We start from the raw sequence: 70,440 nt of genomic DNA on the forward strand, positions 1-70,440 counted from the left end.
TGCCCCACAACTCCTTTCTTGGTCGGTGGTGGTTGACGCATGATTGTTGGAGAATTTTGGTGGGAAGCCATATACATCCATCTGGGAGAAGTTAACTGCTGCATTCTGGCAGGCGCAGGTGAAGATGATGGAGGTCAAGAATTCGTACAGCTGGTCACAACTGGTGAAGGATACTGGGGCACCATGGTTTGTATGGCCTGCTTTATTTGGATAGCCATTGTCATGCAGATCCTTGACCCAGTTCTGGAGCTCGTGGTCCTGTAACAACAATGATACGTTGAGTTTTATTTGGATGAACAGCAAGACAATGATAATGCGAAAGGAAGAACATAACCAAAGTGATATACCAATGTCCAAATATTCACCCGTCATTTCACAACGTTTTTTCGAATTTATTCAACATCCCTTACAGGATCATAAGGCTTGTACACAAATCGAAAGAGCGATCTATCTTTTGATTATGTAATTTACTTCAGTTTATGATTACCTCCTGAACCTCAGCATCAGAGTGATAATAGCCAGACAGAATCTCCTTGACGTAGTCTGCGATGGCTACCCAGAGCTTTAAAGAGTCTTCGCGGTAGTGGAAGTTGGGCAGTTTTTTAGGATCATCCACTCCTCTGTCCTTTAGTACTTGTGGTAGGATGTACGAGGGCCAGGTACTGCTGCTCTTGTAGAATTTCTCAAGGAGGGTGAAATGCCCTGGTAAAAGCAACGGGACACATATGCATGGCACAATGACTCTTTTCTTTAAAAGCCAACTGTTGTTTGTACTTTGTAGAACCAGCCTCAATAAGGCGCAGAGTAATGTAGAGGGGGGGGAAGGGGGGTGGGGGTAGACAAGAAAAATTGTTTAAATTTATAGGAGTAACCGTCAACTGGATTGTTGAGAGACCTGGTGAAATTATGTTCCATTTCTTGTATTTTCAAAGGAACAATTTATACCAGAAATTTGGTTATTTGACTTCCAGGAAGACAGATTGATGTTATTAACTATAGTTTTACTTCCTCCACCGACAGTCATGACACTATCGACCACTCCACCTTCCACGATCAGGGCCTCTCTGCCAAGAGTGTTGATGGCAAGAACTCCTCGGATATGAGGGGCCAACAATTTCCAAATGGGGTGGATTGTGGGTAATTGTCTGTAACTGGCTACGGCAATGGGTTCCATGAAGAGATGAGTGCGGAGAAGATGGGTGACTATCTAAATAACACAGACACAAATGGCATGAAATGTTATTTTGTAAAAAGCAGCATTTTTTAGGCATCGCTCTTGTTGCTCAGATAACCTATTCTGCGTGTAGACGTGTTTTTTACCTTCTTGATCATACCACTTTATGGAGTGTTCATTTTTCGAGTTTTTTAGAGGCAGTCCATGGAACGCAACGGTCAAAAGTCGGGCATGTGCAAATCGATCAACTTTAACCACGCGCCAATCTTTCCGCGTAAAAACATCTGGGGGGGGGGGGTAACATCCCAAACGCAGGCTAGGATTTGTGCCGTCTCAGATGATTTGATTTGAATCACACGCGATCTCTATAGATTCTCCATGTTTGATACAGTCTCTTACCTGATGAAACTGAGAGTCAGAGTTACGCAGCCACAGCTTGGCACAGGTCCAGTCCATCTCGGAATCGTTTGGGGTTCATATAGGGATTTCATCTTGTGGTTCCTGATGGAACTGAATTGCTATTGGTACCAGGTCTCCGTTGCCTTTGACGTAAAAGAGGCCCAGGCTTGCGCATATGTATCTCCTTTCTAGATCGGGTTGGTCCTGCCCGTAGTGCGGAATATCCTCCAAGATCTTATAATCCACCATGTAAATACGGCCATCCTAGGTAATGAAACCTACAATATTTCTCAATACTGCCCTATGACAATGAACTGAGCTAACCTCAGGAATTTCGTAATTTTTTCAAAGGCTGCTATTATTTGCATGCGGATTTTTCTTTTTTTTTAACAAAAGAAATTTTTACCGCCATGGCTTTCTCCAAAGTGTCCCCACTGTCCAGTAGGTTACCAACTAACTCTTGTGTGACGGGAAAGTGGGGTGGCAGCTTTGTGCACCTCATGAGGGAGTCAGGACTACAGCCATTGAGAAACTGGGATCCAAAGAAGCGGTCTTCTTTCCAGTAGTCTGCAGCTACTGGAACTTCTCCAACAAACCTAGTAAATGCCTAATGAAGTAATTGTAAAATATATAAGACTATTGCGTCACTAGGCATGATATGGAAAAGTGTCACTTGGCCATACGACAACCCCCCCGTCAGCGATAAACAGACTTAAGGGAATACTCATTATTTATCGTCAGGAGGAGGGAGGATCACATGGTTTTCAGGAGGAACTGGGAGGGGTCAGTCGTCGCCAGCAGAGTAAGAAGGGAAACTAATAAGATTGACAGCCAATGAACTACCAATGAGAGGGGGGGTGGTTATTATAATATCACATAGTACATTGGTGGTATCAGGAAAATTGTATCGTGACACACAAAAAAATCTAACCCTCATTCCCCCTCCCAGGGAAAACAATGACCGATCCCTAATAGCATCTTGTTTTCTTACTCAACGTCCCCCTCTCTCAATATTAAGGATAGACTTTATAATGGCCCCTAAAATCCACCGGCTTAATAAGCTGATTCATATCAGAAAGAAATATCAATCATGGGAATCATTTTTCTGTACTACTTTGATGGTATCGGCCGAACCAAAATTGTCTTTAAATGAGTGTCAATCAGCAAAAACCTTGCGGTATTCATCGAAGTCGTCCCACTGGTCAAAAATATTGAACAAGTGTACAAGACCCAGATTGAGGAGTGCGTTTTTCGCGGCTTAAAAAAGGTCATAGGAAGCTTCCTCGGTAAACTGCACGTCCTTAGGAAGATTCTTGACTACAGATGCTTTCACGTAGCCTGGCAGATCCTTGTACTTCTCATCCAGGCCTCACTCATACAGTGCCCTCCTCTCCTTAAGCTCGGCTTGACGTTGACTTTTCACTGCTGGATGTTACTCATCCGTTGATAGTTTAGCTGAAAAAAGACACGCATCAGTATTAAGGTCGATGCACAAACGCATAAACACACACACACACACACACACATACACACACACACATACACACACACACACACACACACACACACACACACACACACACACACACACACATATTGGACGACCAGGCCGATTTCTTTTATAAAGGTGTGAACTTGGAGAGAGACGAAGTTATGGCTATCTTACCTTTTCCTTCAAAGAGAGTGACCTCACTCTCTACCCAACGATTGCAGGGAAAATCATAGGTGACGTTCTTAGTTTTGATCGTCACTCTGTTGACGAACCAATCACTTTTGTACCCACCACCATCACTTTTTAGAGTGATCATTAAAAGCTCGCCAACATCTTTGGTGGTTATGTAGTAGTCGTCCTTCTGTCCAGCTTCGAAGTCATTATGGAACCATTTGTCTAAAGAAAGAGGGTTTGTTTCGCCGTTGCTACCTAAGATGACATTTTAAACATACATTAGGGTAATTAATTGCTCAAATGTTCACGGCCGCTTAGTTTAACACAGTTAAAAATAATTTTTCAAGTCATGAATCGATAATTCAATAAGTCGTGATAATTATGAAACTAGCCCCCATTTCTCCGCTACCACTGGGACAACCACTCCGACGAGATATGCAGCTATAAGGTCCCATTTTATCAAGGGTATTTTCCAAACACGCGAACCACTACAGTTGGAAACCTCAAACGTAACAATTCCACTGCTTTACTTAACTTCATAGCGAGAGGAAAAAGTTCACTTTGAGGGAAATCTACTGAAATGAAAACAGTGAGGAAATTCTAAAAGTGTACCCCTCACCTGAGGTGCATTTTTCTAAACTGACGCGACACCTTGAAATTTGGAATTTTTCAAGAAAGTACTAATGCCCAGACTAAAAGGGCCCATGAGTTCTCTTTGGTTCTTCTTTGTTTCGATATGGAAACCTGACGAGAGCAAGGTGTCAGGGTAAGTTACCTTTGATTATAATTGACACTGATGCAGCCGTTGCAGCCCCCCCTGCGGTTTTCCGTAATGACAGTAATTATATATTCTGACGTCAACTGTTCGTCTCCTGAAATTGACAGAAACTATATTCAAGAAATATTTATGTCAATCTACATACGCTTTTTAATTAGTATACATGCGAATCTCTATTAATGCAGATCCTTTTGAGGGAAGATAGGAACAGATAAGCGAAGTTTTTGCATCTTCGGGTATGTATTTGCTGCCATATCCATAAATACCGGTCTGGGAACTCAACATGTAAACTTGTTCATGCGTCTTCCCTTGTTAAATCCTTTTTGTGATGTAAATTGTTAAAACTCTCGATCGATGCAATAAGTTTATGGATCGCCGAGAGCATTATATGGCAACATAGGTTTTTTCAAATGTTTTTTTTTTCACTCAATTTAATTTTTTCACCGATATATTTAGATAGTGAGTACGAATTTGTACGCCAGACAATTTAAAAGACATTTGCAACAACTGAGAAAGCTAATTCACGATCGAGTTTTTATCACAAAATCATAACCTGTGTTTAAATTTCCTTTGGTTTTGGAAAATGTCCGTACAATTCCATGCTTTCTTAAAACGAAACCTTAGTTCCAAAGGTCACCTGCTGCTTTTCGATTATGTTTTCTTTTATCAAAGATTTTTTCTTTTTTATAACAAGAATGGGTTTCTATGGAATTCTTGCCTTAATTTCTTTAAGTTTTAAGGAATCATTACCAAAACAGGAATTCGTAAAGGTAATCTCACGGGGCCGAGTATATCAAAGGTTTCTTTTAAACGTTACATAAAATGCCTTCGTCGATACGCGACGAGGACGATTTCTGCAACATTTGAAAACAAAAGTGATATAAATCCTCATTTTTACCAGGAAATATGCGACTACTTTTTGTTAAATATAAAGGAAAAAAGTTCATTTATTAAGAAGGTCAAAAACCAAAGAGAAGAGACCAAAGAAGTTATCAATATCAAGCAACTTTTTCTGGGGCAATTTACCAAAATTCATGAAAAAAAAAAAGAAAAAAAAAAACCTCGGTCTCAGCCAATCAGCATTTAGTAATTTTGCCCTTTATGTTACGAGAAAAAATCATACTGCTTGCACAGCTTATGAATTCTCTCTCTAAAAACAAACATACCTGTAGTCAATATTAACTTTTTGTACCTTTTGCAGTTGCCTACAACGCATATTCAATCGAGGAAATTCTTTTAAACTTACCCTAACGTGTAAATAGAAGTTAATTTTAACAATACCGTTATTTTTCTGAAAAATTTCAACAACTCTTGTCATTTTTATAAAACTGTAAATAAATAAATAAAATATTGCTATCATGGAAAATATTTTTACTACTTGAAAAACTTTCTTTTGACTTCTCATTCGCGTTTAGGGATATGGGTTTAAACTTGTATTATTTTAAAACACCACCTCAGTTATTTCATAACCGTTAAATCTATCTTTTTTCTCTGCCTGCGTATGCATGGCATAGAAAAGTTGATGAACATTAACCTAGATAAGAATAATTTGTTAGGGGCAGTGTTGAATTCAATTTTTACAATTAAAGTATCCCTAAAATTAGACATCTAATTTTGATTAATTTGTTTAATTCTAATTTTTGTTAAATCGTCCTAGTCAAAAATGTGCTCTGATAGAAATATCCAAATAAATGACGACGTAATTTGGAAAATATTACTTTAAAATCAGGTGGCCCTTTGTGGCTGTAGCAATCACAGAACAGGACAGCGATCGGAAAATTGGTGTGTATCTGAAGAGTGGATATTTTCTTACTATAGATAAAGTAACTAGGTATTGGACAAATGAGGGGTTCTTGGCAATAAAAGAGACTAGATTAAGGAATTTTGAGCTCACATTCAACAGTCAGAAGAAAAATTGATCTGGCTGTGAGATTATTGTGGCATTTAAGTTTATTTAAAAGCTTAAAAGAATAACTTATTACCTGGGGTTAAAAACAGAAATGAAAATAATTTCTTTTTAATTACACACAAACCTGAAATGTCGACATGTTTGATCCCTTGGAGTTTAAGTCTTATTCAATTAAAACACTGGAATAATTCTTCCACTTGATTTAATTTTGATGCCATACCAACAGAATAACCCCGTATCGACTGTGGGCGAAGTAGGTTACTTTGCGAACAGCTTAACTATGACTACAGAGACCCACTCGGAGCCTAGGGCGATAGGCAGTCAGGATATGTGCCAGTATCTAGGGAGGGGAGGGTAATGAAAGAAGTGAAGAGATTGGAAGTTAGTGTGCAGGTGTGTGTCTAAAATGAGCGCTAGTCTGAAGAAATGATTTAGTTGATGTCGAACTCAGAGTGATCTTTAGCTCGGGTTGATTTCCCCGTGACCATGGCTTATGGTATTTAATGATTTTATCAAAGTAACTCCTGTGTTTGTGCAAATACCTAATTGTACCTTATTAATATTTAAATAAACTTCATCTTTCTCAAAGCTATCCGGAAGATCTTTTTGTTGTTGGTTTCTATTTTTAAGGTGTCCCTTTTTTTTTTTTAAGGTGCCCTATTTTTAAGGTGCCCTTCTCCTTGCTTCTAAGAGTGACCGCCTCCAGACTGTGCATTTGATGTTAGTATAATTTCAGAGCTGAGCAAAGACTTTCCAGCAATCTGATTGGTCGAGCGGTTCCTTATATGATGCTATATAAAGCGCTCCACGCGGTTTATATTAAATGTTAAAATAAAATGTTAATAAATGTTACTTAAATGTTATTATTTTAGAGATTTCTCTGTTGTTCAGCTCTGAAATTATACTAAAACAATTATTCACCGATGGATGTCAATCGGCCAGCGGCTTCAATCACATTTAAAACACGTGCCTCAGTCATTTTATTTCAAATAATGATGAAATATATTCCGCACGGGGTGCCATTTATTCATGTATGGCCACGTGATGCATTGTCGGGAAAGGGAAATTTGGGAACAGTGGTTGTAGTATCTCAGTGAATGGTGTTCCAGTCCAATCCTTTTATTCAATTTTGTTGACATAAAGAACCGCTATTGTTTTCTAAGTCTAATGAATATATACTCTAACTCTTTCTAGTACTGCTATCGTGTTTATCGTTCGTCCCTATGAGGTGAATGTGTATGTCCAAAGGATTGTGGAATACAGCATCAAAGACAAGCAGAACACTCTCAAAAAGTGTCGCAAAACCAGAGGGAGAGTACCCACAACAGCCAGTGAGAGCAAATAACACCATCGCCAACAACTCCACACTGAATTTCATGTAGTGGTATACCCGTTGACTTTTTATTTGAAGGATTGGAGGAGCTGGGTATCTGCAGTGAAATTCTGTTTGCCCGATCCCTTTGCTGAGGAGAATTTTCAGTGGGTTGGTTAATCATCTGAGTGCGACAGGCGAGAGTAAAATCAAATATTTCCCTTTGAACAGATGTCGGTCTTTGAGAAAGAGCTTAAAAGGAAAGAACGCGAAAATTGCTGTAAAATTTTCTGCTAAAAAAATTTGCGACCGAATTGACAGGGGTGGCATACTAATCGTTGGGGTTTGAGCGCTGGGGTTTTTTAGCGCTGAATGTTACACACAAGGGATTTCCTAATGACAGAGAAGAGAACGCGTGCAAAATTGAATAACGAGCCAAAAGCAAACTCATGCAGAACGGATTTGCTACACGAACAGTTTTTTATTTCTATTTTCAGTTGTTGTAAATGCAACTTTTATGTTTTCTGTGTATGCGACTTTTGCAATATTCAGTCTGTAAATAGAGTTTTGTCGTACTGAAGTTATCGTCCATGATATTACTGGAGTACACCAGTACAGTTTATGTTTACACAGAAACTTCTCTATAAAGCTAAAATTTCACACTACACAACGGTAAAAATATTAACAACCCTCCCCAACGTCTTATCATGAGGAAAACTGAGAGGAGCTGTTTTCTCTTCCTTTCCGAGCTCAGATGGCAATACTATTTGGAATACGCTCTGGCAAAAGGTATGGGTACGGGACACGAAGTTTTGCGTTTCGCTCCTTAATTTCAGCGGATATGCCCTTCAGTTTCCTCTGGAATGTTGCAATGGCGGCTTTAGCAGGCTCGTCAATGAATAGCTCTTCAGGGTAGTCACCAATGAATTTCTGTCAAGGGCAAAAAGATTATAGGTGGTGTTAAAATAGTACGATCTACGTTCGAAAAAAATGTATCATGCTGCGATGATAAAATCACCTGGGAACTGATGGTTTTACATCATTTGCAGGTGAAGCACGTGTGCGTATCGATCGCCTGCTTTTCGAAATGTGTCCCGTTTACACTAAGCCTACGTCAACTTGTAGAGACGACCTCAACTGGTACAAGAATAAAGAGGGTAAGTTTCTAAAGAAACTGTAGTGCTGTGTCGGTTGGAGGGGGCATGTATCACAAGATAATTTGGTTTATCAACTGAGTTAATAATAAGCATTTATTGGATGAGGTTAAGCATGATGATCTTCAACTATCAAATGCCGAGGTCTGAGTTATCTACTGATAACACGAAGTTTGATATATCTTTGAGTTTGCAAAAGTTTGAGAACACTACATGGACGAGGGGCTTGGAGACTAGGTATACTTTGAACTCGACATGATAACTCGATATCTGCTGCAGATATTGGGTTAACACGTCAACTTCACACGCTATTGTATACGAATGCAGTCGATCGATCAGAACTTTCATAGTAAGTCTAGTGTATAATAATGTGAATTGGTCACCATAAAGAGTTTCTAAAGCTAACGTTTCGAACATTAGCCTTTTTTGAGAGCGAATGAAGAAGGGTTAACGCTCTAGCAACTCTCAACTGGTACAGCCGAAGACATCACAGCGAAGTTATGCATTACTGTACCTCGTCATTAAAGATACGGGTCAAGTCATACACCGTCGCGATTGTGAGGGAAGACTGGTGCTTAGTGGCTAGGCATTTCATGAGATCTGCTTGTCCCACAACCCCTTTCTTGGTCGGTGGTGGCTGACGCATGAGTGCTGGAGAATTTGGCGGGAAACCGTATACATCCATCTGGGAGAAGTTAACTGCTGCATGTTGGCAGGCGCAGGTGAAGATGATGGAGGTCAAGAATTCGTACAGCTGGACACAACTGGTTAAGGATGTTGGAGCACCATGGTTTGTATGGCCTGCTTTATTTGGATAGCCATTGTCATGCAGATCCTTGACCCAGTTCTGGAGCTCGTAGTCCTGTAAAAACAATGATACGTTGAGTTTTGAAGTATTTGCACGAACAACAAGACAGATTGCGAAAGGAAGAAAACATAACCAGAGTAACATAACAATATGAATAAAAGGGGGTACGTTCCTAAAGAAACTGTTATGCTGCGTCGATGGGAGTAACAAGGTAATTTTGGTTTTCTCAACTATGATTACCTTCTGCACTTCACCATCGGAGTGATAATAGCCAGACAGAATCTCCTTGACGAAGGCTGCAATGGCTGCCCAGAGTTTTAAGGAGTCTTCGCGGTAGTGGAAGTTGGGCAGTTTTTTAGGATCATCCACTCCTCTGTCCTTTAGTACTTGTGGTAGGATGTACGAGGGCCAGGTACTGCTGCTCTTGTAGAATTTCTTCATCAGGGTGACATGCCCTAGTAAAAGAATTAGGACACTTGTGTTAAGCACGAAGACTCGCCCTGTCGATTCGATAATTTTTCTCTAAAAGCCACCTGTCTTTTGCAGAACCAGTGTAAATAAAACGCAAAATTGTGGCATATATCTTGATTTTGTAAGGGAGCAATTTATACGGGACACTTGTTTATTTGACTTCCCGGAAAAAAGATCGATCCTAATAGATATCCTTTTACCTCCTCCACCGACGGTCAAAGTATTATCGGCTACTCCTCCTTCCGCTATCAGGACATCTCTGCCAAGAGTGTTGATGGCCAGAACTCCTCGGATGTGAGGGGCCAACAATTTCCAAACGGGGTGGATTGTGGGTAACTGTCTGTAACTGGCAACGGCAATGGGTTCCATGAAGAGATGGGTACGGAGAAGATGGGTGACCATCTGAATAACACAGACACAAATGACACGAAATGTTTTGTAAAAAAAAACTGCAATTTTTTAGGCATCGCACTCGTGGCTCAGAATAATTAACAATTATTTCACGAGCGCGCGTTGGATATGAGATGATAGATAGCCAACGAGGCGCGTAGCGCAGAGTTGGCTATAATCATCTTATATCCAACAAGCGCGAGTGGAATAATTGTTTTATTAAAAACGTTAAATTAAATTATTAAATTTTTAGCTCCCTTTTAATTTTAAGCTGACACATACGCTTACCATATTTGTAGATTATGGTATATTGGCTGATATACCATAATGGCTAAGCCAATACAAAGTCTTGAATTGCATTATCCAATGATCTAGTTTTTAATAAAACCTATTATAACATTACCAAAGTAAAGCACGCGCTCTGATTGGTCTATTCAGCGTCCACCATCTACCCATGGGTGTACGCTGCTGACGTGAGCAAATGTAGACTAGTTTTCCCGCGCGCGCTTGTTTTTTTCTGGTCACGTAAGATTTGTTAAATAAAAGAAACTCTTTTGCTACAATGGATCCATGTTATGTTATAAAACAGATGGTAAACGCCACAGTGTACACTATTGAGTTATGAATGCACTTGGGAGGTCTGTTAAACACTCAATAAGCTAGAGTCGTTCTCGGCGATCGCCTCGCGTGACTCTTACGTTTCTTTCGTGCTTAGCAACCTCTCGCGTGCATCCATAACTCAATAGTGTACGCTACGGTGTTTACCATGTGTTAATTCTGCGTATAGGCGTATTCTTTACCGTCTTGATAATAAGGAGAGTTCATTTTTGACGTTCTTTACGAGCAGTCCGTGGAACAAGACGGTCAAAAGTCGAGCATGCCGAAATGGATCAACTTCGGCCAGCCGCGCCAATCTCTCGCGCAAAATTTTCCAAGGAATGGATTTAAATTTTATATTCATACGCATTATTACAATAGTCAAAGCTAAAATTCCAAGCCTTTTCTCGAGCCTGTTCTCCGTTTCCTCTTGAATCCATTAATAAAATATTTTCTATACATCTCATTTTATTTAAGGAAACAACCGGTAATGCTGAAAACATTTTAATTTCTCTTTATAGATCTCCTTCGGGACAATATTCTACACGCAGACTGGGGTTTACGCTACCTCAGATAGAGCGAGTATTAGTTTTTAACTGGCACACAATGAAAATGAAAACGTCAACGACAGTTAGAATTGACTATTACAGGGAGTGCAAAAATGGAAAAGATAGATATTAAAATGATTTGAGTAACAACACGAGATCTCTATAGATTCTCCATGTTCATGCAGTCTCTTACCTGATGAAATTGAGTGTCAGAGTTGCGCAACCACAGTTTGGCACAGGTCCAGTCCATCTCGGAATCGTTTGGGGTCCATATAGGGTTTTCATCGTGTGGTTCCTGATGAAACTGAACTGCTATTGGTACCAGGTCTCCGTTACCTTTCACGTAAAAGAGGCCCAGGCTTGCGCACATGTATCTCCTTTCTAGATCGGGTCGGTCCTGCCCGTAGTGCGGGATGTCCTCCAAGATCTTATAATCCACCATGTAAATACGGCCATCCTAAGTGATGACACCAACAATCGTTCTTAATACTGGCATAAGACAATAAGCTGAGCTAATCTCGTGAATTTGTTAGTTTTTTAGGGCATTCAAAGGAAAAAAAACCTGCATAAACGTCAACCGCTTGTCCACGATCGAATACTGATATTACTTGCATGTGCCAATTTTTTTGAAAAGGATTTATTTACCGCCATGGCTTTCTCCAAAGTGTCCCCACTGTCTAACAGGTTACCAACCAACTCTTGTGTGACAGGAAAGTGGGATGGGAGCTTTGTGCACCTCATGAGTGAGTCAGGATTACAGCCATTGAGAAACTGGAATCCACAGAAGCGGTCTTCATTCCAGTAGTCTGCAGCTACTGGAACGTCTCCAACAAAGCCGGTAAAGGCCTAATAAAGTAAATGTAGAATTTTTAAAAATTCATCAGACTATCGCACCAATATGAAATCATTAGGCATAATGGGTTAAAGTGTCACTAGGCCACATGACCACCTCCCGTAAACGATAAACAGACTTAAGGGGACAATTATCATTTACCTTCAGAAAGAGGGTGGGGGAAGGATTTTGAGAGGATCACATGGTTTTCAGGGGGGACGGAGAGGAATCAGTCGTCACCAGCAGAGATAAAAGGAAACTAAAGAAAATGGATGGAAAATTAACCACGAATGAGGAGGATCATAGGAAAATTGTATCGTAACACAACAAAAACTTCCCCCATCCCCTCCCAGGGAAAGTAATTACCTTTCCTAAACAGCATCTTGTTTTCTTACTCAATGTTCCCCTCTCTCAATATCAAGGATAGACCTTATGATGAGCCCGTAGAATCCCCCGATTCAATTAGCTGATTCATACAAAAAGAAATATCGATCATGGAAATCATTATCTTGCAATACTTTGATGGAATCGACCGAACCATCTCAGGACTAAAAAATATGTCTCTAAAAATCGAAAGTGTCAATCAGCAAACCTTGCGGTAGTCATCAAAGTCGTCCCACTGGTCAAAAATATTCAACAAGTGCACAAGACCCAAATTGATGAGAGCATTTTTTCTAGCTCGATGGAGGTCATAGGCGGCTTCCTCGGTAAATTGCACGTCCTTAGGAAGATTCTCGACTCCAGATGCTTTCACGTAGCCTGGCAGATCCTCATAGACCTCATCGTGACCCCACTCATACAATGCCCTCCTCTCCTTAAGCTCAGCCTCACGTCGACTTTTCATTGCTGGATGTTGCTCGTCCGTTGGTAGTTTAGCTAAAAAAATAGATACGCATACTTTAGGCTTTCAGGGCCATTCACGCAGAAATAAGGCGACTATGCGGATTTCTTGTATAGAGGCCGGAACCTTGCGCCAGGGGAGTTACTCCTCGAAAAAATCCTGGATCCGTCCCTGTGCGCATATTTGACCCGATGTTTAGCAAAGAAACTTGCGAGAGAGACCAAATTATGGCTATCTTACCTTTTCCTTCGAAGAAAGTGACCTCACTCTCTACCCAACGATTGCAGGGAAAATCATAGGTGACATTCTTAGTTTTGATGGTCACTCGGTTGACGAACCAATCACTTTTGTACCAGCCGCCACCATTTTTGAGAGTGATCATTAAAAGCTCACCAACATCTTTGGCGGTTATGTGGTAGTCGTCCTTCTGTCCGGCTTCGAAGTCATTATGGAACCATTTGTCCAAGGAAAGAGGGTTTGTTTCGCCGTTACTACCTGAGATGTGATTTTACAGGCACTGTGTGAGGTCTTAAGTGTATATTAGGGTCATTCATTACTCAAATGTTCCCCACCGCTCAGTTTGACACAATTAAAAAGAATTTTTTAGGTCATGAACAAATAAATTATTGCCTCCATTTGTCAGCTTCCACTGTGGCAAACGCTCCAACGAGGTATGCAAGTTGAAGGTCTAGGGTATTTATCAAATACACGAACTTCTACGGAAATCTCAAGCATGAACATTTCATTTCTGAAACTGACTCCGCAGCGGAAGGAAAAAGGTTGAAAACCTAGAAAAATATGTTAAAATAAAAATGGTGCTGAGAATCTGAGTGGAACATCTCACCAGGGGTGCATTTTTCTAGATGGACTCGACGCCTCGAAATTTGGGATTTTTCACGTAAATGCTAAACACCCAGATCGAAAGGATCCATAAGTTTTGTTTGGTGATTTGTTTCGATATAGAAACCAGACGAGAGCAAGGTGTTAGGGTGAGTTACCTTTGATTATAAGAGACACTGATGCATCCGTTCCAGCCCCCTTGCGGTTTCCCGTTATGACGGTGATTACATATTCTGACGTCATCTTTTCGTCTCCTGAAATTGACAGAAACAAAATTCATGAAATATTTGTCTCAAAAATACCTGATTAATCTACATACGAGTCTCCATTAATGCAAATCCTTTTGAGGGACGATAGGAAGAGAAAGCTGAGTTGTTGCTTTTTCAGATCCACAACTCACGGACTGCGAACCATTCATGTAAACTTGTTCATGTGTCGATCCATATCAAATTATTTTTTTTGATGTAAATTGTTGACTTTAACAAAACCTTCTATCGATGCTATAATTTCATACATCACCGAGAGGATTGTATGATTTGATGGTTTTCCTTTTAAAAATATTTTTTACTTAACCTTATTTCTTTTCTATTTTTATAAACAGTTAAGTGTGTACACTTTTAAATGCATCGTTAAACGGCAATATTCACAAGATATTTGAGACAACTGAGAAAGCTAATTAGTAATCTGTTCTTTATCGAAACACTAAAACCTATATCTGATTGGTTTTAGAAAGTGTTGGTACAACTCCACACTATCCTAAAACGAAGCCTTACTTCTAAAGATCAGCAACTGTTTTTGCTTATGTTTTCTTTTAGCAAAGAGCTGTTTGAATATTTAACCATGGGTTTAAGGTATCATGCCCCCATGATCAGTTCCAAAACCAATATTATTGTTGCAGTAAGCCCGTGGGGCAGATCAAAATTATATATATCTTAGTAACCAAGCGCGAGGGCCGTACTGGGAGAATATCGGCCCGAGGTCTTGACAGTACCGCCGAGCGCAGCGAGGTCCGTACAAAAAAGACCGAGGGCCGATATTCTTTCGGTACGGTCCCGAGCAAGCTTGGTTAATAAGAGATTTATCATACGACTGAAGTTCAAAGGGACACAAGTGCGGTATCATTCGGGACCATTCGAGACAGTGCCCGGTCCAATACTGAGAGAATATTGACCGGCAATAGAGCATTTTGACTGGTTGATTTTAGTTATTGGCCCTCTGACTGCCCGAGTCGTGTAATAAAAATCAATATCACACATTTTTTCAGAGGTTGTAGAAATTGCCTAGGTCGCACGGTGACGGAAACAATATATACAACTTCTGAAAACACAAGTTATATAAATCTTTGATTTTACGAGGAGACATACGATTAATTTTTGGTAGATATAAAGGAAAAAATGTTGCTATCATTGTGTTCCCTGTCTACTTTAAAAAAACTTCAAACGGTTTACTTGAAAAACATCATTTTGACATTACGTTTGCAGCAGGGATACGGGTTTAAATTTGAATATTTTTAAAAACCATCCTGAATGTTTTTGAACTCGAACGTTTTTCAGCGTCATATGTTAATCTTTTTCCTTTCTGAGCATGCATGGCATAGTAAAGTCGAGGAGCATTAACCTAGATAAGATTTGTTACGAGCAGTTTTAAATTCAGTACACAACCAGAGCACCCTTAAAATTAGACGCCCAATTTTCATAACGTTGTGTTTATGCGTCCTGGGCGTGCACTTAAGAGGAAATACCCAAATAACTGACAACTTAATTTGGAAAATATTACTTCAAACTCAAGTAGCCCTTTGTAGCAGTAGCAATCAAAGAACAGGGCACGCATGACTAAACTGGTCCCCATCTAAAGAGTGAACATTCTCTTATATATTGTCATGGGTAAAGTAATTCTTGATTGGAAAAATAAAGAGTTCTCGACGATAACGATACTTGATTGAGAAACTTGAAACTCATGCTCAAAAGTCAAAAGAATAAATGATCTGGCTGTGAGATTATTGTGGCATTGAGTAAATCAATTAATAAATTTCGCCGTTTTTAAGCTTTTCAATAGAAAAGCTTAGAACAATCGCTTATTACCGAGGGGAAAACAGAAATGAAAAACAGTTTCTTTCAATTAAGCACAAACCTGAATTATCGACATTTTTGGTCGCTTGGAACTTACGTCTTATCCAATCGAAACACTGGCATAATTCTTCCAGTTCGTTTAGTTTTGACGCAACACCAACAGAACAGCTCCGGATCAAGTGCAAGCGAAATAGGTTAAAGGGAGTAAGTTTCTGTAGAAACTATGGTGCTGCGTCGGTGGGGGTAACAAGGTAATTTGGTTATATCAACTGAGTTGAAATTGTAAATTGGCCACCGTAAGGAGTTAAAAAGCTGACGTTTCGAGCGTTAGCCCTTCGTCAGAGCGAAATTTTTAACTCTTTTTAACTCTGTACGGTGGCCAATTTACAATTTCAACTTGTTTGATATTACCACATTACCGAAATAGGTCAAGTTTGCCAACAGGTCAATTATGACTATAGTGACTTAGTGAGCCTGGGGCCCGTTTCTCAGTCGAAAGTCCCGGTAACTTCACGGGTCCGAAGCCGTATTTTAAAATCAAAATTTTAAAGCATAGCGTAGCAGAGTCTGTCACCCTTACCAGCAGTACAATTTGTTTCTTTAGCCAATAGTTTACATGTATAATTTTTAAAACTTTTGAAACCCCCATCTGAATGGAAACAGAAGAGGAAACGGGCCCCTGGGGCGATGGGCGGGTAGAGTATGTGCTTCATCTAGGGAGGGGAGGGCAAGGAAAGAAGTCAAGAGATCGAGAGTTGGTGTTTGTGCGTATGTATCTGAAATGAGCGAGCTAATCTGAAGAAAATGATTGAGTTCTTACGTCAAACTCAGAGTGATCCTCAGCTCGGGTTGATTTCTCCCTGACTATGTCGTGTGTCGTAATAATGGTGGGTGTCAGGCTTTTTCGCAGTATTCAGATAAGAAAATACATTTCTCATAACTGGGACTTTTAAAAGGCCATTTGGCGTTGCGCCTCTAAATTTCACCGGTTGTCGATTTAGGGCGAAAAAGCAAAACTTCATTACGCTTGGCGGAAAACATAAAAGAACCTTATAGCAAACCACGACGGCTACGGGAATGAGAAAGTGGAAAAACAATAGATCTAATTGGCAGAACAATAGCCCTGCACGTGCGTTTTCAAACTTTGTACATTTCTTAGCCGTCCTTTGCAAAACAACAACGTGAAATCACCAAAATTTGCGTCGTCTGTGAAGCTAAACCGCGGCGGCAAGTTATTTTAATTTAAATTTGGAACTCAACGCTCCTTTTATGCGTTATGTTGAGTTTGAGGTCTGGCGCCCTATGAGACGGTAAACACATGCAGCCATTTTTGAAATTCTAACTAAAAGTAGAAACTCATTTTTTAATGGACGTCTTCCGTGGCGTTGCCGTCCTGACTGCTTAAAGTCCCTAAAGTCATGTTTGCTACAACTAAATGCACCATTCGTTAATTGGAACTTGATGACAAAAGAGCTATGTGGCGAAAAAGAATCAGGTCTGAATCGGTCATAGAAGTAGCCATGACAACGGCTTTTACCAAATCAGATACTACAGAGGAAACGCTCGGCTGTGCACCCTGAGGGACCACGCCTTGCTCTTCAGTTTTTATTTATTACGCCCATGCACTTAGTTGACGGAATCTATTTTTAATGACACAATTAAGCTTCAGCAAAAGTTATCGAAGGCACAGTTTAAATTGGAAGGATACTGTCAAACCTCACAAATGGTCGTCTAGAGAAGGACGAAAAAGAAGTGAGGTTAATGAAAAATGTCAATTTTTGCTATTTCGCCACAATTGCAATGAAAACAACCCAACTGATGAATTAATACAGGAATGGTGACAATTGTAATTATCTTTGCGACCATTTTGTCTCAAAGATCTCAATGGACGCGGAATTTTGCTCTGAAAACTCTGTTTGTTTAAACTCTTCAATCATTTTTTTTAAAGTACCTCTTATGTTTGTGCAAACTCGTAGTTATACCTAATTTATATTAAAAAACATTTCATGTTTGGCATGCCAAGAATAAATTGCCATTTGCATGCTAATTTAGCCTCAAGTGAAAAGGGAGCGTCCAAAATGCCCATGAAGCGAGTCTTTACATCTAGTGACCTTCTCGTAGATTCTCTTAACGGTGCAAAGTTCCCCTGCTATCTAACGAAACTGCAATCGGTGAAATCCTTTATCCTCCGAATTCCGGACGGAAAGCCGAATGGAACGACAACGACAAAGACGTCAATAACAAAGATGTCTGAACTCACCCGCGGTCACGATCAAACTATAGATAAAAGCACGCACGGCTAGGACAAACACTTGATCTCTGATATTTTTTCAAATTGTTAGTTGGGGGCAAAAAGAGTCAAGGGAAGCGTATGTATTACGTAAACTAACTGCATGAAACAGATGCAAAGAAAACGAAATAACATTTACGTCGGTTGCAAGAAAAGTTTTAGCTATCGCATTTCGATATTCAACGATATTTCTTTTACCATTACCTATCCATAAGGGCAAAATATAAAATATCTCAATGCTATTTTTTACCTCAAATCTTGGAGTTTTTGATAGAATTGGTAGCGCTTGCTTGGATTGGAACTCTGGTTGGCGTTGAAAGCGTGGAACGTTGGAAGTGAGTGACTCGGGCTCTTAATATATAGCGTCACAAGTGAACTCACGAACGGAAATACGGTTCAAAGCGCTTAGCTGCCTCTCAAGAATTTGCCAAGATCAAGTAACAAAAGTATTGTATAGAAAACCGCCACAATTATTCCGCTGTCCAATTCCAGCAGCCTATATACGTAAACTGATCGGAAGTTGTAGCTATTTACATCCGAGAGCATGTATTCGAGGTTATTATTTCACACCTGATTTCATCCGTAAAGTTTTACTAAGAATAATTAAAAACCAACAGAAATCATAATTCAAAAAGACAGTTTTTGTAACAAATGCGTGGTCATTACTACTTCCAAACAGTTGAGGAAGCCGGAAGTCTTCTGAATTGCGCAAAGAAACAGAGCTCAACAATGCCCATTGTCAACAGCGAAGTACGAATAAGCACGTTTATGTCCTTGGGTGTTACCTTACCCACTCAAGGGCATCATTGACCTAAATAAAGCCTTTCTTCTTGATTTATTCATACATCTCGGAATTACGTAAATCTTTTTTGTCCGCATGATAGGCTCCCGTTCAATGACTTCCGTTCGACGCGATAACTTGATCATAAAAATTCTCCACAGCCTTCAGGTTTCAACTCTAATCTTGGTTGAAGGTCAATATTGGTGTCACGTACTTCCATCACAGGTATGTTTTCATCCTCGACGTGTCAACTTGATGATAACTCCTCCGTTCGACGCGACTACATGATAATAATAATTCTTCACAGCTTTCAGGTTTTAACCCTGAGCTTGCTTGAAGGTCAATATCAGTGTCACGTACTTCATCATCAACATGTTATGTAAATATTAACATATTTTTATTGCCTGGATCGTTTATAAGAAATTTTTTGAACACAGATTTTGATTTCCTTTGGAGAGATTGAAAGAGTTCCGTTCCTAACTTTACTCAGCCGGAGTGTTTCTTAATTCTCAGTTTCTCCCAAATTGTTATAATTTTGTCCTGTTAAATCCACGTAAATATTCAAAACTTAAATCCTACTATTAGCTTCTTCGATTTTGTCAAATTTGTGTGGTGAATTACTGAAAACGCTTTTTAAAAGATAGTTTTAGGCTGATCCACTTGGTACTAAATGAAATTACGAAGAATTTTAATAACAAGTTCAAGCATTTTGGATATTCAGTCTGTTTTCACCGTATCTAGCCGTGCTCGTAACTCAGGAAGTTGTTGTGAGATACATAAAATACTTTCGTCAGATGGCCTTACGTACAGTTTACCGCAGTCTGCTGCTACTAAAGAAAGACGGTCGTGTCGGAATCTGTAGGGCTCAAATGCTCGGTAAACAATCTCAAGTGATCAGAAACCAACCACTCACGCAACCCTTCCGATAGTTTGTCATGTAAATGGAGAGGAAATTGGGATACGTGTTTTTTTTGTTGATCCTAGTCCAAATCGTTTTGTTACCAACACTTCGAAATTTCAATCCACTGGCATACTAAATCCATTCTAAATATTTATTTGATAGACTGTGGCCGGCTTAACCCTTTACACTCAAATATCATGATCAGCATGCTTATTTCCACACTCTTCAATATTTTGCTTCCTTTGTTAACGAGGAGAATGGTTTAAACAATTAAACAATTAAAGCTTCGAAATTTAGTCTCATATGTTAACGAACAACTGAGCCGTATAACCGTAAGGACAATGTAGATGCTGGTCTCTCTTAGGGCTTGAAGGTTTAACAAACCTAAATGAGCTCTTTGATCAGACTTCATGATTAGTAGCACTATCAACATGTTCACCGTAATAAACGTTTAGCTTTATCACAACGAAAATCAATTGGCGGCAATGGTTTTGTTTTTAATAGGAAAACAATTAGTTGTCATTAATTCGTGGGTGTCTGGGAACGATAGAATACCTCTTCGTAGATCCTCTGACAAAATATTTTCGAGTTATTAAGGAGTAAGGGATAAGTGATTGCTGTCGAGGAAAAACAAATGACAGAGAAATCGTGACTGAGGGTAATAGAGGGGACGGAGAAACGGTTAATCAAATTTCATTGCCACTCCTTGCGAACTGCTGTAGCCTTGGGGTTTGTCTGAGCTCTTTTGCAGAAAATTACGTCTTCTTCAACCTTATTCATCCCTACTGCTTTCTGGACCGTTTGAGAAATGTTATTTTACTTTATATTTCGCGAGAGACAACACTGAATATCATGACGTGACCGAAGAATATCTACAGGGGGTTGCGCAAGATCACTTAACATCTTGTTTGAACACAGGCAGCCCAAGCTCACTACAGAAAAGCGGAAGTGACTCTTACCGTGTTGCGCAACGCTTTATATTTATAAAGGTTTGTATGGGATGTTATCGGTTTGCCTTAAAAAAGCGAAAAAAATGTCTTGTTTTGAAATAAAATGGACTTACCTTATTGCCTTTTTGTTTTCTTTGTTGATTCCTAGCGTCTCGGGCCATTTTGAAGCGTTTTCGGCGAGTTAGCGCTATGTTGGTGTTCAACGAAGGGCTAACTCTCGAAACGTCAGCGTTTGTAATCGTTACGGTGGCCAATTTACCACTTAAACTTTGTTGATATATCCAAATTATTTCGTTACTCCCACCGACGCAGCCCCAAACAGTTTCTTTCGAAACTATCAGCCTTTCTTCATTTTATTTCAAAACAATATTACTTCAAACTCAAAGTAGCCCTTTGTAGCAGTAGCAATCAAAGAACAGGGCAGGAATGACTAAACTGGTCCCCATCTAAAGAGCGAACATTCTCTTATATATTATCATGGGTAAAGTAATTCTTGATTGGAAAAATAAAGAGTTCTCGACGATAACGATACTAGATTGAGAAACTTGAAACTCATGCTCAAAAGTCAGAAGAATAAATGATCTGGCTGTGAGATTATTGTGGCATTGAGTAAATCAATTAATAAATTTCGCCGTTTTTAAGCTTTTCAATAGAAAAGCTTAGAACAATCGCTTATTAACGAGGGGAAAACAGAAATGAAAAACAATTTCTTTCAAGCACAAACCTGAATTATCGACATTTTTGGTCCCTTGGAACTTACGTCTTATCCAATCGAAACACTGGCATAATTCTTCCAGTTCGTTTAGTTTTGACGCAACACCAACAGAACAGCTCCGGATCGAGTGCAGGCGAAATAGGTTAAAGGGAGTAAGTTTCTATAGAAACTGTGGTGCTGCGTCGGTGGGGGTAACAAGGTAATTTGGTTGTATCAACTGAGTTGAAATTGTAAATTGGCCACCGTAAGGAGTTAAAAAGCTGACGTTTCGAGCGTTAGCCCTTCGTGAGAGGAAACTTTTTAACTCTTTTAACTCTTTTTAACTCTGTACGGTGGCCAATTTACAATTTCAACTTGTTTGATATTACCACATTACCGAAATAGGTCAAGTTTGCCTACAGGTCAACTATGACTATAGTGACTGAGCCTGGGGCCCGTTTCTCAGTCGAAAGTCCCGGTAACTTCACGGGTCCGAAGCCGTATTTTAAAATCAAAATTTTAATGCATAGCGTAGCAGAGTCTGTCACTCTTAACAGCAGTACAATTTGTTTTTTTAGCCAATAGTTTACATGTATAATTTTTAAAACTTTTGAAACCCCCATATGAATGGAAACACAACAGGAAACGGGCCCCTGGGGCGATGGGCGGGTAGAGTATGTGCTTCATCTAGGGAGGGGAGGGCAATGAAAGAAGTCAAAAGATCGAGAGTTGGTGTTTGTGCGTATGTATCTGAATTGAGCGAGCTAGTCTGAAGAAAATGAATAAGTTTTTACGTCGAACTGAGAGTGTTCTTCAGCTCGGGTTGATTTCTCCTTGACTATGTCGTGTGTCGTAATAATGGTGGTTTTCAAGCTGTTTCGCAGTATTCAGATAAGAAAATACATTTCTCATTACTGGGACTTTTAAAAGGCCATGTAGCGTTGCGCCTCTAAATTTCGCCGGTTGTCGATTTAGGGCGAAAAAGCAAAACTTCATTACGCCGTGGCGGAAGACATAAGAGGGACTTTAAGCAAACCACGACGGCTACGGGAACGAGAAAGTGGAAAAACAATAGATCTAATTTGCAGAACAATAGCCCAGCACGTGCGTTTTCAAACTTTGTACATTTCTTAGTCGTCCTTTGCAAAACAACAACGTGAAATCACCAAAATTTGCGTAGTCTGTGAAGCTAAACCGCGGCGGCAAGTTATTTTAATTTACATTTGGAACTCAATGCTACTTTTATGCGTTATGTTGAGTTTGAGTTCTGGCGCCCTATGAGACGGTAAACACATGCAGCCATTTTCGAAATTCTAACTAAAAGTAGAAACTCATTTTTTAATGGACGTCTTCCGTGGCGTTGCCGTCCTGACTGCTTAAAGTCCCTAAAGTCATGTTTGCTACAACTAAATGCACCATTCGTTAATTGGAACTTGATGACAAAAGAGCTATGTGGCGAAAAAGAATCAGGTCTGAATCGGTCATAGAAGTAGCCATGACAACGGCTTTTACCAAATTAGATACTCCAAACGAAACGCTTGGCTGTGCACCCTGAGGGACCACGCCTTGCTCTTCAGTTTTTATTTATTGCGCCCATGCACTTAGTTGACGAAATCTATTTTTAATGACACAATTAAGCTTCATGAAAAGTTATCGAAGGCACAGTTTAAATTGGAAGGAAACTGTCAAACCTCACAAATGGTCGTCTAGAGAAGGACGAAAAAGAAGCGAGGTTAATTAAAAATGTCAATTTTTGCTATTTCGTCGCAATTGCAATGAAAACAACCCAACTGATTAATTAATACAGGAATGGTGACAATTGTAATTATCAAACAACAAACATATGAAATACATATATATGAACTGCGGTTATGAAACGTATATGTGCACGATCCTTCGCAGTACTTATCTTTGCGACCATTTTGTCTCAAAGATCTCAATCGACGCGGAATTTTGCTCTGAAAACTCTGTTTGTTTAAACTCTTGAATCATTTTTTTACAAAGTACGTCTTATGTTTGTGCAAGTTCGTAGTTATACCTAAATTATATTAAAAAACATTTCATGTTTGGATGTTTGACATGCCAAGAATAAATTGCCATTTGCATGCTAATTTAGCCTCAAGTGAAAAGGGAACGTCCAAAATGCCCATGAATCGAGTCTTTATATCTAGTGACCTTCTCGTAGATTCTCTTAACGGTGCAAAGTTCCCCTGCTATCTAACGAAACTGCGATCAATGAAATCCTTGATCCTCTGAACTCCGGACGGAAAGCCGAATGGAACGACAACGACAAAGACGTCAATAACAAAGATGTCTGAACTCACCAGCGGTCACGATCAAACTATAGATAAAAGCACGCACGGCTAGGACAAACACTTGATCTCTGATATTTTTTCAAATTGTTAGTTGCAGGCAAAAAGAGTCAATTGAAGCGTATGTATTACGTAAACTAACTGCATGAAACATATGCAAAGAAAACGAAATCATAACATTTACGTCGGTTGCAAGAAAAGTTTTAGCTATCGCATTTCGATATTCAACGATATTTCTTTTACCATTACCTATCCATAAGGGAAAATTATAAAATATCTTAATACTATTTTTTACCTCAAATCTTGGAGTTTTTGATAGAATTGGTAGCGCTTGCTTGGATTGGAACTCTGGTTGGCGTTGAAAGCGTGGAACGTTGGAAGTGAGTGACTCGGGCTCTTAATATATAGCGTCACAAGTGAACTCACGAACGGAAATACGGTTCAAAGCGCTTAGCTGCCTCTCAAGAATTTGCCAAGATCAAGTAACAAAAGTATTGTGTAGAAAACCGCCACAATTATTCCGCTGTCCAATTCCAGCAGCCTATATACGTAAACTGATCGGAAGTTGTAGCTACTTACATCCCGAGAGCATATATTCGAGGTTATTATTTCACACCTGATTTCATCCACAAAGTTTTACGAAGAATAATTAAAAACCAACAGAAATCATAATTCAAAAAGACAGTTTTTGTAGCAAATGCGTGGTCACTACTTCTTCCGTACAGTTGAGGAAGCCGGAAGTCTTCCGAATTGCGCAAAGAAACAGAGCTCAACAATGCCCATTGTCAACAGCGAAGTACGATTGAGCTTGTTTATTTCCTTGGATGTTACCTAACCCACTCAAGGGCATCCTTGACCCAAATAAAACTAAAGCCTTTCTTCTTGATTTATTCATACATCTCGGAATAACGTAAATCTTTTTTGTCTGCATGACTCCAGTTAAACGACTTCCGTTCGACGCGATAATTTGATCATAAAAATTCTCCACAGCCTTCAGGTTTCAACTCTAATCTTGGTTGAAGGTCAATATTGGTGTCACGTACTTCCATCACAGGTTTGTTTTCATCCTCGACGTGTTAACTTGATGATAACTCCTTCGTTCGACGCGACAACACGATCATCACAGCTTTCAGGTTTCAACCCTGATCTTGTCACGTACTTCTTCCATCATAGGTTTGTTTTCATCATCGACATGTTATGTAAATACAAACATATTTTTATTGCCTGGATCGTTTATAAGAAATTTTTTGAACACAGATTTTGATTTCCTTTGGAGAGATTGAAAGAGTTCCGTTTCTAACGTTACTAAGCCGGAGTGTTTCTTAATTCTCAGTTTCTCCCAGATAATTGTTACAATTTTGTCCTGTTTAAATCATCACGTAAATATTCAAAACGTAAATCCTTCTATTAGCTTCTTCGATTTTGTCAAATTTGTGTGGTGAATTACTGAAAACGCTTTTTAAAAGATAGTTTTAGGCTGATCCACTTGGTACTAAATGAAATTACGAAGAATTTTAATAACAAGTTCAAGCATTTTGGATATTCAGTCTGTTTTCACCGTATCTAGCCGTGCTCGTAACTCAGGAAGTTGTTGTGAGATACATAAAATACTCTCGTCAGATGGCCTTACGTACAGTTTACCGCAGTCTGCTGCTACTAAAGAAAGACGGTCGTGTCGGAATCTGTAGGGCTCAAATGCTCGGTAAACAATCTCAAGTGATCAGAAACCAACCACTCACGCAACCCTTCCGATAGTTTGTCATGTAAATGGAGAGGAAATTGGAATACGTGTTTTTTTTGTTGATCCTAGTCCAAATCGTTTTGTTACCAACACTTCGAAATTTCAATCCACTGGCATACTAAATCCATTCTAAATATTTATTTGATAGACTGTGGCCGGCTTAACCCTTTACACTCAAATATCATGATCAGCATGCTTATTTCCACACTCTTCAATATTTTGCTTCCTTTGTTAACGAGGAGAATGGTTTAAACAATTAAACAATTAAAGCTTCGAAATTTAGTCTCATATGTTAACGAACAACTGAGCCGTATAACCGTAAGGACAATGTAGATGCTGGTCTCTCTTAGGGCTTGAAGGTTTAACAAACCTAAATGAGCTCTTTGATCAGACTTCATGATTAGTAGCACTATCAACATGTTCACCGTAATAAACGTTTAGCTTTATCACAACGAAAATCAATCGGTGGCAATGGTTTTGTTTTTAATAGGAAAACAATTAGTTGTCATTAATTCGTGGGTGTCTGGGAACAAGGGATAAGTGATTGCTGTCGAGGAAACACAAATGACAGAGAAATCGTGACTGAGGGTAATAGAGGGGACGGAGAAACGGTTAATCAAATTTCATTGCCACTCCTTGCGAACTGCCATAGCCTTGGGGTTTGCCTGAGCTCTTTTGCATAAAATTATGTCTTATTCAACCTTATTCATCCTTACTGCTTTCTGGACCTTTTGAGAAATGTTATTTTGCTTTATATTTCGCGAGAGACAACACCGAATATCATGACGTGACTGAAGAATATCTACAGGGGGTTGCGCAAGATCACTTAACATCCTGTTTTAATAACTGCGCTCTAGTTCATTTTTGTCACAAGACACCTGACAGTATCGGAAATGAAGCGATTCACGTAGTCGTTATGATGTCACAAGTGATAACTTGGACGGCATACACAGGCTTACATAAGGCAAAGCTGTCAACTTGAATTTTTCCTCGCGGTTAGAGTGCGCAAGAATTTACATGATATTTTGAAAATCATTATTTAGATCACCACCTCGACCAGCGCTTCTCTCCTTCATTTGCAGAGGTTGAGAGCAGAAAAATGCATTAGCAAAAGAATGTCTCAATCATTAAATTTAAGTCAAACGGAATTAAAAAAAAAATCAAAGACAGTACGAAACAATTCAAAGGGTCCCTATCATAAATTTTAAGAACGGTTTTCTTTCATACCGAAGAAAAAGAGAATTTTTGAATCAAAATCAACCCTCAGTTGGACCTAGGAACTCAGTTGGACCTAGGAACTCTGTTCATGGGTAAATGCGTGTACTTGTCGGCGCGGTACACATTACAACGCGGAAAAATAGAAATGACGTAGATGGCGGTCCATGCACTACCAAGTACTTGCGCGAGAGAAAAAGCGTGGAGCAAGCATCTAAAATGCTGCTCATAGAATAAAATACCTTCTCTTTCCGAAATCATCTTGATCCTGTCTTCAAAAGTAACAACAGATCTTAGTCAACATTCGCTGAATACAAACCTCACCCCGAAATTTTACATTATGATAATTTAAAGTTAGGATTTCAAAAGAAGTAATTGTTTTCATGGTCCTTTGTTACATTGTTGAAAATCAGACGAGGGATTGTCATTTCTTTAAATTGGTCGTTTCGCACATTTGTTTTTTCATCCCTGATTTGCATTAAGACAGCTTATCAAAACTCCAGAGGATTTGTGGAAGGCAAACGAATCGTAAGATCTAGGTGCGATATTTTTCTATCCACAATTTTTTCTGCGCACGTGTTAGCAGCATAAGAGCACTTTCAGAATACCCGCCCACCTCATTTACACGTGTCGGGAAGCTTTGAAGAACGAGGCATAACACAATAGACGCTATTCTTAGTTCATGACATGTAAATGAGTGGCCGGGTCTTCTGAAGTTTAGCCGCAGCGGAGCATAGCTTGTTTTGTGTTTTGTCTGTTTCTTCGCTTGTTTCCTAAACGTTCGGTTATTCGATTTTCTCTTCGCTTCTTCCGGTTTGCATTTGCTCTACCAAAAATTCATTTTCAAAAAGACAACCGACAACAGTAAGGAAATTGCAAAAACAGAGACCTTCGGATTACTAAAAAAGATTAAAAAAAATACTCATTGGAATTAAAGTTCTTGATTCTTCTGCCTTGTTGTTTAAAGTCTAAGGGACACGTTTCATTCCATTTTGGTATTTTGAAAAATATTGGAAAATAAGCGGGCAATTACTTCAGCCGCGTAAATTAATAGCTTGCCCTTGTATTCTTACTCCTAGGAATATTTTCATTTAGTACAGTTGTTCCGGTGATTGTAGAGCCTGATGCACCCGCTCTGATTGGTCGAGAATTGCGTCATACCTTGCTATAACACATCACCCCGCACGAGGAGGTGCCAACTTTAGGGGCGCTAAATTTTAAAATGGCTAAATAATAATAATAATAATAAAATCTTTATTACCGTGTCAATGTATTTAGCTCATAGAGCTAATTGGGGACACCTACTTACTAAATTAATAAAAAAAACTATGTACAGTATCATAATAAGTAACAATACAGCCGATAAACTATGCATTAAAATTTTAAAATATTTAGAAATATCAACAGTGTTCAGATAACATAAAAATACTTGTACCATGCAGATAAAAAAAAAAAAAAAAAAAAAAAAAAAAAAAAAAAAAAAATCACGTGCTGCAAAGATTGCAGCAGTTGCCACTGTCTTCCACTAGGCTGACCAGGTCAACTCTACGGATTCTAGTTTTAAAGATACTAAGGCTTGGTAGTTCACGCATACCATTTTCTAATTTGGACCAAATATATGGTCCTTGATACCTTAGTGTGTGTTTACCATAGCGTATAGTGTTAAATCGTGGTATTTCAAAGTCACTATTCCTAAGGTTATAACGAGTACCCTTTCGAGTAAATATCTCAGATATGTAGCTGGGTACTAGATCGTTCTTTACTTTATACATTAGTGTTGCTATGTCCTGTAAGCGTCTATTATGAAGCGTAGGTAACTTAGCACGCTTAAGAAGTTCCTCATATGTCTCTGTTGTTGTTTTGAAGACCGCACGCAGAGCTCGCTCTTGGATGCGTTCGATTTTGCGCCCATCTGAAGATTTACAAAAGTTCCAGACTAAATGACAGTATGTTAAATGTGGCATTATAGCTGTTTTATACAGTATGAGCTTAGCTTGGCATGGTATTAGGTTACGCAAGCGCATGAGGACTCCTACTTTCTGGCTGGCTTTAGTGCATATTTCGCTAATGTGTTGTGTAAAGTTAAGGTTCTTGTCTATATTTACTCCTAATAGCTTGATTTCTTCAGTTTTCCTTATCACGTCATTGGCGATGGTGAGAACGCTGCCCTTCTTATCTGCATCTATGTTTCTTGGGTTAATCGTAAGAGACTGAAACTTATCTGGATTTGCCAAGAGGAAGTTGTCCCTATACCATAACAGTGCTTGTTGACCCTGAGTCACTAGAGTAGATTCGACTTCTTCATAGGTTTTTCCTGTCACATATAATTGGTGGTCATCAGCATAGAGCGTAAGGTTTGAGTCAGGGATCTGAAATGCCATATCATTTTGGAACATGTTCCAGAGGAGAGGGCCAAATGACGATCCTTGAGGACAACCACGTTCCATAATTCTCCATTCACTCGTGTGGCCATTTATTTTTACTCTGTTTAGCCTGCTATCAAAAAATGATCTAATCAGTTCAAGTGAACTGCTATTAAAACCGTAGGCATCCAGCTTTTTTAGAGTGAGTGGATGGCTTAACGAGTCAAATGCTTTACTCATGTCAGCAGATAATATTGTTACCAGCTCTTTTCTGTCCACTGCAGACCTCCAGTCTTCAATCAACATCAGCAGGGTTGTCTCACAGCTGTGTTGTTTTCTATAAGCTGTCATCCTGTGGTACAGAGCAGGGTCATAATGTCTGGTCACTTGTTTGCTTAGTAAATGTTCAAAAATCTTGTCCACACATATAAGTGAAGTGATTGGACGATAGTTCGATTTGTCTTGTCTGTCTCCCTTTTTAAATACAGGGGTCCATTCGCCTTTCTTCCATTCAGATGGCCACTCGCCTAAGTCAATGCAGTTATTGTAAAGTCTAGTCAGGGATGGTGCAATTCCTTCAGCCACTCCCTTAAAGAGTTTTGGTGGTGCTGTCACATCCCACCCATACGACTTTCTTACATTGAGATTTTTAAGAGCACACTGCACTTCCTCTTTGTTAAATTCTTTGAAATGAAATTTATTCCCCTTGTAACCGCTTTCAATAGCCTTGACACTACTGTGGTTCCTATGATCATTCTCGGTTAGGCTGGTGATATGATTGCCTCCTATATTCGCTGCCACCGTATTAAAATGGCCTGCTAGGAGTTCAGCCACCACAGTTTGGTCTTTCTCGACCTCGCCATCTTCAGTTTTCAAACATATAGCATTGGTGTCTTTTGTCTTTGTACTGATGAATGGCCTGAATGTGTTAAAAAACTCGCTGGGCTTAGTTTTCAGCTCTTCCGATTTTCTATACCAGTAGGCCTTTATTGCCTTTCTACGTTCCCGTGTTGCAATGTTCCTGTATTTTCGTTTGAGCTCAAAGTTTTCAAGAGAGCGATCCTTTGCAAATTGAACTGCAAATTTTCTCTTATCTCTGATGGCTTGCTTCCATTCTGGAGTCATATAGGGTATATCGTTCTCCCTGACTCGTTTCTTTTTAGTAGGTGCGTGTTTATCCACAACGCTCTCAAACAGTCCCTTCCAATAATCATATTGATCGTCCTCGCGTTTTGTCAATGTTAATGTTACCGAGGACGAGATAAACTCCCAATAGTACAAGAAATGCTTTTAAGTTTGACGTAACAAGAAAGACATGTTGAGTTTTAGCGGAAACTGTACGATTACTTTGATAAGATTAATCAAAACAACTTTTTGCAACAGAAAAACGAGTTTCAACAGAATTCGAAATTACTGGAACAATTATTCGCCGAAGGCGAAGTAATGTGAAGTGAATATATGTTGAATAATTACATAGACTTCGTCGTGGGGATTCAATGATATTCACTTCGCCTTCGGCGAGTAATTGTTAAACAATTTTTGACCTCTATTCATTTCACAACACCCCATTAAAAAAATTTCATCATACTTCTATAAGTTGTTTTTTTGTTACAGTAATTCTCACCAGTATTATTCGACTTCTAGCGGAATTGACTATCTTTAACACTAATTTGTCCTTACAACATCATTCCTTAATCACACACTATAAGGTATGAGAATAAAGGAGATGATCACCAATCAAAGGAGCTATTGATTATCACACAAATTATCCGTACCATCACCTTATAAAATGTATGAAAACGTAAATGCCTTCGCTCAGGTCATGTAATGATCAGAGGCTGCTAATTTTGATAGAGTCGAGAAAGTAAAAAGACGTCTGGTTCGTTCTTAAGAGGGTAAACCATGTTTTGAGAATTTCATTCTTAGTTTCAGTTACCGTTCAGCGGTGGGAAACGAACCGGCAAGAGGCCCGTGGCTAGGTGGGCAAATGTTACATTCTCGCGCTGAGTTAAACTTTGCAAACTATAAGAAGGCGAAACATCGTTTTAATGCTACTCTGGTTTACAGATTTACTGTAATTAATGTAGCCGGGGAAATTACAATTCATCGACCCAAAGTTTCGAGGGCCAGTAAAAGAAAGTTGAGATGGTTAGACCAAGTGAATGACTAAACTTATTCGTCTGTCCAGTCCCATGGCGCAGAATGCTTGGACATCGTCAATTATTCATGAGCACTGAAACATGAGATTTGAATTCAATCGCGCCTTGAAAAGCCCAGAATAAGAGAAGAAAGGGCCGAAACTAGCGCAGCAGCGTTAATAAAACTCGCTTTCCCAAAATAGCCAAAAGCAATAAGTGAGATACCCAAGAACGGGTTTTTGAGGAGGAAGGGTTTACCTTTAACTTAAGCTTAAAAATAGGAAGTTTGAGAAAGTATAAGGACTATTCCTGAGCCTTTGAAACTGACGAAAAAAAGGACATTTTTAGTACGAAGGCCGATTTCAAAAGCAATTTTTTAAAAACTCAAACCGGCTTCTAAAAACCCAAGAGAGGGAAATGTAAGATGGAGCTTTCCTGAAACAGAATCCGTTTTAACTTTGAAAAATTAATGAACGACAAGCACTATTTCTCACAGTTCTAAAATTTCCTGTCGGAGTTCCTTTCGAAAATGGTGCGTTTCGAATTCGAATCCATTGTTTTTAGCCCACGCTTGAATAACAATGGCTGTCAAACCAAACAATGGCCTATTCAAGAAAACCACTCATTCATAAAAAAGACAGTTTACCGCGAGTTTTAAAAATGCTCTTCGCGCATCAGCTGCTCTGTACCACTAGACCAAGCGATGATGAATAATCGAAGCAAAATGAGCCCATAGAACCCCCGACCCTATTCTTCTACATGTAGTTCCACCTTTTCTTGAGGAAAGCAATCCAGTATATGTAACTCAAATGAGCGGTGAAGCTGCCTCGGCCTCCCACCTAAGTAACGAATAAGACCTTTAGTTAGGCAGTCGAACTGATCACTACGCAAGTTCATTCTTAACGCAGTGTGGCAGAGTGACTTGAAGTGCTTCATTACTTCCTTTTCATTATGGAAAAATTGTGCGAGTGCTTTTTTCCGACGAAAATCGAATCCTAAACGGGAAATGATAGAATGAACGTGTTTGTTCAGTAAGATTAAAGGAAGAGATGAATCTGTAACGAACGGTTTCAAAATCGAGCACTATTCTAGCTTGTAAGACACGCACGTAATGTGTGACTTTTTTTCTAACAACGGCATAAACAATGACTATTGTTTCTTTGCTCCACCTTGACAAGTTAATAAGCTAAACCCATATTCCCTGAGGAGGAGTGCGCGCGTGATCTTTGACCGGTGATAGCTCTCCAAAATACGTTTCACCGCTAATATCATACAGATCTATAATTTTTTCGCTACTGCAAGTAAATGTCTCAAGAACAATAGACATTCGGTAAGGGCAAAATTACAAAACTCATTTCTCAGAGATACACAAAGATCTTATCATTTTTGAGTACATGTATGGATGGGACGATAGTCTAGTTGAGCGCAGTTCTTGTCTGTTAAACAATTGTTATCCAGCGGAATACGCATGCAGCCTGTATCTCGATATCCCTCTGTAAGAAGGAAAAGAACAGAATGGAGAAATAACGAAAAAGTTCATAATAGATGGGCTTTAATACTGGCCCATTCCATTCGACATCCTCAATTCGCGTTAAGATGGGAACAAAAAAAAACTATTAATTATTGACTCGTGCAAACCTTGACCACTTTAGTGGAAGAGATGCCTGAATTTACCATGTAAAAATAGACAGATCACTTAATGTCATAGGCGAACGGGCATTTGATGAGAAAATGGCTTCTCATTGAAAGTCACCCATTATATTTGCTTTGGATCGCTTGCGACACTCCTCTTAAGTCAAGCATTTTTAATATGTAACAAAGGAAAAAAAAATTTAAACTAAAATATAGCTAGGTTTTTTTTTAACAAGGCGTGAATCACTGACAAGATCTACGCTCATTAGGTTTGGGGATTTTACTTATGATTTTTCTCGGTACATGGCATTTACCACTTGAATTACAACTTCGACTGTATTATTATCATGCACAATCTACATCATTTACATTCTGGATAAGAATAAAAGAAAACCTTTTGCGGAAAATAGTTATAAAATGTCATATGCCAAGTTGACAATTAGGAAAGGTGCAGGTGTTGTAACTAGATTAGGCATTGGCTGCTTTCTATGATCTCGTTATGGTAGTTTGATTTGAAACCTACCCCATGGAGTTGTAATAATGGATTACTAAGGCTGGCGTAAGATTACCAGCGAAGGCAGGTGGAATACTTTGATTATCTCTCTGAATATTAACAACGGGCGGTGCTCTCCTCTTCTTGTACACATATTTCAACTGTAACATGAATTTTTGTAGATTATGGTGAATTTTAAAATTTTTCCCTAGTGACAGAACAATACACACTGGTTTTGTTTATCCTGTATCTTTGTCAGTTTTAGCAATAAAGGATAGAGAGGTGAAAGCTTGGTTTATATCTAAAAAAGTTTGTTGATAACAAGGCGATGATCTTTTGTTATCACTGACAAGACCTGTCACATTAGCGTCTCTCCGACTGACAAATAAGCACAGTTTCATGACTTTTTCCACATAATGCATATCGTAATTTTTAATCTTAGATACTTAGGAGAAACGGAAGGGTTACGCGTTTTTTATTGCTATAGCTGCCTTTATTTTTAATTCGCGTAGTCACGTAGGATATTTTTGGGTGTATCACGAAAGCTATGAATAACCTCTGCGACGAACTGAACCCTTTAACGTCCGATACCGAAAAAACATATTCGTGGTACATTGTCATTTGTATCCTCACTGCATTTCTGTCTCACTCAACAATCATGCTAAACAGTGTCACTCTCTACGCGATGCGGAAAGTTTCTTCGTTGTCAAAACAGCTAAAAACTTTGCTGCTTAACCTTGTTGTTACAGATCTCTGCGTTGGTTTGATCATTCAGCCCTTTTTCATCGCCGTTTTGTTGTTGGGAAATACAGCCATTAGCTGTACACGTTACAGCTTTTTTATCTTTTTCACGGGTCTTCTGTCTTCTGCCTCGTTATTCGGAGTTACGGCTCTCAGTTTGGACAGATTTCTTGCCATCCATCTTCATCTCAGATATCAGCAACTTGTGACTCACAGGCGCGTTGCTGCCGCGGTCATCTTGGTGTGGATCATCAGCGCATTGCTTTCATCCCTTGGTCTGCTGATTCCAAGGAATATTATTTTCGTGACTTTTGCTGCTAAAAACTTTATTTGCATAGTGCTGACGACTGTGGTCTTCGCTAAACTTTTTGCAGTCTTGCAACGCTTTAACCACCAAGTGCAACAACAAATTTCAGCTCGGAACTTTGGTCAAATGGCAAATGAGGCGAGTCTTAGAAACTCTGCCCTGGTGGCCTTGTATATCTATCTCGTGTTTCTCTTTTGTTACGTACCACAGACTGTCCAGTTTGTCGTTTCTGGTGTGGCTACGTCTTGGAGTTACCAATCTAAAACGATTTTCCAGATATTTTCATGGAACTTGGTGTTTCTTAATTCTTCTTTAAACCCTATAATTTTCTGCTGGAAGATGAGGGACATTCGACGTGTTGTTATAAACGTTCTTCGAAGTGTGTATCACAATTGCAAGTTAAGGTAGTCTAATCAAAGCTAAGCAAAAATTGTGCTTTTAGTGTAATGTTTTGCAGTATTACATTCTGTTGATATCAATAACTTAACATCATTTGAGATCTTGGCAATTTCAGATTACGATTTTATCCTTTTCATATTTAAGGAAACGGAGCCATCTTGTTATTCTTCCTAGAAAATTGGCTCCAAGCAGGATGCAAAACCATGGACACATGACATATTTTGTTGTTTAGTGTCATCAATTCAAAATAATTCTGTATTATATTTTCCCTTTGACAAGATTTCCCCGACAATTTTTCCTTTGATAATTTTCTGTAGAAAGGTGAAGATAATAGCGATAATTTTTTAAAATGCTTTCTTAATTCGATCTGTTGTTAAAAGACCAAAACTTTCGGTGGCTTATGTCCATCTTTCCGTGGTCCACAACGGACGTGTTAGTGTATATTTTAAGGATAGTCATAAGGAAAATTTGCAAAAAACAAAATTTTGTAGCGCAGATCGACAAGGTGACCAAAGTCAAGGCCATTTGAAAAGGTCAAATCCTGAATAAATGAAAATTTACTCCAGACGTGCTGGCTTCATTTTGTTGACAGGTGTTTATGATAAGTTTACTGTGCTAATGTATACAGCAGATAATTTTTCCGCAATGTGTTTGTCATAGAAAACGTGCCAGCGTAAATATGTGGCTTTAACAAAGCCACTGAAGAACGGCATTGGATATTAAGTCCACCTTGTTACGTATAAATTAGACTGAATCGATGACATGTTAACGCTTCTGACAGCTGCCTATAATTTCTTGTGAAGAATTAATCTTTTTTTTTTTCACAGCTCCATATAAAGATATTAATCTCTTTGGTAAACGGCTTGAACACGGAGGTAACACGTGATAGCGTAGTCTGATCGTCCGGGTGGGTGTAGCCCTGATAAGGGCTGTTGTTGGTAGATATGACGTGGTGACTGACGTTTCGTGACATAACGTAGATATGACGTGGTGACTGACGTTTCGTGACATAACGTAGATATGACGTGGTGACTGACGTTTCGTGACATAACGTAGATATGACGTGGTGACTGACGTTTCGTGACATAACGTAGATATGACGTGGTGACTGACGTTTCGTGACATAACGTAGATATGACGTGGTGACTGACGTTTCGTGACATAACGTAGATATGACGTGGTGACTGACGTTTCGTGACATAACGTAGATATGACGTGGTGACTGACGTTTCGTGACATAACGTAGATATGACGTGTGACTGACGTTTCGTGACATAACGTAGATATGACGTGGTGACTGACGTTTCGACAACCTGAGTAGAAGTCATCATCAGACTCTGATGATGACTCTGATGATGAATTACGCTCTTGTTGTCGAAACGTCAGTCATCACTGACGACTACAGTCCTTCTCAAGACTCTCCTCACTCCTACGATCAGAATAAACTATCACATAATATTTTGTGACTAAAAGATTTGTGGAAGAAAGAAATCTTTTGTGCCTGAATGAATTTCTAATGCAGTTGCACCCAAATGGTACCTTTGATACGCTCGATTCAAGGGCTCGATCTTCTTTTGTCACGAGCTCTGAATAATTTCAGGACCTGCAGCTGATTATTGGCATTCTTCTTTTAAGTTAGCTGATTGATAACGATACTTTCTTTAGAAAAAAAAAATTAGTCATCTGCTTCATCATATATATCACCTTCCTTCTCCTAAAGTTTCCCCAAAGAATTGGGGATTTCATGCCTTGTGCGTTTTAATGCGCTTTTTTTCTTTACCTCAGTGCATCAGGCATGTTTCTGCATATCGATAAGTGGACACGAACGAAAAAGCAAGCCAGCTCAAAACACCGGTTATATGGGAAAAAGTGTCATACCCTGCAAGTTCAGCTTGCACCATTTTCTAAACGTCCTCAATAATCATGAATATGGCACTGGAAAAGGTAAGATAAAGCCTGCTTACGAGCCATTGGCCCATCGGGTCGGCACTTAACTCCGGTTTCCGTAGCATGAAGCGACTAGGACCATTGCAAGTCCATCGCAAGGTTACCCCCCAGCATTAAATTCATCGGTACCCATTTGTATTTCTAAGTGAATAGAGGCACTGTGAGAGTAAAGTGTCGTGCCCAAGAACACAACACAATGTCCCTGGGGAGGGACAATTGAAATTGGGTTAAAAGAAATTGAAAGTAATGCTACGATTTTAGCCAACTTTACTTCAAATGATTCGTTTCAGCAAAGAAACGGCCCTCTACGCTTTTAAACGGCAGTATCAGTTTAACACTAACTTCGTCTAATTTAGTGGAAAACCATCGTCCTCTCAAGGTTTTGCCGTTTGTATCCAAGAATCATCAGCCGGTTGAGAATTTAATGAACAATTTAATAAAGCTTACTATTGAGGGCACTATGTACATGTAACTGGGTTTTAACCAAAGTAATAGAATACGTCCAGTCTTCTAAAAACACACAGTAATGTCTGCCATTTGCCTTCGTTACATTGTAACAATTACATTTATATACTTCTTGGCAGTGATGTGTTTTTAACATACGTCGAGTTCTATTTACATTTCTTTAGATATTTCAAAGCAAGTCGTTCGTGTATTAAAAGTGTTCCTATACAAAGGAAAAAGTGAGGCTCATCTGAAATTTAAGATTTAACATGAAGAAGAAAACGCAAAGAACTATGATTAAGGCTCACCTAGATAAATAAATAAATTGCTGTAAGGAGAGACTAATTCAATGCAAAAGTTGATGAAAACACGTTTTACCATGTAATTAAGCAAAGGTCATTAAGATATTTTCTATTCTTGATCTTCCTGGAAAGCATTCACTTTTAAAGTTTTTTAGCTGTGAAACATATCGCAGCCATGTGTATTTTTACCAAGTAGCTGAACAAGTTGACATGTAAAATTTTTGTATGTTTGTCTAGATAGCGATGCTGTTTGGTATTCTCTCGGGAAGCAAATAAGTGTATGGAAACTTAAGCTTCTTATTCCTCTCCTTTATTGAGACCGAAATTCTGTGAAGCTTTCCTTGGAAACGTAAAATGGCGTCTCTGGCAGCCATGTCAGTAAAGGAACTATCAGGGTAATCACCAAGGAAACGCTTGAGGGTAAAAAAAAGAAAATCTAGTTACAACAGAAACGTGTGCAAAATAACTAAAAAAAAAAAAGGGTGGGTAGCCTCTGTCGTGGGCTGGTACGTTTATGTTTTGATTGGTGAAAACGAACAGTTTTTTGAAGATTGGTTGCTTTTCCTTCGTACGGGGACAAGCAGACCAATTTGAAAAGCAAATTTTCTGTCAGTATTTCTCGCTGATATAAGGAAGAAAAAACTATTAAATAGAGGAAGGTCTGCCGGTGCACAAGGGCTTTGAATACACACCTTGATGATACACTGTAGTAGTTTCAGCAAGACGTCGCCGTCCATCAAATTTTGCAGATGCTTTTTCACTCACGAACGAAGGGAAATACCAGGATTTGTTAAATACTATCAAAATTGTGACTTACCTCATCGGGAAAAATTCGAGTGAAATCGTACACAGTTGCAATAGAAATTCCTGCCTGGTGCTTAGTAGGCAGACTCTTCATTATGTCTTTCAAGGTCACTGTGCCTTTTTCCGTTGGAGGCGGCTGTCTCATGAGGCCAGGCGAATTTGGAGGGAAACCGAACACGTCCATCTGCGAGAAGTTTACAGCTGCGTGTTGACAAGAGCAAGTAAAGATAACAATAGTTAGTATGTGAGCCAGCTGCCCAGCGGTTGCAATGGACGACGGGAAGCCATGGTCCGCCTCTCCTTCGTGGACAGTGTAACCATTGTCATGAATGTCGAGGATCCACGCTTGGAGTTCTGTATCCTGGCAAAGAGGGAAGTCATCTTTGATTAATGATAAATTATTGAATATGTAATTGCATTTTCGTGGTTTTCTGGATAAAACACATCTCACCTTTTGAATCACCTCATCCGAGTGGTAATAGATGGATACAATCCTTGTGACGAAATCACTGATGGCCTCCCATAGTCGTAAGGCATCTTCACGATAGTGGAACCCAGGTAGTTTTTCTGGATCGTCCACCCCTCTCTCCTTTAAGACATTTGGAAGGTCAAAAGACGACCAATTTATACCCTTGTAGTACTTTTTCATGAGATCGATGTGACCTGTAATGGGCATAAAACTGAGCGTCATGAAAACGGAGGAACTTTTTGACGTCCTTTGAAATCACTACAAAGGTTTTCGTACGAGTAACTGGACGAATGGGTTCGTAAATCTGGGTTCCAAATGTAAAGACGAAAATTTTCTCATTATAAGGAAACAAAAAACAAAAGCTTTAAATACTAAACGGCTAATCTTAAATGTTACATGCATGGCACAGAAATTTTAAAAGCCGTCTGATTTACGTTTTCGTCAAAAGTGCGTGTAATACATTGAATCTTTGGTACGTTAACATTCATTCATTCAGTGTCCTTAACCCAGAAGTGATTAACACGTAACTTCTCCCCATAATATTCTTACACCATCCAACGGACAGGTAATGAGAATATTCAAACTTATTAGGCAGAAATAGTTGTCTTGTAACTAATTTAAAAGTAAATGAGAAGCAGCTTGAGGGGGGAATTAACAATCAGTTATTACACGACTCGGGCAGTCAGAGGGCCAATAACTAAAATCAACCAATGAAAATGCTCTATTGCCGGTCCAATATTCTCTCAGTATTGGACCGAGCACTGTCCCGAATGATCCGAATGATACCGCACTTGTGTCCCTTTGAACTTCAGTTGTATAATAAATCTCTTATTAACCAAGCTTGCTCGGAACCGTACTAGAAGAATATCGGCCCTCGGTCTTTTTTGTACGGACCTCACTGCGCTCGTTCCGTACGGTCAAGACCTCGGGCCGATATCCTCCCAGTACGGCCCTCGCGCTTGGTTGATAAGATATATATCTTGGGAGGTAAATGGCTAAGACTGAGCTCTCTCACCTCCACCTCCTATACTAAGAGTCTGATCCGCTAAACCTTCAGCTGCAAGGAACTTTTCTCTTAAAAGAGTGTTGATTGCCATAACGCCCTTCAAATGAGGAGCCAATAGTTTCCACAGTGGATGGAGAGAAGGAAGTTGTCTCCAGCTAGCGATAGCAAGTGGCTCCATGAAGAGATGAGTACGAAGAAGATGCGTAATCATCTATAAAGAACACAAAGGAATGGGCGTTGGGCAGATGGTAATCGGCAGGGGAAAGGGAAGGATCGAAATAAAATGCCTTAAGATTATTAGTGTTACAAATCTTAAGCGTGGTATTAATAGTCATCATCATCCTTGCAGATTGCTGGAATAGCTTATATCTGTGCATTAAGAAACGCTACACTGACCAAATGGAACCTTTCCGTGGAGGTAATATCTCGACCTACTCTTCATTTTCAGCTGAGATCCTTATTAGAAAACTTACTTGATGCCACTGCACGTCCGCATTACGCAGCCACATCTTGGCGCAGATCCAGTCCAATTCAGAGTCATTAGGGGTCCATAATGGGTTGGTCACGTCAGGTCCCTGGTGAAACTGAATTGCGATGGGTACCATATCTCCAGTGCCCCTGACATAGAACAAACCCATCGCTGCACACGTGTAGCGCGTCTCTAAGTTTTCATCTATGAATCCATAAGTGAGGATGCCATCAAGAATGCTTAAGTCGACCATATAAACACGTCCATCCTAGTTTGAAAATGATTTAAAGATGAATCATCAAGAAGAAAACAACAAAGCTTTACAGAAGCTATGGAAATGAAAAGGTTACAATCGATCACATAGGCTTTGATAAAGAAATAGTTAAAAGTTGTCTATGATGTCATTACTGTAGCACATTAATCTTGATTAAAATTTTAATAACACTAAAAATGATAATAATGATAATGATAATAATGATTCTACTACTACTACTACTACTAATAATAATAATAATATAACAATAATAGTAATAATAATACTAATAACAACAACTGACTACTCCCCTCAATGCAGCTTTCATGGCCGATACAAACAGATTGTAAATAAGCATTGTAAATTAACACAGAGTTTCAAGAACCCAACTGGCAGGAGGCAGACCAGTTGGTTATACACGAGGTGCAGCCACGAAGTTGAGTCCGTAGCAATCGAGAACAAATCCAGTGACTAACAGGGTGAAGGGCTTGAACCCGGGACCACCAGATGACAAGCCCACCGACCTAACTACTCGGCCACATAGCTTCTTTAGTAAGTCAGTTGCACCTCCATGAACCCTGTATTTACTAAGTCGTACGCATGTGTGATTGTTCGATCGTTCATTTGGTCCATCAGTCGTTAAGATCTCTCGTCGTCTCTAAGTTTCGTCGTCAGTTGTCTGGCCACACAATCACTTCGTGACTCCATCAGTTCGATTGCCCACGGATGCAAAACAGTTCCGAACGGATTCATGTGCAGCACTGGGATAACTATTTACCTTCATTGCTTTCTCCAGAGTGTCATCATCGTCAAGAAGATTCCCAACCAATTCCTGTGTCACAGAAAAGTTGTAGGGTAGTTCCCTACATCGCTTGATCGTCTCAGGGTTACAGCCATTCAGAAACTGTGCCCCGTAGAAGCTGTCATTCTGCCAGTGGCTGGCAGCCATTGGAACATCACCAACGAAAGAAACGAATGCCTACAAAAAAATTGGCAGCTGTAGATTTCCTTATAAAGTTAGCATAACTTACTCATATTCCTATCAAATGAACAACCTTTATGCTTAAACGTTTTCACATAAACTGTTCGGTTAAGACGCTGTGCATAAAAAGTCCTGTAGCTTGTTGACTGAGAGTTCTCTAACTTCAAAGTATTTTCAAGCCTATCAATGAAAATACATGAGACGCAAAGGGAACATGCTTTGACAACCCAAACACATACTTGACAAAATGTTGACAGTTCCCTTCAAAGACCTAACAGATAAAGTCAAATTAAGCAAATGCATACCTTACGATAATCATCGAAGTCTTCCCAAGAATCGAAAATATTCATTAACTTTATTGAGCCAAGATTAACTAGTGCTTTATTTCTGGCGGTGTGAAGATCATCAAAAGCTTCCTCTGTGAACTGGACATCCTTGGGTAGCTTTTTCCAGTGTTCTGACCTAACATATCCTGGTAGACCGCGATACACAGGATTGTCTCCCCATTGGAACAGTTCTTGTCTCTGTTGAATTTCGAGTCGCCTTTGACTTCGCACCACTTCGTGCTGCTTATCTGTGACTAGAAGGGCTGGAGGAAAGTCAGAAGGCATTCTTTTAATCTGTCCTCGACCTTCCTTCAACTTCGACACTCTGTCATCAATAGAGGCATGAAATATTGCCAAAGAGACCAGTTATGAACTATCGCCTGGGGGTTGGGGTTTGGAGGATTTTTGTAATGTCATAATAAACTTTACCTGATCCTCCATAAGGCTCTGCAATATTCTTATGAACCCTCTTAGTAGTAAATTTCCCATAGTAGTCCCTTCCCATTATACTCTTTCAGCAAGACTGGTCCTCCCTTCCGTTTTCCCCGAAAACCATGTGATCCCCCAATAATCCTCCGTACCCCTTGATAAATAACGACTGGTGCCTAACAAGGTATTCTTTCATTCATTAATACTGTGGGGACTTCTGTTATCATAAGATACCTACCTTTTCCCGTAAAGAAGATGGATTCACTCTGCACCCATCGAAAGCAAGGGAATTCATAAAGCTTTTGAGGATTTTGGCTACAGGTAATCATGATTTTCTCCACAAACCAGTCACTATACAATCCACCCTGATCATTGTGTAGTTTAATCATCAACAGATCTCCAACATCCTCTGCTGCCAGGATATACGTATCTTCTTGTCCAGCCTTAAAGTCGTCATGGAGCCATTTGTCCATCAAAAGAGGTCTTGTTCTTCCACTACTTCCTAGAGAAGATTTCAAAAACATGGAGTCCATCATTTCGCTCCATAACTGAAAAGTTCACTGGTTTGTCTGAGTGAAGATCTAGATGGTAAAAAGTTCTCTCTGATTGTTTTGGTGATCTATCTCAGTGTACCTTTTTACAGCACAGCCAAGTCATAACAAATATGTGTTTAGGATCCTTTTAAGCGGCAACGTTATAAGTGAATGTCTATGACGTGACTAGGTCAGTCGACGGTGGTGAAGAAAAGAACAAACCCACAATAGAATAGGGAAAATAATTAATACCTAGATTGGTTTTAATGCCACGACATCCGAGCTGTTTTTGACCCAGATTCTCAAATGGCAGATGGTAACCATCCTCGAGTTTTCCCATGGTAAGAATTACCATCGTGACCTTACTTCGAGGGGTGGATGTCGCCCCATATATCTAGTTTGCGAACACTTATCCACCTATCAGCGATCTATCCAGTGGAAAGCGTTATCCAAGAACTTAAACAATTGATATGCAACTATTTCTAGTCGTACCAGTGATTGTGAGGGTTACATCGGCGTTAGTACCAGCATGTTTTCGGTCTCCAGTGAACACAGAAATGCAGTAGATGGACATATTTCCCTCTGATTTAGAATTCTTCCTTAAAGAAAAGCTCTGCTTTTTAGATCCTGATTGAAGTTTCGATTTTAAGTGCGCCATGGAATTATAGTCGTAGATAGTCTTGGCAGGAAGGAGTGACAAGGACATACAAGGCATATTTCCTAACGAACAACGTGTCCCCTTTGTCACGTCCTCTGGTAAGAGTGACGTCAACCTGACCTCGGCGAGATCTAGCCAAGGGTGAGTGGCTGGGTCCCAGACTCTAGCCGCGTGAAGCACAAGATGTGAGTCGTCGGGTTGTATTTCATGTAGTTGTATTTGGAGTTTGTATTGAATGCCACCCTCTGACATGCGATCTTCAAAATCAGCACTCAAATAGTTTTCAGGTCTTCTATCGCCCTCCCATCGGAATGTTTTCCTGCAGTTAAAGAGGAAAAATAAATTTCAAATTCCGAAAACTGTCGTCATTATTGGGGATAGGCGGATCAACCTAAATGGTAAAGTTGATTTAAATTGTAAACTTTTTAAAACAGTAGCGGTCTCTTACCTTTGAGCCCACGATTTCTGGCTCAAAGATTACAGGTGTGAGCCTTTGCTGGGTCATTATGCTAGATCTTTAGAAAGGCAGTCTAGTTTTACGCGCCTATTACTTCCCATAAGTTAAAACTGGTACCGGCGAACTGCTTGGAAAAACTGGAAAAATTCCGAAGAAAAAACTAACCGAAAGTTACTCTTAGCATCATTTTTTCAGCAATATTCATAGTTTTCTTCTCGCAATACACCTAGTCGCTTATCGTGGGTAGGTGAGCTCAAGTTATCGTGTTTGTCTGGGGTAAACTCAAAAGAATAGATAAGAGGTCTTACCAAGGTTTTCTTTGCTCTTCTTCTGTCATAAGTCCAGTTTCTTTTCTATCATAAGCGGGAACAAGGCGAAATTTGGCGTAGCGGGGCACACCGTCTTTCGCTTTGTATTGAAACGCCATCCACGAGTAATATCGCTGATCAGTAAATGATTCAGGAGCCCGACGAAATGCAGCAATGGTCAAGTAAAAGCTAAATTTGTAAAAGCAGATAAGATACTGAAATTCCTGACCTGCACGTAATTCAAACTTGTAGCTAATACCATTTCTGTTTAATTGCTAAGCGGCAGATGCAAGAAGTCTATTCGGGCAGTAAGTCTTAATGACGAACATTTAAGGTGATTCCTCAGTATTGCATTGCGCCTCCTGTACTGTGCATAAAAGTACGTAATTAGGCGAATACACGTGCGCATTCCGAGAACACGTAATTGTTTTCAATAAATGGCCAGGTGAAGACGCAGAAAAGTCTTAAACTCCTTGTTTTAAGCCTCCTCCCCCAAAGGAAGAGTTGTAGATACGCACTGAGGCGCAAAAGTAATTTCATTCTCCCCATATGCAAAACCGAGCGCTTTAAGAACAGTTTTATTTTTAGCCATAGTTATAAGATGTAGATCATTTTCCTTCTTTCTTAACGACGAAGTTGTAATATTTTATACCTCCTTTTTTATCATCTGTATTTGTAAATATTCCGTAATTCAGCCTATGGCTGCAAGGTGTTTATAATAAAGTATCTATCTTGACGAGCACGTTGACCTATACTTTTTATCGCATAATTTTGGTGTACAAATTATCTCCTTTCGAATGGAGAAATTGAGAAATAATTCATCGATGGAAAAAAAATGATATGGCTAAAAGCGTGCACGAAGCCTGTTACTCGAGGATGCACACTATGACCTCGAAAGCGACGACTCGAGGAACATTTCATGGCGATGTCGTTTACAACTGCGTGATTTTTCTCCACAAATTATACATTAAATTGTTTTATACCCTCGAGAATTTTACTTGTCAAATGTTTTCAAGGGTTATTTCAAGAACCCGTAAAACAAAACCCCAAAATCTTTCGTCTTTCTTACAGCGAAAAGTCAGGTGAACTTCAATTCCCTTTCATGTAGTGTTGGGTAAAGTTTTTATTTTTTATTTTGTTATCGGATATGTAAACAGATAATGTTGCCACTTACTGCCAAGGGTCCTCTAGACAATATGCCTCAAATGTTTCTGTGTCGCCACTCAACGCACTAAGCATCTTGTCTAAGCTGTAGAGACTCCAATATGCAGCCTCTGCGCCAGTATGCAACAATAGATCAAAAGGAGATTCGAAGTCACTGTCGGCAAACTTGAGAGCCGCCAGTCTCACGTCTAATTCGGCATCGTCTTCCTTGATAAGATTAAAGTGGAGGAGGCGGACTGGAAACACCCTTTCCTCAGAGAAAAAGTCGTGGGAAGGGAGGAGAGGGTTGCTGAGAACTGTTATAACTCCAGTGGCCCCCACACCTCTCTTTTGTTGTCTTAAGAGTGTCTTGAGAAGGAAGCCGGCTTGATACTTTTTAACATAAAGTGCCAACTGTGACGCACTGAACGGTCCAGCTTCTGGTGGAGGCTGTGAAAGAAAACAGAAACACACATTTAGACAAAAGGCCTCAACCAAAAAACAGAGTTATTTATTGGTTGAGAGAGCACCGAATAGAACTTAGCAATGATGAAATCTCATCTACGCATGAAAACGATGACGAGCCGGATATTAAAGATAATGGCAACTGTATCGTCGAGATTAACATTTATGATAAGGATGGCGATCACCAGACTAATGAATTAAACGAAAGGTACGATGAAAGTGTTTTATCTTTAAGATGAAACCGGCTATTAATGACATGAGAATTTCGTCACCTCGTCTGCCTCTGCCATCTTTTTTTCAAACAATTCCTCTCCCAATATTTCCTTGAATAACCTGAATCCCATGTTCTTCCCTGTTTACATAATAAAAGGCCCAAATTAGTTAAACGAAAAAAACATAAATCATAAATAATATAAATTTAAGCAAGAGATAGACTGCCACTGTTACTTACAGGATTCTGGCTCTTTATCTATTTCAACTGTTGGTCTCTTGATAGTTTCATTCACTCTTTTCTTTTTCCTCTTTGATGGAATAATGCCCATGTTTCTAAACAAGTGTTTTTTGTGGTAAGTCAGAACATACAATGCCTAGCATAAAGAGAGTGCTAATGCATAACAGTCGACCCGTCCTATTCTCAGTTACGTCTGACGCCGCCAGCCCTTGGTCCTCTTATGAGAAATTTATAGACAGCTTCCGAAAGAGAATTATCTTGACATCGAACACAGACCAATAACCTGGCCAGAGACGTCAAACCCAGACGAGGGCGTCAGGACTCCCACCTTTCCCGATGCTTTGGTATGGGAGGCCATATCAGTCAAAAGTAGTATGAGTTCACAACTGATGATCAAGAAATCGATCGCTATGGTTGAGTTTATCGATCAGTGATTGAATATGTCGATCGCTGGAATTGAGATTATCGATTGGTGATTGAGATTGTCGATCGCTAAGGTTGAAATTATCGATTGCTGATTGAGGATGACGGTCGCTATGGTCCAAAAAGCGATTGAATACCAAGACTGACGATTGCTATGGTCGAAAAAAAGATTGGTGTCCGAAAACGATCGTCCAGAGATTGACGATCCAGAACAGCCGAGAAATGGAAAGGCCTGGTAATAAGAGAGGGATAGTTTACGTATTTTAACACGAGGAAGTATCCCAGGAATTTACTTTGTGATCTAAGATGGCGGCTGATGATCGGAGTAGTGGAGATATCGAGGCCAATTCCTTGACGCCATGTCGAGGCCAATTCCTTGACGCCATGTCGAGGCCAATTCCTTCACGCCATATCGAGGACAATTCCTTGACGCCATGAAACAATGCTTTGACTAAGTGGATCAGGCGCTTGCTGACGAAAATGTTTCAATTCCATTAGACTACTTGGAGAGTAGGCTAAAGGACCATTTCCAAATTGTTAACGCAATAGCAATCGTAATACAGGATAATGCCAGTGGTGTAGCTCTTCGGGTAATCTTTTTCCTGCCTTCGAAGACGTGTTTCTGCTGGCCGCCATATTTTCATACGTCACGCGCTTACTGGCGGGAAATTAAATGTCGTAATTCATGTAAGATTTAATGAATTATCTGCTGGCTTGCCACACTTCTCACTCCCGTCCGAATTTCTCGACCATATAGCGGTTGACGTTATGGATCGTCAATCTCTGGACGATCGTTTCCAGACACCAATCTTTTTTTCGACCATAGCAATCGTCAGTCTGAATATTCAATCGATTTTTGGACCATAGCAACCATCATTCTCAATCAGTAATCGATAATCTCAACCATAGCGATCGACGATCTCAATCACCAGTCGATAATTGTTCATTACAGAGATCGACATTTTCAATCATCAATTGATAAACTCAACCATAGCGATCGATTTCCTGATCACCGGTCGTGAACTCATACCACTTTTGACTGCTATGGCCTCCCATACTTAGGTTTATTGGTACGGTAAGGGTTTTGGTTGCCTTTGTAGCTTTTCACGCTAAGATTTCCGGAACGAAACTTCCTTCGTCCTCACAAAGTGTCGTAACGACACAACATTGGAAGTGTAAACGTAAAATAACGTAGCCTGCGTAGCAGGTGTTAGTAGGGAAGAGAAAAACACAAAGAGAGAGAGAAAGAAAGGCTTAAAAGGTAGAAGGATTCCGCCAGCCGAGCGTTCCTATCCGTCCTCCCCCACCCCTCCCCCCCTTTCCATCCTTTGTCATCTTTTCGAGCGTCACGCGGGCTAGGAATAATGCATTTGTTTAGCTAATCGTTGTCCACGATTATCACACTGATGGGTTTATTTTGGATATCAAAAGTCGCTTGAGATTTCAGAGGTTTCATAGCTCAATCTATAATCATCAAACTTTACTTTTATCCAATCATTTTCTCAAAGTCAAGCTGAAGAACGTTTATTTTATGAGGGACGTCGCTTTCATTGCATTCATAGCAAGTTTCATAACGGTAGTTGGCGATATAGGAGCGCATTCTGATGACTCCCTCTTCAAGCAACCGGGAGTCATTAACATGGCGGGATATTCGCGAGAGGACTTGTATTTTGAACACTATTAGGAACTAAAGGTTTACTGTAATTTAAGATCCAAAGAGTGAAAAAAATTATCGAACGTGACAAATGTGAGTCACACAACTCTTTCAAAAAAATCACTTCGTTCCGATGATATTGGACTTCCAATGAGACTCAACGTCCATCGTTTCGTATAAATATAGCACTTAGCCTGCTGGCAAATTAAAATAGAACAAAGCTAGTGAAGTAAAACAAGGTCTTTAACGAACAGATGCAGCTTTCAGGCAAACAGCGCGAAATACACAAGTATAAAACATTGGAATGGTGTGCTCATCACTCCTACCTTCAATGCTAGTAAATTTTACAATTTCATCATTGGTCTTGTGAGAAGTCGGGTCAGAAACATCGTAAAAAAACATGTCTGTAGTACACTAACTGATGCTCGATACTCACCTTCTATACACTTGACACGGCAAAACTATGCACGATATCTCGCAAATTTTCCTTAATATTTACTTCACATATCTATTACAGCGTCAGTGTTGCTCTTATCGTGACGTCAAATAACAAAGAGACTTGGCTGTTGCCTAGAAACAAAGACCTGGAATCGTTCATTAGCCCCTGGGGTAATTAACTCATCTGTATCTTTCTTTGAGATCATTGAACCTTCGCTAATCGTACCATTGTAAGCGTTCGTGTATTGTATAAACATTTGAAAATTAGAATGGGACGTATTATAAAGAGCTTAAATCACCATTAAGCTCAAATTTCAGTTGATTCTGTATGGTAATGAAAATGGAAAGCTTCTTCTTTCGTTTTACGTTTCATGTTTGTCCCACAGTGCTTGACCGGCGGTTGCGAAGACAATGTCACTGTCTTGAGCTGAGCAAAGTTAGACCAATATCATCCGACACCAGTTGTAATAACTGTATCATATTAAATTTACATTTATCTAATTTTTACGCTATGACCGTAACACACATACCTACGATTGGAAAAAAATCCACGATCAAAACAGCAGCTGAAAATTATAACAAACTTTCAACGGAGACACCTTACTGTGCACTTATTTTCATTGACGTGTTTCTCACATTTCGTTTTGTAATTCAAGCTTGGGCCCACGTATTGACGCGTAGACATGAAACGTGACGAAATGTTCATGCTAAAAATTTCAAAAGACACGAATTATTTTCATATTTCTTTTTAAAAATATCGGAAGCTGCAACTACGGATTGATAATAATAACATCTAAAACTTTCTCTAGCTGAAATTTAATTAAGATAAACACTTAGGCGGTCTTTGGTCTTCCTAAACAGAAGCGAAAACCTCTATATCTGGCGTTGAGTTTTACACAATTTGAAAATACCCTTGAAGTTTATATAAGAAGTATTAACCGCCGCCTAGTTAGCCCAATGGATAGTGCGCTGGACTGTAGTGCGGGAGGTCGAGGGTTCGAGCACCGGCCGGACCATCAATCAAGGTCTTAAAATAAATGAGAAGAATTTTCGACTTTTCTATAACATCAAGAAATGGTTAGATATTCTAGTCTTCTCGGATAGGGACAAGTAAATGGAGGTCCCTTCTCCTGCAGGGTTGGGGGTAGAAGACGTTAATTTCCCACGCACGAGATTACTGTGTGATGGAAGTCCTCCCATGGGTTGGGATGGGTGGGTTTACTGGGCCCGCAGTAATTGGCGCAAGCTGTTGCGGTGTCCCTGCCGGTCGGCGAAGCTAATAAACTAAACTGCAATTATTTGATAAGTGAATGCAAGTTAAAGCAAGATTAGCCTCAAAATGAGTAAAGGCTGATAGTTTCTAAAGAAACTGTTTGGGGCTACGTCGGTGGGGGTAACGAAAGAATGGCATAGCTAGGTCCCATTTTGGTGGGGGTAACAAAAAGGATTGGCATAGCTAGGTCCCATTTTGGTGCCCATGGCTACACCATTGGTTTGTTTGAAGAACGCTTTTCATTCCACTAATTTATTCGTGTTTTTTTCGTTGCCATGTTCCCACCAATAACGTAGCTCCATTTTCTGCCTTTAAAAGCACACACAACCCACAATTCCTCTCTATTCTCTCCCTATTTCTTGTAACTTTTTTTAACGTTTTATTTTTGTTATTGCATTATAATATCAACGCAAAATTCTGCCCGAAGACAAACTAATTTCTCTAAATTGTATCCTGCCTTAGAATTGATACTGACTTTACTAATTAGTCTTGGACTCTTTAACCACTGAGGAAGCAACTCAGCTAAAAAGGAGCATCGAAATGCACCAATCATGTTGTTGAGATCCAACTATACAGAGTAGCGCGGAAACGATTGACCAGGAGGAGACTATCAAATACGCAGTCGAAACATCGAAGCGCGACTGGACTGATAAAGTCATTGCTACATCTACTCTATGATTTTACATTTTCTAGTAAATAAATTACGCGCTAAATCACCAAGTTGATTCGACTTGGATCATCGTCGACGGTTGCTTGGTTGATAATTTATCATTGCGAGAGACCATCATTCTACCGAGAAAATACATGTACATGGTCCAAATGGCACGTACGAAAAACTTGACATGAGATCGGAGAAATAGCATCCTTGAATGGTTCACACGTCGCGCAGTCAGTCAATGATATCCAAGGTAGAAGTACATCTTGTTTATTGCATACTCCAATCCATACTTGGACGTACATAATCGAGAGCGTTCTAGTAGGATCATGCCTAAATAGCTATACTGTTTGGTATTCTTTCCGGAAGTAAGTGAATGTAAGGAAACTTTAAAGTCTCATTCCTCTTCTTTATGGACCTTGAAATACGATGAAGTTTTCCTTGGAAGACCAAAATGGCCTCTCTGGCAGACATATCAGTAAAGGAACCATCAGAGTAATCACCAAGGAAACGCTTTACAGGAATAAGAGAGAGATACATTCACTTGTTAAAATGATAAACTATACGCCAAAATAAAACTCTTAAGATAATAGGGTGAAGTGTATGACTACTCAATATATATAGAGCATCCTTTTAACATCATTATTTGAATATTGGTATGACAGAAATACTAATAAACTTTATTGGGCTGGTTATTTCAACGAAATCTAACTTACGCTGTGGTCTTAGAAAATCGATGGACCTCGAGATTCCCATTAAAGTAGGCTGTTTGAAGTGAATAGATATTTCCGTCCATCTATAAAATTGTTGCCATCTTAAGCTAAGATCTAAAAAAACATGGTCCAAAACACGCTTTATATGACCGGCACATGGTGTTTCAGCCCTAACTGCAACAGTTATAGGCATAAATAACTTGAGAAAAAGAACTGCTTTTTGTAACACAATGTTATTCTGTGATACCTAGGGTTTTACACTGACTACCTAACCAGAAAAGAAATAGAAAAATATAATTTTTTTTATACAATTCAGATATTTCTTACCTCATCAGGGAATATGCGCGTCAGATCGTAGACGGTCGCTACAGCAACTCCTACATGGTGATGGTTGGGCAGGCTCTTCATGACGTCTTTTATGGTCAGTTTGCCCTTTTCCGTTGGAGGAGGCTGTCGCATGAGAGTAGGTGCATTGGGAGAGAAGCCGTACGCGTCCATCATAGAAAAGTTGACGGCTGCGTGTTGACAAGAATAGGTAAATATGACAATGGTAAGTAAGTTAGCGAGCTGTTCAGTGTTCGCGACGGACGATGGGAAGCCATGGTCCGCCTCACCCTCCCGAACAGTGTAGCCATTGTCGTGAATGTCAAGGATCCATGCTTGGAGTTCTGTGTCCTGTTGGGAAAAAACGCAGCTTGGAGTGAGGTTGCACTATAGAAAGGGTGTCCTGTTCTTTGTTAGTTTCTGAGATGAAAACACGTCTCACCCTTTTGATATCCTCATCTGATTTGTAATAAATCGATAGCATCCTTTTGACGAAATCATTGATGGCCTGCCATATTCGCAAGGCATCATCACGATAGTGGAACCCTGGTAGTTTGTCTGGATCGTCTACTCCTCTTTCCTTTAAGACATTTGGAAGGTCATATGATGACCAATTTATGTCTTTGTAGTACTTTTTCATGAGATCGATGTGACCTAAATGGGAAAAATGAGCAGATTATTCACGCTGACTCACCAATACTGGCAACATTTTATATCGTTGCTTCGGAATACTAGAGCAACAATGTAGTTGAAATTCATGGTTACCATTTCGCATGTTAATAGTACACTGTAAAAAAAAAAAGCTGATAAAAGGAAATCAAATTACAATTGACGGCCAGAAGGATGTCAAAAGATTCATTACGTCAATCTGATTTGATGTACAAAGTTAAAAGATTGCTCATACAATAAATGTTCAGCCTCTCTTGTAGATGGTTTCTGTTGAACTTATGATTTTAATTCCATTCAAACGATATGTGTGAAGTTTGAAAGATAAGCATGAAAAATGTAAAATACAGGGGGGACGGGGGGGGGGAGGCAAGGAATTATACAGGAGACCCAGACAGACAGGGGACATCAAAGACATAGAAGTATTTCTACCTCCACCTCCCACACTAAGTGTGTGATCAGCCACGCCCCCAGCAGGAAGCAGTAATTGTCTTGCAACCGTGTTGATGGCCAGAACTCCCTTTATATGAGGAATCAGCAATTTCCATAGAGGGTGGACAGAGGGAAGCTGTCTCCAGGTGGCAACAGCGATCGGTTCCATAAACAGATGAGTGCGAAGAAGGTGCGTGATCATCTGCAAAAAAAATTAATGTTTGTGCGGATTTAAGGAAGGGTGCCAAGGTTTTCCTTGCAAAATTTTATACAGTCACCCAGAAAAGTCTCTCTGAACAAGTACTTCTAGATAAGGTTAATCGTTTACAGTAAAGTTGAGATTCATATGATTAAGTACCAGTAACTTAATTTGCTTGTTTTGCTTTGCACTTCTAATTTTCAGAGATATTATCTTTTTCAGTAAAACTTCTGAATATGAAAATAATACTTTGGAAACTACTTTTAGATAAGAATGAAGAATTAAAATATAAATGTGCGACTCCGAAGAGTAAATGGCTCAGAAAAATAACAACCTGTGCGGCGATAATTGTGAACCTGTGAAGTTTTCCTTTGTTTTGTCATTATTGTTTGCTCAGGCTTTATTGTATAGATTTTTTTCTCTGTTCCTCGGCGCTCGCGAACGTGACAGCATACAAGGAGGCTAAGCGGAAATGTTTCCTAATTTTTCATCCAATTGCAATTAAGCTTGGATGGGTAGTCTGAAATCCGGAAATGCTCACCTGATGCCACTGAACATCAGCAGTACGCAGCCACATCTTAGCGAAGGTCCAGTCCAACTCAGAATCATTTGGGGTCCATATTGGGTTGGTCTCATTCGCCTCTTGGTGGAACTGAATTGCTATGGGTGTTATGTCTCCAGTGCCCTTGACATAGAACAACCCAAATGGCGCGCACATGTAGCGCTTTTCTAAGTTCTCGTCATTCCAGCCATAAAGCTGGATGTCCTCAAGGATCTTGAAATCAACCATGTAAAGACGACCTTCCTGAAATACATGACACTATTACACGACTAGGGCAGTCAGAGGGTCAATAACTAAAAATCAACCAATCAAAATGCTCTATTGCCGGTCCAATATTCTCTAAGTATTGGACCGGGCACTGTCCCGAATGGTCCCGAATGATACCGCACTTGTGTCCCTTTGAACTTCAGTCGTATAATAAATCTCTTACTAACCAAATAATTTGGATATATCAACAAAGTTGAAATGGTGAATTGGCCACCGTAACGATTACAAAAGCTGACGTTTCGAGCGAAGGGCTCTTACTAACCAAGCTTGCTCGGGATCGTACTGGAAGAATATCGGCCCTCGGTCTTTTTTGTACGGACCTCACTGCACTCGGTCCGTACTGTCAAGACCTCGGGCCGATATTCTCCCAGTACGGCCCTCGCGCTTGGTTAACAAGATATATATATTAGGAAAGATACACATACACGCAAGGAAAAAACATCAGTCTTTAAATGAGAACACAAACTAAAGTTTGTCAGTTTCACCGTGAGTAACTCGGTTTTTGGGTCAATAATCCGTCGTTACGTATATCCTTCCGAACGCCCGTACGTCTGTGCGCACATCCTTTCCATACGTCCCCCTCTTTCTCCCTGCCGTTTGTCTATCACTGATCGATTAAAATAAAATACTTACTTGCATTGCTTTCTCCAATGTATCACTCTCGTCAAGAAGGTTGCCGATTAGCTCTTGAGTCACGGGGAAGTTAGAGGGAAGTTCTGTACATCGTTTAATTGTATCAGGGTTGCAGCCATTCAGAAACTGCGCTCCATAGAAGCTGTCTTTTTGCCAATGGTCGGCGGCTGGTGGAACGTCCCCAACGAAAGCGACGAACGCCTAAGTAAAAGTCGACCTCCTTTTTATCAATTGAATTTCTAATATAACACGTTTTAAATCAGTTATAGTCTAAAACACGAGGTGAATTGTATTCTCGGTTCTCGTAAAAGATCACGGATTATTTGGCATTAGTATTATGCAAGCTAGATTAGAGAGTAATCATTCAAAAATACGGACTACAAGATTAAAGGAATCTCGCGCGGTATGTCTCTTTAATCTATTTGACGATGAATCCGATTTTGAATTGTGCCATGCCAAAACATACCTTACGGTAATCATCAAAGTCTTCCCAGGAATCGAAGATATTCCATAATTTTATCAAGCCAAGGTTTGCTAGAGCTTTCTGCCTGGCTTTGTGAAGATCATCGGCTGCTTCAGTAGTAAATTGGACATCTTTAGGTAGTTTTTTCCAATGTTCTGACTTGACACATCCAGGTAAACTGTGATATGCAGGATCGTCTCCCCATTGGAACAGTTCTTGTCTCTGTTGAATTTCAATCCGTCTTTGGTTTTGTATTGCTTCATGCTGCTTTTCTGTGACAAGTAACGCTAAAATAGGTGTAATAACACCCAAAACAACAAAAACAACAAAATTTATTTATTTTCAGCAATTAGAATACATATCTAACAATCCATACTCACAAAATAGCGAAAAAAACAATAACAACAACCATAAGATATAGTGATATATATTTGTTTTTCACTTGAGCTAGGGAAACTTTATTCAATCGTGCGAAGCGCGCTTAACCAGGTATACCATCGGACTAAAAAAGTGTGTTAGTGTTGTCATAAACGATGATTGCATCGCGATACTGAGGTAAGAGTCGGGTAAGTGTAGTTGTGATATCATGTCCTATGTCGAAGATGCTTTTTCGTTCATCCGTCCATGACACGCTTAGGGGTCCTAAGTACATGTACACGTAGAGATCTTATTAGATCGAGTGAAAAATATTTGCATTTGGAGTTCCAGAAAACTCTATTCTCGAATATAGTCATTTGGTTGTGTCAACTAAGTATGTGGGTTTATATGCAGAAAGCGGAGCTACGCCATTGGTGGGAATATGGCGACGAAAAAAACACGAATTTTTCGCGACTTTAATTTTCTTGGCCAAGAAAAACTTCTTTTCACCATGGACATTACATCTCTTTACTTTTCCATTCCTAATGGCGAAGGTCTTCTGGCCCTCAAACATTTTTTTGATCAACGTACTGTTAAGGAACCTAAATCTGAAACCCTACTTCGCTTAGCTGAACTAGTGCTCACATTTAATTGTTTTTCATTCGGGGACAACTTTTTCAAGCCAATGGCGTAGCCATGGGTACCAAAATGGGACCCAGCTATGCCAATCTTTTTGTGGGTTTTTTTGAACACCAATTTTTTAGCCAATACATTGGCCCCAAACCTGAACTCTACGGTCGCTACATATCGACGACTGTATCGGCGCTACCTCCTCTACCAGAGAGGAGCTAACTCAATTCATAACCGCAGTCAATTCTTTTCATTCGGCTGGGAAATTTCCGACAATTCTTTATCCTTTTTAGATATCAAAGTTTCAGTGAAGGCAACGGTTTATCCATTAGTGTGTATTACAAACCTACAGACTCACATAGTTACTTGTTGTATTCATCTTCGCATCCATCGGCATGTTAAGAACTCCATTCCCTTTTCTCAGTTTCTTAGACTTCGTCGTTTATGTAGTGATGACTCTGATTTTTCCCACAAGTCAGATTCAATGTGCCAGTTTTTCGAAAAACGTGGTTACCTTGTTTCTGTCGTTCAAGCGGGTCACCACTGCTCCCAACTCATTGATCGACAGTTAGCACCACAAACGTCACAGAAGGAAAATTCCGACCGCACTCCATTCATTCTCACGTTTCACCCTCACAACCACCCAGTTAAATCCATTATTCTTAAAAACTTTAAATTACTTCAAAACGATCCAGAGACTGGCACCGTCTTTTCGCAATCTCCACTTATTTCATTCAAACACTACAAAAACATAGGCAATTTTTTGGTCTGAAGTTCATTCCAAACTAATGACCAACCCGGCACTTTTAAATGCGCTCGCGCACGATGCGAAAGTGTCCTTTCATTCACAACGCTGAGAAAATGTCGGCACCCAAGCGATCCATTAAGATCACCGATCACTTCACGTGCACCTCCGCCAACGTTATCTATTGCATAACTTGCACTTATTGCAAAAAGTTACACGTCGGCGAAACAGGAAGACGACTAGGTGACCGATTCCGAGAACACCTTCGCGACGTAGAAAGGAATGACAAGGACGCATCAAAACCAGTCGCTAGACACTTTAATTTACCTAATCATTCTAAACAACATATGGCAATCTACGGTCTTTCCTTACTTAAAGCCGGAAAGCCGCAAAACTCTTGAACAAAAGTTTATCTTTCAAATCGGCACTCTTAATCTCACAGGTATCAACGAAAGCTTTTCAGGCACTAATTTATTTGTGCCGGAGTGTTCTTCTCGTCGCCATGTTCCCACCAATGGCGTAGCTCCGCTTTCTGCATATAAACCCAGATACAACCCACAATTCCTCCATTTGCTCTGACGAAGGGCTAACGCTCGAAACGTCAGCTTTTTTATTCGTTACGGTGGCCAATTTACAATTTCAACTTAGTTGATATAACCAAATTACCTTGTTACCCCCACCGACGCAGCACCGCAGTTTCTTTAGAAACTTTCAGCCTTTATCTATTCTCAAATATCTCATACAGGGCTAGTGAAGAGAAAAACCCAAGGAAAAAAACAAATGATATTAAAACAGTTCTGTGTAAGGCCAGAGAAGATTAGAAGGTTCGGCAAAAAAAAAAAAAAAATCTTAAAAAAACTTGATTTTATTTTTGACAAGCATGACCCTCGGCAAAGCTACTTTGAAAATGCAGTCGTCAGGGAAATCAACCAAAAAAAATCAGTGATATCAGTGTTACAGTCGTCCTTTGATAAAAACCTGAAAAACACGGTTGCTTTCACCAACACTTACCTTTTCCTTCGAAGAAGACAGATTCATCCTGTACCCACTGAAAGCAAGGGAATTCGTAAAGCCTTTGGGGATCTTGACTGCAGGTTATCATGATTTTCTCCACAAACCAGTCACTTAACAATCCACTCTGGTCATTGTGTAGTTTAATCATTAACAGCTCCCCCACATCTTCTGCAACGAGGAGATAAGTATCTTCTTTTCCAGCTTCAAAATCGTCATGAAGCAATTTGTCCATCAGTAGAGGTCTTGTTCTTCCTTTGTTTCCTGTTAAAGGTTTTAAGCAAGCTATTATTGCAGTAATCACAAAAATTTTGCCATTCTAGAAATCAAACATTAGTTCCGTTTGCCTTCACTAAGAAAGGGTGAGAGAACTTTTTAAACAAGCTATTATTGCAGTAATCACAAAAATTTTGCCATTCTAAAAATCAAACATTAGCTCATCTTTGCCTTCACTAAGAAAGAGTGAGAGAACTTTTCAAACAAGCTATTATTGCAGTAATCACAAAAATTTTGCCATTCTAAAAATAAAACATTAGTTCATCTTTGCCTTCACTAAGAAAGGGTGAGAGAACTTTTCACACTTACATAAATCATAATCGTGGAGAAGACACTTAACGAAATTAAGGAGAGATTAGGACGTAGTTCATGCGAATATATGTCAGTCTAGTTGTTCCAATGATTTAAAACGCCATCCTCCCACAATAAGTGACTCATTCACCTCTGAATTGTTAATCGTTAGAGAGATTTAGCACCGCGTTTACGTGAAACAGCAGAAGGTTTTTTATATAAAGAAAGTGCAATGTGACTAAGTCTATAGCCTACCAGTGATGGTAAGGGTTACATCGGCGTTGGTGCCAGCATATTTTCTATCTCCAGTGAAAACTGAGATGCAGTAGATGGACATATCTTCGCCGGTTTTTGAAGGTCGTCGAAGATTCAATTTACTGCTTGAGCCAGACTGAACTTTCGATTTCAAGTGCGCCGAGGAACTGTAGTCATAGATAGTCTTAGCTGGTGGCACTGATAAAGTCGAGGGCATATTTTTTAACGAAAAACGTGTTGATTCAGTTACGTCTAACGGTAAAAGTGATGTCAACCTGACGTTAGCTAGGTCCAACCATGGGTGAGCTGCTTGGTCCCAGACTCTAGCTGGGTGGAGAACAAGATGTGAGTCTTCGGGTTGCATTTCATGCAGTTGTATTTGAAGTTTGTATTGAATACCACCGTCTGATATGCGCTCTTCAAATTCAGCAGTTAGATAATCTTTAGGTCTCCTATCGCCCTCCCAACGGAATGTTTCCCTAGAGAAAAGAAAGGATAAGTAAGCTAATAAATTATTGATCTTTTTGTCTTAGGTCAGCCAAACTCTGAATAATCCGTTCCAGCACAAGCTTCCTAAGCTGATTGATGATGACCAAACATCACGCTTTTTAGTATGGTAACAAAGAGTGGTAACAGGTCGTACCAAGGTTTTCTTTGCTCTTCCTCTGTCATAAGTCCAGTTTCATTTCTATCATCAGCAGGGACGAGGCGAAATTTAGCGTAACGTGGCACACCATCTTTCGCTTTGTATTCAAATGCCATCCACGAGTAATACCGCTGGTCAGTAAACGATTCGGGAGCTCGACGAAATGCAGCAATGGTCAAATAGAAGCTGTATTTGGAAAAACAGAAAAAAATAAATCACTGAATTACATTGATTTACCCTTTTGTCTTCTGTGTTACTAGCGGTGTCGAAAACAATTTTTGGTTATTAGCATTTTTACACCATTTGTTAGCGAGTGATTGTACCACTTACTGCCAAGGATCCTCAAGACAATATGTCTCAAATGCTTTTATGTCTCCATTCAACGCACTCAGCATCTTGTCTAAGCTGTGGAGACTCCAAAATGCAGCCTCTTCACCAGTATGCAACAACAGATCAAAAGGTGATTCGAAGTCACTGTCGGAAAACTTGAGAGCGGTTAATCTGATGTCCAATTCGGCATCGTCCATCTTGACGAGATTACAGTGACGGAGACGAACTGGAAACACCCTTTCTGCAGAAAAAAAATCGTGGGAAGGGAGGAGCGGATTGTTGAGGACTGTTACAACTCCGGTGGCCCCCACGCCTCGTGTTTGCTGTGTTATGAGCGACTTGAGAACAAAGCTGGCTTCATACTTTTTAACATAAAGTGCCAACTGTGACGCACTGAATGGTCCAGCCTCTGGTGGAGGCTGTGAAGGGAAGAAAAAACACAAAATCAGTCTTTAAGTCATGTTTGCAAAACACGGATTCAGCTGGAGAGCCTTTAAATGCAAATAACACTAAAGTAAGAAAGCTGGGAAATCTAACGCCCTGTAGTGGATAATAATAATAATAAAAAAAAAATGCTATTTTACGCAAAGATCGTTGGTCACTGGTGATCCTAGCAGTATGCAGCCGCAGGACACGTGTCTCATATGAACTTCATTGAATTCTCTTCCTCGAGGCAAGTCAGGTTTTTTCTTTGACCCCCGCTCGTTACGCTCTTAACAAGACCGATAACCTCTTTCTTTAGTCTTAAATACTGTTTTTTGGTCATTGTTTTGGATGATATATGAGTAAACCTATAGAAAGATCGTTTCAAATTTTGATAACGATGACGACGATTATATATGATAAGGGTGATCTTAACGATAATGACGATGTTGACTGAGACATTAGCCATTTTGATAATGAAATTGTAATGAAAATTCCATAAAACAGTTCTTGACCTGGTCTGCCTCTGCCATCCTTTTCTCAAACAATTCCTCTCCCATCGATTCCTTGAATATTCTGAATCCCACATTCTTCCCTGTTAAAATACACATAGAACTCTTAACATAAGTTCAAATTGTTTTAGTAAAAAAAAAAACCATTATGAGGATAATTATCCTCTCTCGGAAAGTGTGATGTTTTTTTTTTTTTTTTACTTACATGGCTCTGGTTCTTCGCTTATTTCAATCGCTGGCCTCTTGATAGTTCCAATTACCTTGTTCTTCTTTCTTTTTGAAGGAATAATCCCCATCTTTACAAATACTCTGTTTTCATGTTACAAATAAAAAAGGTAATATTAACTTATTTGTCAGGATCTGCTCCAGTCCAGTTGTCGCAGAAAGATAGGCAAAATGAAAGAGAACAAACATGTTACACGTTACTTCGTCCCCAGGTTAAATTTCCCAATATTCAATATGATATGAATCCACGCTACTTTCTCGAAGGCGTCTTGTGAGAGGGATCGAATATGTGACGGGAAATACCGCTGAAATTGAGTGCAAGAGTTTTACTGGTGTGATGATTGTAAAGACCCGCCTACGCGCTTTTTCGTTCAGCGGAACATCAAAGATAAAATTGTTCACAACAGGAGGCTATTGTCGTGGCGCGGGAAGGGAGAGGAATGTATTTGCAAGGCTAATTCGGAATGAAGTGTCAAAAATTAGCGCATAGTTAATACCGAAACGACTTAAAAGATATTTCAACGCCTCCTCAGACAATAAGAACACAATCGCGTTTATCAATTTGCAGTCACAAAGTGAGCGCTTTGACCATACTTGATGATTAAATGTACCTACAATGGCTAAAGTGCTGCTAGTTCGCTCATATTCGACTAAATAAACTGATTCAGTCGTAATTCTCAAAACATACTGTAAGTCACACAAGGACTTCAAAACTTATTTCTTCAGGGGGAGCTAAGCCTCGAGCCGCTGTTTAGAGTCATCGCATCTCACCACACCTCAGCTTGGCGATTGCTTCGCTGATGAAGTGATGCAGTTTATCTATCGGATATCAGTCAAAACGAAATATGTAGAAATGAGTGTCGGATTGAATGGGGTACGTATTACTCACATGCAGATGTAATTTCATTTGAGCTCGTAACGACAGACTGGTTTGTCATGAAACATTTCACATGACCCTTTTGCACCACGTCTAAGTCGCAATGCTCTACACTTACTTGTTGTAACGTTTCCACACTGCAGATATTGGTTTCAAATTGCGTTCCTTTTCCCTGTAAAGATCCAAAAACATAGGGGAATAAACACCCTCTTTTTTTTTTGTTGTTGTCACGTCATTTAAGGTAAATACTGTAGCTGTTTCCTAGTGATAGAGACTACTAAGTAAACTAACGCGTGAGGGGCAGTCAAGCTTATTTAATAAGCCCTCAAGGGCCTCAATCAATTCCGCATCTTTCTTTGGATCACTGAACCTTTACTAATCGCTCTCTTGTAAACATTCAAATGTAAAATGGAATGCATTATAAAAGCTTAAAACTCCTTTGAAGGCAAACCACAGCTTTGGTTGATACAACTTTAAAAAAATGTTTTCGGTCACGTTATCTTGTATGTCTTGTTCAAAGTGCTCTGGCAGCAGTTGTGATGGCATAGTTCATGCATTCTTGGTCCAATATCATCCGCGAATAACCATTGTGTAAGCATTGTCTATTTCCATTTGTACTCGCTGGACTGTTTGGGCCGGTTATTTACACGAGGTCTGAGCCAAACCGCGGTTTTACGCAAGCAGAGAGCCTCAGTGATTCGCTTTAGGAGGGTTGACTTATTTCCGACACTGTTCACAAAAATAATTGAAACAATGGCTAAGAACGCGGTTTTATTAAACAACGGGTAAACTTTGTTTTAATAACCGACCCTTTATGTTGCGTTTAGATGTCAATACTGCTACCAATGACGCTGTCTTCTGTAAATTGTTTATTTGAATAACTCTATTGTTATGCCCACATACTGACGTCTGAAAAGTACAATGAAGGCAGCACAAGTTCACAGATGGTAACATCTCAGTCACGTACTAAAGGCCGTTACTGTGTACTATGTCGGTGTTGTTGATATTATTATTATGGCAACGGAACGCGCTTTTCACACTCCCTCACACTCAACTTGTTATAGAGATTTTTATTATTCTCATTGCGTAAAGTCCATTTATTCCTTGTTTCATAAATGGAAGGGAGGAGTAGCAGAGTAGCATTTCATACATAATTGAAAGTTGAACTAGACGAAGACTCAAAATCTTTCCTAACGCGATGGAAAAGTTCTAATCTGTTATTATAACTACGTCCGCGGGGGGCTTCATTCAGTTTCCGGGATTTCTAATCTTATATACTCCCTTGGAAAAAAAACAAAAAGAGAATGAATTTCGTCGTTGATATATTTCTTTAGGGAAATCCTTAGGAAAAACTACTCTCTCTCTATGGTCTGTCTTTTAAAGTTTTTAAACAGCTTGTCTTTCCTTTAACGTTTCGACAGTGTATCTCCGAAGGGGAAAAACAAAACGATAGCAAGGATCTAAAGGCAAGAACCGCTTCTGTCGAAATCGAACAATTCACAGTGGAGGTGTGTGCTTTATAAACCGTGTGTCCCGTCTCCTGCATCTATTAATTAGATAATTTGATTGGACAGGGGACGTTAAAGAACCCACATCACGAGATTACTGTAATGTGGTCTGGCCTGTTTACTGGGAATTGGGGGGGACGGGGCGTCTGTTAAAAAAAAAATTCGCTTTTGTTGATTGTAAACTGCCACTGGCAGTCTGGTAAAGTCCCCCGCACAAAGGTCAAGCGTAAATCATCTTTTAATAATCGTTTTATTCTGAGCTTAAGGGTTAAGGCCTGGTTAAGGTCACATTATTTTCAATTAAAAACGGCCTGACAAAATTTAGAGACTTTGCATGCTTGGAGTATAATATGTATCGAAATATGGCCTAACAAACATAGATCAGAGAAAATTCAAGCATCTTTAAAAAATATTGCCATATCTAGGTCAGAATATCATCATTTTTGCTCTATGATGGGTACAAGGTTTTCATCGGAAAAAAATTACTTTTATTTTGCTAAACCGCTGGTTGTTTGCAGTCCTAATCAGAGGTCTTCTCAGAGTAATTATAAGCTATGAGTCGAGGTATTTCAAGATAATGACACTGATTTGGCTTTAATGTTAATTTTCACTCACCAAATACAAAATAAAGGCTTTATGTCAAGACTTTGGTCTGTTTATAGCATGAATTATGCTCAAAATTCCATATTGCTTGGCCTTAGAGGGGCATGGAGAGTTTGTGCCAAAAACTTAACAAACCTTAATAAGCCAAATTTTTCTCAACTGATTTTGATAAACAGGTCACTAAAGTACATATTGGATTTGGTGTGAAAATTATGCAAGAAGGCAGGTGAATGTTATGGTTTTTGAAAAATGGCAATTTTTGGTAGTGATTTTTACCTCAAATTTGACCTAACTTTAGCCCCAGGCCCCTCTCTGTCTAATCGCTTGAGAACAAAGTTACATTTATGAAATAAAAGCTAAACTATAGTAGAGTCCATGGTCAAATTCATTTGGCAGCACAATTTACCAATGGAGTTTTATAGCACTTTCAAAATGCCACCTAGAAGAATGAATTTTTGGTGCTCCATAGGCCACAAATGGGACCCCCCCTGAAACTCCAGAACAAACAGTCAGAGAAGTGAGCCAAAGTGGCTTTTGAAATATTTTATCACAATCAACTTTTGTGCCAAGTTTTAGCCAAATTGGTTGACCACCACTTTTGGCTCCTGGAACACTTTCTCAGAAAGGGACACTTAAAGCGTTGCAATCTGATTTAGAAGTGATAAAATTGTGAGACAAACGATGATGCCTAATTACTATGATCAGTTTGATTTGGAATGGTTATACTTGGGTTCTTTGGTGTATTATGATCCTTAAAATAATTGCCTAAACGATATAGAGTATTTTACAAATACTGATGAAATGATGAAAATAACCAAAAAGGGCAGTAGACAATGTCACTAAAATCACCAAAAAGACTGCCTAATATTCTTTCACTAAGCTTATCCGTTGTTTTACATTTGAATTTTCTATAATAAAAGAAGTGTAAACTTTGTGTCATATGTCCCTATCTGGCTATGGATATAAATGTAGATTAACCCTTGAATGATAACTACATTTTAGTATGCGTTCTTCCTTGATGTAGGTAGTCGTTCTTTCGACGCGTGCCCTGTCTTTTCTGTTCTCTTCTGTGAGTTTTCTATATGGCTATACTGTTCGGTGTTCTCTCTGGTAGCAGATATTCGTAAGGAACCTCTAGCTGCTTATTTCGTTCCTTTATTTCGCTGGAGATCTCGTTGAGCTTTCCTTGAAAGCGTAGAATGGCCTCTAAAGCAGCGTTGTCAGTGAATAGGCCGTCTGTGTAGTCACCAAGGAAACGCTTCGAGAAAAAAAGATACAAATTTCAGTAACTAAACGGATAAGGAGTTACCCATTAGTCAGCACGCCGGCTTAGTCCGATGAAGAGGTCGATTTGTCAGGAAAAACATACTTCTCAAATACAACGTCTCCCTCCGACCAGGAAGGCAGACGAGTAACAGGGGTCGTGAACTGTAAGTCAAACCTGATAAAATGCAAGGGGCGACCTTTGGGTGACTAGGCGCATCCAATCCAGGTCTAGTAGCCACTCTCAAATGTTTCTTGAAGCTACCGAAACCTGGAAAGTCTCCGGTAACTGTGTGTCACGAGTTCAAACTTGAATTAAACTTATAACCAGAACCATTCACAATGATTTATACTTACATATCCTACATTTTGATCAATTTGGCAATCTTCCCCACCACCCCTGGTCATATTTTGAATCAGAATGACTTAAATTAAAATCACCTCGTCTGGAAAGATACGTGTCAAATCATACACTGTTGCTATGGTTACTCCTGCCTGATGCTTGGTTGGTAAACATTTCATGACGTCTTTTATGCTCACAGCTCCCTTCTTTGTGGGAGGCGGTTGTCGCATCAGAGCGGGAGCATTTGGCGGGAAACCAAAAGTGTCCATTTGTGAAAAGTTCACAGCCGCGTGTTGACACGAGCACGTGAAGATTATTATGGTCAGAAGATGTGTCAGCTCTTGGATGCTTTTTACTGATGACGGGAAGCCATGACAGTTTTCTCCGTCTCGGACAGGATAGCCATTGTTGTGGAGATCCAGAGTCCACGCTTGGAGCTCTGTGTCCTGTGGAGAGTTGATAAATCGTTTTTTCAAAAGACCTGGTTGAAAGAGTTGGCGGAATCCTTGCTTTCGCATATCAAAGGCTGTAAGATATATTCACTGAAAATCAATGGCTGAGGATTCACTAACAAACTACATCCAACAAGCGACTACTCTCAGGTGCACGATTAGTTCAGGGCCGTCTTAGTGCTTGATTAGATATGTTGGCATGTAGTTTTAAGAAAAATGCTTAAGTATATATGAATGATAGCTACGTCCAGGGTTTCACCTATCGACAAACAGGAACAACATTATACAGTAAATGGTTTGAACCGGGGGGTAACATGTGCAAGTGTGGTGCAATCGTCCAGGTGGGTGTAGTCCTGAGAAGGACTATTATCGGTGGTGGTGACTGACGTTTTGACAACCTGTGCGGAAGTCACCATTGGAATACAAAGAGAATTCCTGTGAACGCTCTTTTTTACCCTCATAAGGAAAGGATGTCATTCAAACAAAATACTTGCCTTTTGAATGTCATCATCAGAATGGTAGTAAATTGATAGAATGTCCTTTGCGAAATCGCTGATGGCCTGCCACAGTCGTAAGGCGTCGTCTCGATAATAAAAGCCAGGCAGCTTATTTGCATCAAGAACCCCTCTTTCTTTTAACACTTTGGGAAGGTCATACGATGACCAGCTTAAGGTTTTGTAATACTTCTTCATAAGAGCTATATGACCTGAGGAAAAGAAAACGCCAAGTACCGTAAATAAATAATCTTTAAATTTCTTAAGCCAAAGACTAGCATTATCCACGTTTATAAAGTAAAACTTGTAATCATACACCGCGCTCACTTAAGTCTTCGGCCGCCATTCTTTTGTATGCCATTAAGGCAACATTTAGGACCAGACGTAACGTGGTAAAAACTTTGAGCGACATACCGAAAATCCAATGGTCTAACTCCCTTCAATTTGGGTGTTCAACCCTATAATATTACGATTTAAATGTAACGTTTCATTGATTTACTTTACTGCGCTAGTCTTGGTTCTACGAACACCGTCGAAGGCTAATAGATCCTAAATTGTTTTTAAAATGTACACTTCATTCGCCTGACCTCCGCCTCCCAGGCTGAGCGTGTTGTCCGCCACACCTCCAGCAGGAATAAGTCTTTCTCGTCCGAGCGTGTTGATAGCCAGAACTCCTCTTACGTGAGGGGACAATAATTTCCACAAGGGATGGAGTGCTGGTAATTGTCTCCTGCTGGCGAGGGCAACAGGCTCCATGAAAAGATGAGTACGAAGAAGATGGGTGATCATCTGTTAATGCGAAGAGAAGTCGGTCAAATTCTATCAGAAATAATGAAGGCAATACCCTAGGGATGAAATATCGATTCTTTAAAAAAGGTAATACTGACCTGCAAAGCTTCGAAATAAAGGACTCAAATTTCAAAGGGGGTAAGTTTGTAAAGAAACTGTGGCGCTGTGTCGGTGGGGGTAACAAGGTAATTTGGTTTTATCAACTAAGTCGAATCAACTTAACGGCCTGCTCCCAGTTGGCTTGTTAGCTCAATTGGTGGAGCGCTGCACTAGTATCGCAGAGGTCAGTGGTTCGAGTCCCGTACAGGCCTGATTTTTTTCAGGTCTGATTTTCGCTATTGCTTAAATAGCGCTATCTACTGCGAGGATCGTGCATCATACGTAAGTTGATAAATTAGCCACCGTAAAGAGTTAAAAGCTGACGTTTCGAGCGTTAGCCCTCCGTCCATGAGCTCTAATGAAGGGCTAACCCTCGAAACGTCAGCTTTTAAACTCTTTATGGTGGTCAATATACATTATCAACTTAGTTGATGAAACCAAATTACCTTAAATTTTAAGACTTACTTGATGCCACTGTGAGTCAGCATTGCGAAGCCACATTTTGGCGTAGGTCCAGTCCAGCTCAGAGTCATTTGGGGTCCAGATCGGGTTGGTCTCGCTTGGCTCTTGATGGAACTGAATTGCTATAGGTACTACGTCACCACTGCCTCTAACATAGAACAAGCCTAAAGATGCAGACGTGTAGCGCCTTTCTAGGTTCATATCGTTCTGGCCATAATGTGGAATGTCATCAAGAATCTCATAATCTACCATGTACACACGGCCATCCTGAAAATATTACAGTGATAAAACGTTTATATAAGCTTCTATATAATCTTTTTCTTTTTTTTTTTTAGGAAGAAAAGAAAGAAAGAAGTTTATTGAAGCTTAATAAGAAAGAAAGCTTAATAAGAAAATTACAAATTACAAATTAATCTAATTAATCTAATTATCATTGATCTAATTTACACTTTCATGTTCATGGAGACCGTTCACGCCCGCAAATAGCAGGAGCTAGTCGAGGCGGGCGAGAATTAGAGGTACAGCAGTGGTGATAGAGTACAAATAAAGCTTAAACATAAATTAATAACATTTCCAGAAAAAGACAGCCACTTAAAACTCGTATATACAACTGCATCACTAAACATAAGACATATAATCAACTCTTGTTGCCGACATTTTGCTCCGAAAGCAATTGCTCATCTCTGGAAAAAGAACAGTTTCTGGTAAATTGCAAGCTGGGTGAAAAATGTTCCTAGAACATCCATTAAAGCATATAATTTAATTTGTTTTCTCTGTTCCGGATTGTCTGAAAAACGTTTCGGACGCCACGAAAATTAAATTTTTCACGACAGGGAAAGACCTTGGTCATAGAACAATTTCCATTTGAGTGTCGAAAGTAATCTGTGATTTCTTTGGTTTTACTTAACCTTACTCTGTGATTGGTCTAGAAGACTCGCACCATCCTTTCAACCAATCAGATGCAAAACTAAAAACAATTGTAACTTGATTACTCACGTCTGATTGGTCGCCGGGATTACTTTGGTTTTCCGATTTTCAACTGAGTATTAATCACAGTGTCAACAATTGAAAACTGCTTGTGCATGTTATCGACGTTTATGGTTTTTTTTCTCCCTCACAGTTCTTGAGTTCTTGACATTTACTAGGAGATTTGGCACTAATGACCAAATTTGTTACTCAGTAAACACTAGAGATCCGCACCTTTATTGCCTTTTTCAGTGTATCACCTTCATCCAGGAGATTGCCAACCAATTCCTGTGTCACGGGAAAGTTGGAGGGAAGCTTTGAGCATCGTTTGATCGTGTCGGGATTGCATCCATTCAGGAACTGTGCTCCATAGAAACGGTCATCCTGCCAGCGCTTAGAGGCCAGAGGGACCTCTCCAACAAAAGAGACGAACGCCTGCAAAGTACTGTTTGTTAGCATTTGAAAAGGAGCATATCCAAGATGTGAAATTGTGTTTCTGTAGCATCCCCTACAAGGTTCAACCACCTTACCCAACCCCATAAACCTAAAAAAACAAAACACATACATGATTAGATAAAAGCATCTTAACAAGAACATGCGTTTTTTATAATCACTCTTCTGCATTTTGGATAAATAATGTTGTATTAGCGAATATTATTCCCACCAAAAACATAATGCAGACGCCAGAAGAAAAAAGATTTGAGCTTGCGCTTAAAGAAGTCCATGGAAGTAGCTAATGTCATCATTACCAAAATGGTAATTCTGTTGAAGAGTCAAAGGCTCCTTAGAGCAACCTCATGGTATGAATTTTTGGCGCCCTTGACCTAACTGCGATCTGGCTTTCTTAACTTTGGAAAGATATTTTAATCGTGGGAAACACGTGCTGGCACAATTATTGTGCTTGTAAGCGTTTTGATGGAGAAAAATTGTCTTAAATTGCTAATGTGTGAGGAATTAGTTAAGATACCGGCAGCTACGAGATAAAATCAACGAAGTTTCACGCTTACTAATTTGCAGTGAGCTTAAGCTCACTTCATATTCGCAGTGTTTGGGTCTTCACGCACGAATCGTTCATGTTATCGTCACTTTTAGGACTCAGGCGCCCATTTCTCTGAAATCGAGTATTCTGTAGCATATTTCCTTTCCATTTTTGGCTCCACAAAGGTATGTTTTGATCAAGTTTGGAATAAAAAAAACCATCACGCTTTAAGGGACAGGACGCCATTTTGAATATGTCCAAGTAGTTCGGCATATTCTCACCTTTGTACCCCCCCCAAATATACGTTCACCATGACTTGGAACAGGGAAACTTGTCGGGGAGGGGGAGAAAAAGTGTTTAATCTTACGTCATACCATGAGGTAAAAAAATCAAGATAAAGTTCAGAGCTAGTTCGGTGAGAGCACCCCCTTAGAAAGGAAAAATATTCATCAAAGTGTCGTGTAAAAATTACGTCTCCTTTCAAGGACTTCCAAAAAAAAACTAAATCGAGATATTCTAACCAATAATTTAGCGGAAGTAAATTTAGTTTAATCAGACGATCTTTGTAACACAGATGACTATTTCTACCTACAATAAAACGCGTGGCTCTTCACTGTACCTGCTGCTCGATAAGGATTGACTGATTTATAGCAGACTGAGGGGCCCAAACTTGCGAGCAATAACATAAATGGGAGCGTACTAATGAGCAGTAAAGGCGCAGAAGAGCATTACTATCGACCAGACCCGCGCAATTTCTCTTTAGGAAACCCAACATCCTATTTGCCTTAGCAACAATCGTAACTATGTGCTCCTTCGAAGAGGTATCCTTGACAATCATAACCCCAAGATCCTTTTCAGATTTAACCACATCCAGGTCAATTCCATGTAAACTGTAAGTACGTGGTTAGCTTACACGTTTCCTAGATATGCGCACATTTTTGCATTTGGCAGGTTGAAAATGCATTTCATTGCGTAAGGACCGTAGTGTTAATTGTTACCTTCTTGTAATCG

General features: G+C 39.6%; 5 protein-coding genes, 1 long non-coding RNA gene and 1 pseudogene across 13 annotated transcripts in view; 1 reads left to right on the plus strand and 6 right to left on the minus strand.

The window, feature by feature from the left end:
• Positions 1-5,233, minus strand: part of LOC111326882 (allene oxide synthase-lipoxygenase protein-like) — a 6,099-nt pseudogene extending 866 nt beyond the window's left edge. The window contains exons 1-9 of the transcript XR_015998582.1: positions 5,184-5,233; positions 3,859-3,890; positions 3,240-3,494; positions 2,745-2,830; positions 1,980-2,180; positions 1,574-1,837; positions 1,006-1,207; positions 488-702; positions 1-258 (exon numbers count right to left, since the gene is read on the minus strand). The exon at positions 1-258 is cut by the window's left edge and continues 91 nt beyond it. The product of XR_015998582.1 is annotated as an allene oxide synthase-lipoxygenase protein-like (transcript). The remainder of the gene's footprint in view (positions 259-487; positions 703-1,005; positions 1,208-1,573; positions 1,838-1,979; positions 2,181-2,744; positions 2,831-3,239; positions 3,495-3,858; positions 3,891-5,183) is intronic.
• A 2,466-nt stretch (positions 5,234-7,699) lies between these two features.
• LOC111326890 (allene oxide synthase-lipoxygenase protein) lies at positions 7,700-18,486 on the minus strand. The gene is made up of 10 exons (XM_022930972.2): positions 18,329-18,486; positions 13,878-13,973; positions 13,120-13,374; positions 12,631-12,914; positions 11,852-12,052; positions 11,400-11,663; positions 9,872-10,073; positions 9,441-9,655; positions 8,907-9,254; positions 7,700-8,168 (listed from the first exon to the last, which is right to left on the minus strand). Exons 2-10 carry the CDS (start codon positions 13,960-13,962, stop codon positions 7,989-7,991), a joined length of 2,034 nt encoding a protein of 677 aa, XP_022786707.2. The 5' UTR covers positions 13,963-13,973; positions 18,329-18,486; the 3' UTR covers positions 7,700-7,988.
• A 6,111-nt stretch (positions 18,487-24,597) lies between these two features.
• On the plus strand, positions 24,598-35,310 carry LOC148734738 (uncharacterized). The gene is made up of 2 exons (XR_015998428.1): positions 24,598-24,770; positions 34,048-35,310. It is a non-coding gene; the product is annotated as an uncharacterized LOC148734738 (long non-coding RNA).
• On the minus strand, positions 29,102-30,273 carry LOC148734739 (uncharacterized). Its single transcript, XM_088752111.1, has 2 exons — positions 29,297-30,273; positions 29,102-29,168 (listed from the first exon to the last, which is right to left on the minus strand). The coding sequence occupies exons 1-2, from the start codon at positions 30,158-30,160 to the stop codon at positions 29,130-29,132; spliced, it is 903 nt and encodes a 300-aa protein (XP_088608237.1). The 5' UTR covers positions 30,161-30,273; the 3' UTR covers positions 29,102-29,129.
• A 1,795-nt stretch (positions 35,311-37,105) lies between the features above and the next one.
• Positions 37,106-49,257, minus strand: LOC111326888 (allene oxide synthase-lipoxygenase protein). Of its 3 annotated transcripts, none has more exons than XM_088752092.1 (14): positions 49,237-49,257; positions 46,192-46,286; positions 46,013-46,092; positions 45,307-45,725; positions 44,133-44,321; positions 43,202-43,686; positions 42,415-42,678; positions 41,727-42,010; positions 41,218-41,418; positions 40,191-40,454; positions 39,727-39,928; positions 38,694-38,905; positions 38,256-38,603; positions 37,106-37,851 (listed from the first exon to the last, which is right to left on the minus strand). In XM_088752092.1, the coding sequence occupies exons 2-14, from the start codon at positions 46,280-46,282 to the stop codon at positions 37,672-37,674; spliced, it is 3,219 nt and encodes a 1,072-aa protein (XP_088608218.1). In that variant the 5' UTR covers positions 46,283-46,286; positions 49,237-49,257; the 3' UTR covers positions 37,106-37,671. The 3 variants fall into 3 exon arrangements, with proteins under 3 accessions (XP_088608218.1, XP_022786705.2, XP_022786706.2); XM_022930970.2 differs by lacking the exon at positions 49,237-49,257 and adding an exon at positions 48,705-48,827; XM_022930971.2 differs by lacking the exon at positions 49,237-49,257 and adding an exon at positions 48,595-48,718.
• Positions 49,258-50,334: 1,077 nt separating this feature from the next.
• On the minus strand, positions 50,335-62,227 carry LOC111326886 (allene oxide synthase-lipoxygenase protein). The gene is made up of 14 exons (XM_022930969.2): positions 61,590-62,227; positions 60,575-60,678; positions 60,373-60,452; positions 59,435-59,853; positions 59,102-59,290; positions 58,459-58,937; positions 57,637-57,900; positions 54,897-55,180; positions 54,431-54,631; positions 53,510-53,773; positions 52,770-52,971; positions 52,114-52,325; positions 51,675-52,022; positions 50,335-51,147 (listed from the first exon to the last, which is right to left on the minus strand). The coding sequence occupies exons 1-14, from the start codon at positions 61,661-61,663 to the stop codon at positions 50,968-50,970; spliced, it is 3,300 nt and encodes a 1,099-aa protein (XP_022786704.2). The 5' UTR covers positions 61,664-62,227; the 3' UTR covers positions 50,335-50,967.
• A 983-nt stretch (positions 62,228-63,210) lies between these two features.
• LOC111326885 (allene oxide synthase-lipoxygenase protein) overlaps positions 63,211-70,440 on the minus strand; it is an 18,967-nt gene continuing 11,737 nt past the window's right edge. For all 5 annotated transcript variants that reach the window (XM_088752087.1, XM_088752088.1, XM_088752091.1 and 2 more), the window contains 7 exons: positions 70,428-70,440; positions 68,685-68,885; positions 67,488-67,751; positions 66,722-66,923; positions 66,135-66,346; positions 65,287-65,634; positions 63,211-64,840 (listed from right to left, as the gene is read on the minus strand). The exon at positions 70,428-70,440 is cut by the window's right edge and continues 271 nt beyond it. In XM_088752087.1, coding sequence (XP_088608213.1) covers positions 64,661-64,840; positions 65,287-65,634; positions 66,135-66,346; positions 66,722-66,923; positions 67,488-67,751; positions 68,685-68,885; positions 70,428-70,440 — 1,420 coding nt within the window. In that variant the 3' untranslated portion in view covers positions 63,211-64,660. The remainder of the gene's footprint in view (positions 64,841-65,286; positions 65,635-66,134; positions 66,347-66,721; positions 66,924-67,487; positions 67,752-68,684; positions 68,886-70,427) is intronic.

This window comes from Stylophora pistillata, chromosome 3 (genome assembly GCF_964205215.1).
Source record: "Stylophora pistillata chromosome 3, jaStyPist1.2, whole genome shotgun sequence".
In the NCBI taxonomy this organism is placed as follows: Eukaryota; Metazoa; Cnidaria; class Anthozoa; order Scleractinia; family Pocilloporidae; genus Stylophora; species Stylophora pistillata.

Coding starts and splice junctions, on each gene's coding strand:
- LOC111326890 (XM_022930972.2), bottom strand. CDS start 13,962: ATGACGTCAGAATATGTAATCACCGTCATAACGGGAAACCGCAAGGGG. Junction 10,074..11,399: donor CTGACACTCAATTTCATCAG/GTAAGAGACTGC, acceptor TGTGTTATTCAG/ATGGTCACCCATCTTCTCCG. Junction 9,656..9,871: donor TTTGACCGTCGGTGGAGGAG/GTAAAAGGATAT, acceptor TTCTTTTACTAG/GGCATGTCACCCTGATGAAG.
- LOC148734739 (XM_088752111.1), bottom strand. CDS start 30,160: ATGACTCCAGAATGGAAGCAAGCCATCAGAGATAAGAGAAAATTTGCA. Junction 29,169..29,296: donor CAGTGGACAGAAAAGAGCTG/GTAACAATATTA, acceptor ATTTTTTGATAG/CAGGCTAAACAGAGTAAAAA.
- LOC111326888 (XM_088752092.1), bottom strand. CDS start 46,282: ATGGGCATTATTCCATCAAAGAGGAAAAAGAAAAGAGTGAATGAAACT. Junction 42,011..42,414: donor CATCTTCTTTACGGGAAAAG/GTAGGTATCTTA, acceptor ACTTTCCTCCAG/CCCTTCTAGTCACAGATAAG. Junction 39,929..40,190: donor CGGACGTGCAGTGGCATCAA/GTAAGTTTTCTA, acceptor TGTTCTTTATAG/ATGATTACGCATCTTCTTCG.
- LOC111326886 (XM_022930969.2), bottom strand. CDS start 61,663: ATGTTTTTGGATCTTTACAGGGAAAAGGAACGCAATTTGAAACCAATA. Junction 59,854..60,372: donor GGATGGCAGAGGCAGACCAG/GTCAAGAACTGT, acceptor TTCCCTTCACAG/CCTCCACCAGAGGCTGGACC. Junction 52,972..53,509: donor CTGATGTTCAGTGGCATCAG/GTGAGCATTTCC, acceptor TTTTTTTTGCAG/ATGATCACGCACCTTCTTCG.